This window comes from Peromyscus maniculatus, chromosome 6 (assembly GCF_049852395.1).
Source record: "Peromyscus maniculatus bairdii isolate BWxNUB_F1_BW_parent chromosome 6, HU_Pman_BW_mat_3.1, whole genome shotgun sequence".
Taxonomy (NCBI): domain Eukaryota; kingdom Metazoa; phylum Chordata; class Mammalia; order Rodentia; family Cricetidae; genus Peromyscus; species Peromyscus maniculatus.
Genome location: NC_134857.1, coordinates 690,468 through 762,556, shown reverse-complemented (window position 1 = coordinate 762,556; position 72,089 = coordinate 690,468). Strand labels below are relative to the sequence as shown.

Below are 72,089 nucleotides of genomic sequence, written 5' to 3'. Positions count from 1 at the left end.
CTTGGTGTTTATGCTGCCCTGTGGTCCTTTGACATTAGAGCAGCCGAACCAGACAGCATCTCTTTCTTGACTTCTGGAAGGAGTGTGCTCATGGAGTCAGAAGACAGCTCTGAGGGTCGAGTCTCAATTTCGTTACTGAAAAAATGCTGCCCACAAGGAAACCCAGGCACAAATACTTGATGACTCAAGTGGAATTCTACTGTGTCGGCCTTCTGCTTGTCTCTCTCCTCACCTCAAGATGGAAAGTAACCCTACACATTGGGAGAAGAAATATCTTGGGATAAGTAAACTCTGTGGGGATAGCTTGTGGCCATTCATCCTCTACTGAGAACAGTCTTGAGGGAGGCCGAGAAATGGACACAGGTCTATTCTGGAAAACAAATGTACAGAGAATGTTTGCCTTCTGTTTCCTGGAAGAGACAAAGGAAAGAAAATTCCACAGGGTATAAATGGTTTCAAAACATCTCCAGGATACCTCCAGAAGTTCCTTGGCCCAACACTGGAGGACTGTCTCTACCTTGAGTAAACAGGAAGGGCCAGGCAGCTGTAGGAAGCCCAAGTGAGTTTCTGTAGTTCTAGAAAGAGCAAGAACAGGGGCTTGATTCCCATGCACCCAGCCAGCAGGCTCAGTGAGCCGTCCTGAAAGGACCAAACTCCTGCAGCATCTATATGGTAATATGTACTCTGCTGTGGATTCCAGGGCAGCTATCAGGGGTGGATATCATCCAGTTGGGAGTAGTTGTGTGAGCTCCTTGAAACCCCTTGAAACAACTCCAGAAAAAGGGACATGTACATGTTTGTGGCTGGATGGAAGGATGTCCACCATATAAGATCAAAATTCATTTAAGATGTAATAGTGAAGGAAAATAAAGACAGATTTGTCTCCTGTATATCTGAGTACTGAATACAATCTTAAAGACCCACTGTAAGAATTCAAACCAGACACACTTGAAACACATTTCAAGCCAAGAGACACGAGGAGAGCCTTCAACTACAGCTGTCCCAACCCCAGCAGGCAGCACTTCACTCCTCAGGCCTTCTGGGAGTGGGAAAAGCAGGTTCACTTCGTCTGTGCTTCAGCCCAGAAGCACGTGTGCTTACCTTTGCTAAGCTAGACTCCAGGGAAATTGATTCTCTTTGGTTTCTGGTAATGACCCACTCACCGCTGTGGTGTGCACCATCCAATCAACCATTCTGCCATTAAAGCATCCTGTTTGCAGCCTCCTTCTTTCCAACTCGGATTCTGAGGTTCTTAGTAAAGATATTTTAATCCACCCTCAGCTGAGTCCGGACTGCATGTTATGACTTCCTCTTTGGTTCTAAATGGCAAAATTCACTTTGTGCTAAAACATTCACCAGAGCAGGGCACTGGTGGCACACGCCTTTAATCCCAGCACTCGGGAGGCAGAGCCTGGTGGATCTCTGTGAGTTCGAGGCCAGCCTGGTCTACAATGTGAGATCCAGGGCAGGTACCAAAACTACACAGAGAAACCCTGTCTTGAAAAAAAACAAACAAATAAATGAATAAATAAAAAATAAAATCACCTGAACTCTTTTCCTTTGTTTATTTATAGACAAGGTCTTGCTAGGTAGCCCAGACTATTCTCAAACTCACAGTCCTCCTGCTTCAGCTCTGAAGTACTGGGATTGCAGGTGTGAGTCACCACACTGGATCCTTTTTATCGTTTATAAACCTTCTTATCCCTAAACCACTGCTTGTGTATGCCACCAGGTCACCTAATCCAGTGGTTCTCAACCTTCCTAAAGCTGTGACCCTTTAATACAGTTCCTCATGTTATGGTGACCCCCAACCACAAAATTATTTGTGTTGCTACTTCATAACTGTAATTTTGCTACTGTTATGAACTGTAATGTAAATATCTGTGTTTTCCAATGATCTTAGATGACCCTTTTGAAAGGTCATTGTTTGACCCTTCCAAAGAGGTCGTGACCTATAGGCTGAGAATTGCTGATCTAAATCTTCAATGTTAATTATCTTCACTTTTAATTTGTCTCACATTTTTCAAGAGTAACAATAATTCCCACACCCTTTCTGGTCCTGTCTTCCTCACATACCTTTTAAGGCCTGGATGATATTCTCATGTCCCTTAAATCCTCACTTTGACTAACAGAATGTCACATGAGTGACACTGTACCAGCTTGGGGGCAGCTCCCCGCCTGCAGCAGTGAACTTTCCACTCTGTGATAGTCTCAGTTACATGGGCAGGCCCTGAGGACATATCATGAGTAATGTTCAAGAGGAACACTGTTGGGTTGAGCCTGGGAAACCTAGGAACCACCAGTCATGAAGACTAAGCTGCCTTGGGGCTAGAAGGATGGTTCTATAGTTAAGAGCCTGCTCCTGCTCCTGCAGAGAACTGGAGCTTGGTTCCCAGCATGCACACCTGGCAGCTTACAACCAACTGGAAATCCAGCTCCAGAGGATCCAGCACTTTCTTCTGGCTTCTGAGGAGACCCACACTAATGTGTACACACTCTTCCATATTCAAACACATAATCCATCTTAAAATCTATTTTTCACTTAAAAAATAAGTGGTTTAAAGTCATTGCATTGTGATGGAGGCTATGGTCATTTGTCCCCCCAAATTCATGTTGAAACCATTGCCACTGTGAGGCCCTTAGGAAGTGACTGGTTCACAAAGCCCCTTTACAAGCAATTAGTCTTCATTGTGCCTTTCCACCCTTTGCATGTGAGTCTGACGCCACGAGAAATCAAGAGGGAACAAACAAGCCTTCACCATGTACTGAACACCTTTGATGTTGGACTTCAGCCTTTAGAGATGCTCTTTAGAAATCACACCGGCTCTGGCGCTTCCTTATAGCACCACAAATAGACTAAGATTTAGTGGTTCCTATGCAGTACTAAGTCACTGAGACAAAGGCAGTCATCATCTTACGATGTTAATTCATCACGTTGAGCCAGGGCAGGAAGTGGTGACTAAGCACAGTTATGGAGGGAGAGGGCAGAGGGCACTGCAGATGAGAACAGCCAGAGGGCCCTCGTTTTGGAGTCAGCAAGAGATCAAGGGACAGTTTAATCAGAGGCTGACATGCCATTCCACATTGTCATGGGGCGATATCTCCTCCCACATTTCCTAGGATCCCAAGCTCTGAAGCCAGAAGTCTCTTCCTGTGTTCCCAGGGGAGAAGAATTTACACCAGGGCATGGATGGAACAGGTGAGCAATGTTTGTTTTTAGTGCGAGAGTATGCAGAATAATGTACACCTTCTGGAGTGGAGAATGGACTGAGTCAGTGCTACGGAAAAGGTGGCCTCCAGCCCTTGGTGTCCTAGTCAGCATCAGCAGTCCACTTGGCGTGAACCTAGAATTAGCTAGCAGAGACATCCTCAACTGAAGAAGTGCCCAAATCAGATTGGTCTGTGGCCAAGTCTGTGAGGCATTTTCTAAATAGCTAATCAATGAAGGAGGGGCCAGCACACCTTGGGCAGTGCCATCTTTAGGCCTGTAAACCTGGGATGTATGAGAAAGGCAGTTGAGCAAGCCAGTAAGCAAGGTTCTTATGTGGTTTCTGCTTTGAGCTTGTGCTTTCATAATCCTAGTTACTTGGGAGGCAGAGGCAGGAAGACCTCTGGAGTCAGGGATTTGGGGCCAGACCAACGAGAAGCTGTTTCAAAACACACAGGAGTTTCCATGCAGGTGGCTGATCCCTGGAGATTCTCCTATAGTCAGATGCACCCTGATCTTGGCTTCCTAGCCTGCTGTTGCTGAGGAATCCAGCACCACAGTGGTTCATGGTCATCAGTGATGAGTTTGGGTTCCATGGTGCCTTCAGCTGCTCTATAGGTCTGACAAGTCACCCACAGAGGACGGAAACAGATGTGGGGTCAGTGGAGTGATGCAAAGAGGAAGAGAAAAGAACTCCATAAACATCTAAGGACACACTGGTCTGTTATTTGGTACTGAATAGTGGAAGCCAATGGTAGACATCATCTTCCATATTCCTTTACCATAAGCAGGCAAGAGAAGGTTCTTATCTGTAAAAACAAAGTGGTCACTGAGCAGAGGTGTGGAAGGAGAATATTCTTTAATCAGAGGCTGGAGAAGGCTGTGTTTCATATAAGAACCTAAATAGTCTTTCAAAGTATCTAACCATTAACATACCCAGAGCCTGTTTCTAATGTTCCTGGTATCGAGAGAGCAGAAGTAATTAATGAGAAGTGAATAAATTCATACAATTGTCCATAAAGTTTACATGGTTTTATTAAAAGTTTAAACAATGACTTTTGTAACCTAATAAATTAATATATTTTAATATCCAGATCTTTTGATCAAATTAATAATAATTCCAAAGGAATTAGAAAAACTACAGACTATTCTTTTGCTCTAGTAGCTTTGTTTGTCTGAAATACGGTATTCAACACTACCAGCCTGTATGGACTAAACAATCCCACAGGGACCATGCACGGGGACACTGTGGGGATGGGGTCTAAACAATGCTCTAGAATGTGGCGCTTTTGCCACAGAAATGCAATCGCTGCTTACCCTGTTCATAGTTAACAAAAAACGCTTGCTTGCTCACACACACACTTTGTTCTGTATTGATCATCCTCATGTGGAACAGGATCTGGAAAAACAATGGACCCCAAAGAATTCTGATTCCCCAGTTATCCTGATCCTGTATGGGGGAAGGGAGCCCGTACCCTGGCGCCAGAGGAGGAAGTTGCCTCCCAGGAAGAGACTCCACACAGTTCTGGTGGTTAACTCTGCTTAACCCCTGTTTTTCACATCATCGTTTCCGGAAAATTGTAGTGCCCTTATGAAAGGGGGTGGGACAGGGTGGACAGGGTGGGCAAGGAGTGTTTCTCTCTCCACTTTGACAAAACTATAAATACCTCCATTTCTTTTGCCAATTTCTGTTTTCTATCTTTTGAAAACAGACAAAGGCAGGCATCAGGTTTATGTAGGAGTTTACAGACCTAACTCCAGGAGTCACTTGACTATCTGCTACAAGAAAGCTTTCACTAAAGGTGTTTAATAGTGAGAGGTTCTCACCCGCCACAACCAGAAAGTCAGTTACCCAAGAGCGAGGGCACTATTCTTTTCTACTGTAGACTGGTCACCGCCAGGCTCCTGAGTCTGTGAAGAAACCAGTTCCTTCCAGCTTTGCCTGTCATTCAAAGTGCTATTCTCAAGTCAGGCCTGTGGTGCATGCCTGCAACCCCAGGGCTCAGGAGAGGAGACAGGAGGATCAGCAGTTCAAAGCCAGGCTCATTTGCACAATGAACTTCTGGTGAGATCGTGTCCAAAAAATAAAAATAATCATAAAATCTCTTCTTCTGAGTGAAATATCCAGATGAGTTTTATTCTGTGGTCGATGTTGTCTGTGTCCTAAGAACATCAAAGAGGCACCAACTGTCTGTGCTTGACGACACTGGGTTTAAGGAAGTTTGCTGGCTTCTCTGCTGCAAAGACTCTTTTTCTCTAAGTCACTGAGAATTGAAACCCACCTCCACACTGTCGGGCGTGGCCTTGCTGTAGAAAGCTGACTGCAGGCTGCCTTTGGTGTTGGGGGCTAGGGAGCGTGCTGCCTGATGGGCCTGTGGCAACCTAGCCATGCTCTGGGCCTCCATATGCAAACTTGGCCTCCTCTCCCCTACTCTTCAAAATCCTATGTTTGACACCCTACATTTTGGTAAGAACTGTATCACCTGCATATAATAGAAATACATCAAAATCAAGAAAAATGATCTATTTTTTAAAGCAGATAGCCATCTCTTTCACAGAAAACCATTCTATGCATTCCTTCATACGCATACAATTGTCCTTGCATGTGTTTAAATATTTTCTTCAGGTGCTGCCTAGCGGCAAGAAAACCCTTGCATGTCTCAGGTAGAGTTCAGAAATAGTGAGCAAGCCTAAGGGGAAGAGAAAATTGAATTTTTGACTTAATTAGCTCTCTAATTGTAAGGCCCAGCTTATTTGAAGTATCTGGAAACATAGTCAATTATGATTTATTTAAACTGCTTAAAATGCATTTTCTTCGCCTTCTAAAAACCCTGTCACAATTAAAACTTTTTGTTTCTAAATGAGCAGTTTACTGAGCTAGTTTTAAGTTCAGATGAGTACAGTCTAGCTAGAGTCACAGTGCTGTAAGGTTAATCTCCAGAACTTGCCATTTTTAGCACTTCCCAGTGCTATGAATGTAGGCAGACATCACATGGTGAGCTTTTAACATTTCTGCTGAGGATCTGAATCAGGAGCCTCTTGATTGTACAGCAAATGCTTTCCCCACTGAGCCAGATCCCTAGTCTTTAGCTTTCTTTTTTAAATGAGATCCTGAATCTGCCCTGACTAGATCTTTGCCTCTTTCTGACTAGTTAACGTGTCTACTGGGCGAGGTTTTAGAGAAGGCATGGGAACCGAATACATCATTTGTCCTGTGGGGACATTACCCAATGAGTAATTTCTTTAAGTTATTTGAAGACATAATCATCGTTCTTTTCAGGGCTCGAGCTACAGCTCAGTGGAAGAACACTTGCCTGGCTTGCATAGTGCCCTGAGTTCAATCCCCAGTCGCAAAAGAGGAGCTTAGAGCCAACATGGCCACTTTATCTATCACCCACGTTAGCAGGTCTCACCCCCAATCTGCACCCCCAGTTTGCAAAGAAGAGTGAATGCATGCCCCCCCATCTCTTCATCCCACGATCCAGAGTAAGTCTGTTGGGCTCAGTGTGAAGGGGGCCTCTTTGTCTTCTTTCAGGCCTTGCAGAATTGATCCAAATTAAGTTATTCATCAAAAATCAGTTCAATTCTTAGATGCTCAGGGCACAGGCTTTAAGGATGAAGATGGGAAGGTAGCTTCACAGCTTCTACATGGATGTTTCAGCGCTGGAGGAGTGTCAGGGCCACCAGAACCGCTGTGGTCCATCACTGTAACGGTGAACACACACCTGTGAGTGGTAGACCAGAAGAGCAGCTGGCCAGTCTGTGAGGAGTAAGCTGCAGTGTGGAGACTGAAGCTCTTTTTTAAATCTGGGAACTGTCGGAGCTCATTTCACAAAGCTTGTCGCAGCCTGATTCTGATTTATGGAGACATTTCAAATATCCGCTGAGAAATAATCTCTGTGCATGTTCAGAGAATCCTCTGTGTTGTTTGTTCCGATGATAATGATAATCAAAAACACACAGAAAAATTCAGCTACCAGCTCTAGTCATGAACTGATGGCTACCTTACGCCTCAGAGTGCCCCTTTCCCACCTGAACCCTGCAAGAATGCAAAATGTTCCTCAGCAACCACCAGGATCATGCAAGGAGCCTCCCTGGAGCCCACAGCCCCAGCCTCCTGTCCTGGGAACTCTCAAAGCCTGCTTATTTGCCAGCAGCTGGATCTTCTGATCTCAAAGATGCATGTGCCCTGAGCTCAGCCTTTGTTCACATCAAATAAAGAGCCCTGGAGGGTCAGAGCCTCCCCTTCATGTGCTTTTCCTGAGACATCTTCAATGTATTTACCTTAGAGAAACACGTGTGGGTATGAAAAGGAGTATGTGGGGGATAAAGTCAAGGCTGCACGTCTCTAAACACTCTATCCTTCTCTCCTCTAGTTCGCAACTGGGAAACATCACCGTAACTTTCTTTGGGAGATATGTGTTTTAGAAACTTGTGTCAGTCACTAACCAAAACAGTACCTTGGCTGGGTGATGGTGGCACACACCTTTAATCCCAGCACTCCAGAGGCAGAGGCAGGCGGATCTCTGAGAGTTCAAGGCCAGCCTGGTCTACAGTGAGTTCCAGGACAGCCAGGGCTACACAGGGAAACCCTGTCTTGAAAAAACAAACAAACAAAATAGTACCTGGATTCCATTCTTAAGAAAATAAGTATATTTATCACATTTACACTTCTTCTATACTCAAAGATAACCAAGTGTCTGTGGCAACCTCTTTTCTCCCTGACTCTCAAGGAAGGTCATACCTGTGCTAAAGTTTGACTCCAAACTTTAGCTGGAGAGCTGGAATGTTGCCAATCCAGAGACAAGAGATCTGGGGCAATCTTTATCCCCTCAGTATTCATTCATTGCCCAACTCAAAGTGACCTCACATACATCCTTAACTATCTGTCAGAACCTGTGAAATCCATCATCAGTAACTTAGCAACCCACCTGTATCTACTAGCCCCAAAGCTAAGAATGTCCTGAGCCAGCATCTGAGACATAGGGGAATTTCATCACTTTTTTGGTAAAAGCTGTGATTTATGGCTTTCTTTTGTTCCGTGATCCTAAGACTCAGGAGCTCTCATCACATTGGAGTGCGGCATTAAGACAACCAGAATCTGTGTTCCCTGGCTGTGGCCACTTGTGTTTTGCTCAGAGCAACCTCTTACTTCTACCAAGTAGAAGATTTTGTTCTGGATTAACAAAGCCAGGCTACTGCCTCAGTTTCTGGAACTGCCAAGAGCCCCCTAGAAGCTTTCCTGACTCCCAGATGCATACCTGAAAAGAGCAGAAGACAGGAAGTCCTGGCGATGGACCACTGTCATTGGTCCCTTGTCACTTAGGGCATCTTTGATTCGCTGAATGATTCCTGTCTTGCAACAGCTCTTCCCACAGTCTTTCCCAGGATTAAATACTTTTCTTCTTAAAAAAAAAGTTTCTAGGGAAATGAATGGGATGGAGATGCATGATGTGAAAGACACAAAGAATAAATAGGAAAAAAAAGTTTCTGAGAAGTACTGCTCTGAAACTTTTGAAATGGAGTATATAGCAAGGCTTTTAAAAATTATTACATTTATTTATTTTATTTACTTATTTATTTATTTATTTATTCATTTTATTTATTTATTTATTTATTTATTTATTTATTTATTTATTTATTTATTTATTTATTTATTTATTGTGTGTGCCTGTGCCCTCTCCCACACACACCTGGAGTTCAGGGGACCTTCTGCCATGTGGGCCCCTGGGATTGAACTCAGGCGACCAGGCCTGACACCAAGGGTCCTTGTTCATAGAGCCATCACACTAGTGCCTTGCTGTGACAAAAGTTAAAAAATAAAAAATTTAGCTGTGTCCATTTCTTTCTTTTCCATGTAAGATTCAGAAGAGCGGTAACTGTTTAGTTGATTTTATGCATTCAGAGGTGTTGGAGGCCAGCTCCCACCTTTTTAAAGGGTATCTATGAGGAGGAGAGAGGGATAAGAAACCTTTAGATGGAAAGAAAAGAGGAAAAAGACAGAAACACAGGATAGCTTCGGGAGGACCTGGATCAATATCCACTGGCCCCTTCTGTCTCTTCAAAAAGACTTTTTATAACAATGCCAAGGGGCTGGGCAAAAGACCTTTCCCTTGCCATATCAAAGTGCACCACCGCACAACCAAGTGCAGACCCTTCCAAACACCTGGTAACCACACCCGTGGTCAAATCATCCCCTTATGCAGCCCTGCTGGGTAAAGCAAGCCCAGATTCTCAGACCCTGAGTAAGTTCTCACTAGGAAACCTCTGTGGGTCTCTACACAGAGGGAATACTAATTACCTTTGCCTTTGCTTCTCACATTTTACTAGACCATTTCTTGAGACAGGGTCTCATGTAGGCCAGGTTGGCCTTAAAATCACGATGTAGCTACAGTGAGTGACCTTGAACCTCAGATCCTCCTGTCCCCACTTCTCCAGTGCTGAGATTAGAGGGCTTGCCCCATGTCAGGTTAATATAGTACCAGTGGTAGAAACCAGGCTTGGGGGGGCTGGTGGCTGTGGTGGTTAAAATTCCATGGCTTTGATCTGCCTGTCTTCTAATATAACAGTCAAGAATGACAAGTACAGATAGAATCTGGCCTCTGATTTTTACTTATTTTATATTTTTATATGCAATAAACAAACCACCTCACTCCTTAAGCCATATTTCTTTTCTTTTCTTTCTTTTTCTTTTTCCTTTTTTTTCTTTTTCTTTTCTTTTCTTTTCTTTTCTTTTTTTTTTTAAGACAGGGCTTCTCTGTATAACAGCCCTAGCTGACCTGGAACTCTCTCTGTAGACCAGGTTGGCCTCAAAGTCACACAGGTCCGCTTGCTTCTGCCTCCTCAGTGCTGGGATTCAAGTCCTGCACCACCATCGCCGACTTCTTAATTTGTTGGAGACCATTGCTAGCATCCCCTTTGATGGCCTTTTGCAAGGGTGAAATGCACAAGGGCTGTACAGTGCACCCTCAGCACAACTCCTGGAACACAGCTCTTGGTAAATTACCTTCTGTCCCTTACCCCTAGGCTAACACAGATGCAGACAAGAGATTTCTCCTTTACAAAAGGGGAAGGGTAGAAAAATAGCAAGATCACTACATTAGCTTTTTACCAGAACTCGTGATTCTCTAAGGAAGGAAATTCTGGCCACCTTGGCAGGTTGTCAGGGGCTTAGCTCTTCCTGGGTGCCCTGCCTGTTGTTGCCTGATGCCTCAGGCCTGGTCCTAAGTACACCCATTCCTTGCAGACAGGGCCCTGATTGCCTCGCGCCCCTGCCTTCTGCCTGCTGTTCTGATTTCCCCAATTCCCGAGCCAATGTTCTCCTTCTTCAAATCCAGGGCACCCTGAGGACGGAAACCCACAGGGAGGCAGAAGGGATTTAATTCAGTTGTCATTCGTTTGCATTCTAAACTGCTCAGCAAGCTGTGAGTAGCTCCCTCCTGAAAGTGCTGCTGCTGCTGAGAGCAAAGGGAACCGAGCTGGAAGAGCAGATGGCTCAATGGTCCATGCTACAACTGAGTTAACTCCCTCAGCCTGGGGCCCCAGGGTGGCAGCTCCTGCTTCGTATCTCCCCCCACCCCACTTCTCATGCACCACCTCTCTGTCATAAGCCTTCTGGAGAGTAGGCTTCCTCACTCTGTTAACAAGTGCCCAGGTGATGAACTTTAGTGGAGAACAGGTTTTCTTTGGCTCAGTTTTGGAGGTTTCATTTGGTTGGTTTGCTGTCTGAATGAAAATAGCGCCCCCCCCCAGGCTCACATATTTGAAAGCTTGGTCCCCAGTTGGTGGGACTATTTGGGAAGGATTGTGGCCTTGTTGGAGGGGGTGTGTCACTGGGGGGCGGAACTTGAAGTTTCAAAAGACATCATGCCTATCATACGCACTGTCTGCTGTGTGGTTGTGGATCAAGATGTGAGCTCTCAACTGAGCCTTCGCTCTGCTACCCTGGACTTCAACACTCTCTAGCTGGAAGCCAAATTAAATGCGTCTTTTATAAGTTGCTTTCAGTCATGATGCTTTATCACAGCAACAGAGGAGCGGCTAGGTTGGCTTGTCTGCTCTTGGGCCAGAAGAGGCAGCCCAGTGCCGCTACCTCACTATACTCAGGCCATCAAGAAGAAAGGGATAGGGCCCTGGATCCCTTCAAGGCTGTGTCCTCAATAGCATGAGGATCTGCCTCCTTATGCTGCCACCACCTCCTCACTGTGCCAAACAAGGGACTGGACCGCTTCCACAGAGCCTTCGGGTGGGGGGGCATTTCAGATCCAAGGTACTACAGAGATAATCTCCTATGCCCAAACATGGGGTCTAAACATGGGGTCTAACTAAATACACCTCATCAAATCTAAACCCCACTCCTCATACCTGATCACTCTGGCATGCCTGCAGCAAGACTTATTAATTCAGGTTCTCCCATCCTCGATCTTTTCATCTTAGCCACTTCTTATCTACCATCCTGAATCCCCAGTCTGCCAGGCCTTGGCTGTCTTACAGGTGTTATCATAACCTGAGGATAACTCCACGTCTTCCCATTTTGAGAGTCTCAAACCTTAGTACTTCCTGAAACAGTACCTAACAGCTCTCCTAACAAGGGTGCTCCTGGGGAGAGAGCCAGGGCCTCACATGCTCTGAGCAATTGCTCCACCACTGAGCTATATAGCAGACACCTACTCTTTTTCTTTAGCAGTTCATTCTTTAGTTTTCCATTTAAAAGAGCTCTCAACTCACCACCCGTAGCTTCATGTTCCCAAGCAGAATTCTTTAAGAGAAAGCTCAAGGTCAAAGTTAGTGTCGTTTGCCATCTGCTTTCATCCCATTCTCTTTTCACCCAGTTGCCTTCATCACCAGGGAAGTGACTAGTTTGGTCAGAAAACTCTAGCTTGACAGAAGCAAGCATCATCAGAGAGGAGGCAGCCTCCGTTGAGAAAATGGCTCCCTAAGATCAGGCTGCAGGCAAGCATGTAGGGCATTTTCTTAGCTAGTGATTGGTGGGGGTGGTGCCATCCCCGGGCTAGTGGTCCTGAGTTCTATAAGAAAGCAGGTTGAGCAAGCCATGGGGAGCAAGCCAATAAGCAGCACCCCTCTATGGCCTCCAGGATCCTGCCCTGTTTGATCCCTGTTTGAGTTCATGTCTTTCTTCAGTGATGGACTACAGTGTGGGAATATAAGCCAAATAAACCCTTTCCTCCCCAACTTGCTTTTGTTCATGGTGTTTTATCACAGCAAGAGTAACTAAGATAACCAGAATGGCATTCTTTAGCCATACAACTCTCTTCTCCCTCTAATTCCTAAATCACACATCATGTGACAATGTATCCTAAAAGCAATCCTAACTAGCAAAGGAAAAACTTCAGCGTTTCCATGGAATTACCTTTCTCCATGAAATCTGTTGTCTTAGTGTTCCATTGCTGTGAAGAGACACCATGACCATAGCAACTCTTACAAAGGAAAACTTGTAGTTGGGGCTGGCTTTCAGTTCAGAGGTTCAGTCTGTTATCAGCATGGTGGGAAGCATGGCAGCACTCAGACAGGCATACTGACAGAAAGTAGCTGAGAGTTCTATATCCATATCGGTGGGCAGCAGAAAGAGAGAGACACTGGGCCTGGCTTGAGCATTTGAAACCCCCAAAGCCCAACCCCAGTGACACACTTCCTTCAACAAGGCCACACCTCCTAATCCCTGTCAAGTAATGCCACTCCTTAATGACTGAGCCTTCAAATACATGAGCCTATGAGGATCATTCCTATTCAAACCACCACATCTGTCAAACAGCAGTTAGTGTTTTATGAAGGGATGAATGCTCCATTTAAACTCACGGAGCTGCCTGCTGTGGTCAGAACTATTATACCAGAAAGGCAACAGAAAGCCGGGCGGTGGTGGCGCACACCTTTAATCCCAGCACTCGGGAGGCAGAGACAGGCGGATCTCTGTGAGTTGGAGGCCAGTCTGGTCTACAGAGCAAGTTCCAGGACAGTCAGAATTGTTACACAGAGAAACCCTGTCTCAAAACAAAACAATACAACAACAACAACAACAAAAAGGCAACAGAAAACCTGGTGGAGTTAAATCAGAAGAACTGAAGTACAAAGTACAAGTAAGTGTCTCAGCTAGGGTTACTCTTGCTATGATGAAGCACCATGACCAAAGGCAACTTGGGGAGGAAAGGGTTTATTTCATTCATAGTTCCATATAACAGTTCACCATGGAAAAGAAAGCTGTGAATGCAGGAACTCACACAGGGTGGGAACCTGGAGGCAGGAGCTGATGCAGAGGCCATGGAGGGGAGCTGCTGACTGACTGCTCCTCATGGCTTGCTCAGTCTGCTTGTTTTTAGAACCCAGAAACATCAGCTCAGGGATGGGGGAGGGGCCAGAGAAACCATCAATCACTAGGTAAGAAAATGCCCTTGCGCTTGCCTACAGCCTGATCTTAGGGAGGCATTTTCTCAACTGAGGCTCCCTCCTCTCTGTCTGATGACTCTAGAGCAGTGGTTCTCAATCTTCCTGATGCTGTGACCCTTTAACACAGTTCCTCAGGTTGTAGTGACCCCCAACGATAAAATTATTTTTGTTGCTACTAAATGACTAATTTTGCTACTGTTCTGAGTCGTAATGCAAATATGTGATGTGCAGGATGTCTGACATGAGACCCTGGGAAAGGGTTGTTTGGACCCAAAGGGGTCACTACCCACAGGTTGAGAACCACTGCTCTAGCTTCTTATGTCAAGTTGACATAAACTCAGCTAGTACACTAAGACACTCTTTTTACTTGAGCATTTACACTAAAATGCTTTTGGTTCAGGTAGCAAATGATGCAGGAAACGAGGCGACAGAAACAGCGGGACCGGGTGTGCAGGGCCACAGCAGGCGTCTGATATATTCCCCTCCTGTGGCTCTTCACTTTGCAAAAAGGAAGCTAAGAGAAGTTAAGTCATTTTCCAGAGGTCACATGATACAAAGCGGTGCAAACCAGACTTTACATTAAGTCTGACTGAAAGAGTTCATGTCCCCCAAGCCTGCAGCTGGGGCGGGGATGAGCTCTCTTACCCTAAGCTGACTCCTGAGTCAAGGAAGAATGGCTCCAGCTGGTGGTCAAGGAGGCAGATGGGCCAATTTACTATTCGGAGTAAGATGAAGAGGGCTGCCTGCCGACCAGCCAGCAACACTTAAACAGATGGGCACTGATACAAGTCTGGCAGCTGCTTCACCATGCTTTTTAAACTGGGAGTCAATTCGGAAGGTAAATACATACAAGATGTCAGCTCAGAAACCTGGCCAGCTCAGCTCCCATGCCTCTTCCTCCTTCAGGGAAGACTGGTGGTTAGTGCCTATGGCCAGTCTGGCTGCAGATGTTTTTGTTGTCTTTCTTATGCAAAAGCAGATGTGTCCCTACACCAGCGTTTCTTCCCTCTGATGACAAAGTGTCTTTCAGAATGACCACTCGTTTTTTATTTTTCTTCCCTTAAAAAAATGAAACAAAACTCTTTCAAGTTGCAGCGTGCACCGTTATGTAGAGAATTAGTCTTCTGTAGGAAGGGAATGTTCAGATTTTCCAAAGTTCCGTTTATCTGGGGGTATCACTCCTGGGTAGAAGGCTTGCCTGGAGCGTGTGAAGCCCTGGGTTCTATCTGCAGTACCTCCAACACACAAAACCAACAATAAAATGAAATGATTCCGTTCTTGGGTCAGTAAATTACCTTTTTCCAGAAAGCAGTCCATATCAAAGGACTCTAGTGTCCCTGAAAGGCATCAAAGCGGCATCTGAAGTGCTTTCTAAGACAGGGCATGCTGGTCATGGGGGTGACTGTTACCTGAAGAAAGTTCATTTTGTTCTAGATGTTATCATCAGGTTCCTACAGTTCCCTTTGTCTCCTTTGTCACATCCCTTGAGGTGGGACTTACTGTCCTTCACCCAAGAGGCTCCTGCAGACCTGACCTTTGTGTTTGAGCCTGTGAGTTATGTCTGTGCTCCCCCAAAGCACGGTGCCCATGTTCCCTTGGTGTTCCATTTACTATGTTAAACTTGGGGCAGGGGGAAGGTGTGTAACTTGAACATTCTAGACATGCCAAATTTTCAACATAAAGTAAATTAGGTCTTTAGCTTTTATATTTAACCTTGTTAACTCCAGTTTTGATGCTCAGTGGCTTATGGATTCTCCTATCATAGTTACCAGATACTGTATGTGGTGAACATTGGAGTCCAGCCACTGTAGACAGGCAGGTTCCTGGTGCTGTACAATGTGAATATGCATTACTCGCATATTCTCAACTTAGTAAATAAAAAGCTGGCAGGCAGGTAGCTGGGTAGAAAGTATAGGCAGGACAGCTAGACACAGAGGACTCTGGGAAAAGGAAGGGCAGAGTCAGGAGAGATGCCAGCCAGCTTCAGAGGAAATAGCATGTATAGAAAATGAGGTAACCAGCCATGAGCTACATGGTGAAGCATAGATAAGAAATATGGGTTAATTTAAGTATAAGAGTTAGATAGTAACAAACCTGAGCTACCAGCTGAGCAATTGTAAATAATTTTAAGCCTCTGAGTGGTTATTTGGGAATTGGTGGGCAGAACAGGAAAACGTCCAACTACACTGGGTGAGGGAACACTTCTCTGTTTCTAGAGTGGGGAACTATATGATTCTGTATATATGATATGGAACTGGTGCTGTGTGTGAATAAGAACTTGTAGCATACAAATCAAGTCTGTAATCTTTCATTGCAGGCTGCAGAGTCAGTTCCTAGGATTCAGTAAGTGCATGGTAACATAATATATCATTGAGATAAATTGGGTTTAGGAATATGCTGGGTCTCAGAATTGCTCCTGCAGGTAAATAACTACAGGCAGCCCAGTGGATTCTGGATCTCTCAGGCCAGTTTCTTCTCATAGAGTTAGAAACTTTGCCACAGGGAGACATACTCCTCTCAGGAGGCTGAGGCAGAAGGACTGCTACAAGTTTGAGGCTAGCCTAGACTACACAGTGACCTCCAGGCCAGTTTGGGTTAGAGTGTGAGAACTTATCTCAAGAACAAAATAAGGCAAAACCACCACCACCACCACCACCACCACCACCACCACCACCACCACCAAAAAAAAAAAAAAAAAGAAATAAATAAAAGAAAAGAAGAGAAAAGAAGAAAGGATATTGACCTTTTAGATATATGTTAACATTAGAAAAAAACAACATTTTTTTTTTTAGATTGGTCATATTTAAGGCTATGTGTCTTGCATGTGGTGGCTGGATGCCCTACCTCATGGTTGGGTAAAAAATGACTCCAGTTTGATGTGTCTTTGTCCTGTTTCTGATGTTGAAACAACTTTGTGCTCCAAGTGACAGGCAGAAGAAATATGTCATCCCCGCACCTTGAAAATAGTGGAAAATCACTGAGGATGCCTTGGAGGAAGGAAGGCTGTCGGAAAAGTCACAAGAAAGGTAGGAACACAGAATTTTCGGAGGGGGATGGAAAGTCACTTAGCCTGGATTAAGACCTGTCCTACCGTGAGACTTGGTGTTCTGAGTCACTCCTTTCCCTGAGGAAATGGAGTCAGTAACCCAGGAAACACTGGGGATTGGCAGGGAAGATTCTGATACCAATGGCTTTGGAATTCACTGATTCAAGACAAAATTCATGTGGAAAATGTTTGTGTTAAGCAGGAGAACTACCTCCACCAAAGCAGTGGATCCTATCCTCAACTTAGTAACCAAGTGATTGACAAGACGAAAACATTGGGATTTAAAACCTTTACCCCCATACCTGCCCTCTCCACTCATGTTTACCAATTGCTTTTCATCCTGGCCATTCTGAATCAACTCCAAGGCTTCATTCTCAAGCTTCCTTCCTCAGATATGTTCTACAGAAAGGCTTCACGTGCAACAATGTCAGAGTTTCCTCTCAGATATTAGAAGGTGCTACAGTCATTTGTCATTCAAGATTTGAACAAGGGTGTGCATACATAAGAGGAGACATTTTACGCATAGTTTGTAGCATGCCTTTATAGGCGATAATCTCTCTCTTATTTGAGATAAGCTTTATTTTATATTCCCACCAGCTCTTCATGGCTTAAATTTCACAAAGATTTAGCAGATTTAGCAGTTTTTTTTTTTTTTTTAATCTCCAGTTAAAAATATCTAAAGCTTGTTTCAATAGAGCCATCCACCCACACAGGGGCCCACAGCTCTACGTCATACCCCATCCCACATTACCCCAAGATTAAGTTTTAGAGGGCCTTCAGAGTAAGAGCTTTTTCTTCAGTACTGGTGATTTACCCTTGAATGACTGGCTTCCTTTTTAAGCAGAGACCAAGAGCTGTTTCTTGAGGTTTCCCTGAGAAACAGGTTGCATGAGAAATAGCTGCAGGCAGGGGAGCCAGGAGCCTTGCCCATACTTGCCCTTCTTCTCCCATTAGGGCTCTGGGGTGTCACTCTTGGTTCACAGCCTGCATTTGTAAGATCATTCATTACTGGCCTGGGGGAAGGGCTGGGACCTGTAAAGGTAGAATGTGGCTTCTGTTCTCCCAGGAAGTATCTGGGAACTCGAAGGAAGGCAATTCCCATACACACAGCTGGATGCAGAAAATATTTCAGAGCATGACAGTGACATTTTCCTCCCTCTTCAGAATCCCATGACACTCCCTGCCATTGGGCTTGGGCTGATCACTTCAAGGGCACCCCCCTGAGAGCAGCCTCAGAGGTCAGGGCTCCCTCCCTCAGCACTATCAGAAACATCAGTGGGTTCTGTCACTAGGCAACAGGATGAAGCTGACCTCTGAGAGCAAACCCAGAAAAGCTCCATTGGTGTCCACGTGACTCCCCACCTGCACCTCAGAGATATGGCGGTGTGCTTCTTCATGCTCTGCCAAACAGATGCGCTTGCGGAATGCCTGCTCTTTTCTTGCTAGGCTAAGCCAGCCTGGCAACTGGTGTTGGAGAACAACTTGGCCGCTAGTCACGGCATCAGCACCTGCTTCTCTCTGGGTCTGCTCACCCCAGTCTCTCCGCTCGGTCCCCGATCTTACACTTATCCTTTGAACTTTGTTTAGTTATGTTTCTGACATTGGCTTTCTCTTTCATCTTTTATTTAAATCAGATGGTCACGAACCACTGTCTCTTCACCCACCCTAAGGCATCCTCTCACCGTGTTTGGGAAATGACTCTTCCCTCATGTTTTTGCCCATCTTATATCATCCTTTATTCTGAACCTTCTTTTGGAAGATGATTGTGTGAGAAGTAACATGTTGGAGATAAAGCAGCTACTTCTACAGTGCTCTTTCTCTAGGGCCCAGTTAGGGTAAGTTCACTAGTAACTGCTTCGCAAGACTGGGGCCTCCCACTCCAGGTTCTGGAGGTGTGATCCATAGTTACTATGAATAACGGATACAGCATCCTTCTACCCTGCATCCTGATTGATTTCATAGAACTGACTGGTTCAAGCTCACAAGGCCTGGTGGGCTGTGAGCAGCAATGTCCCTTGTCTCCAAACCAGCCTTGGATCTTCTGGCATCTTCTGCTACATCTTCTGTGAGGATGTAGCAGGCTTGCAGGGTCAGGTTGAGTATAAGTTCAGACCATTCACCTTTCTTGAGATGCCATACTTTGCTTGAACAATATAGTTAGTTTTTTTTTCTATTTTGTATTTTCTTAGCATTTCTTTTTTCTTTTTGTTACTCATAGTACCTCGATTCCCTCTTAAGTATTATGTACTCGGCATTGAGTGCTATCTTCAGGCATTTAATTATTAGGAGTTCCGTCCTCTGCTAGTTAAGGGACAGAGGCATGACCTCAGCTAACCTCGATAGAACTAACAAAGTAGCCAAGACAGGGAGACAATGGGTGCCCATTCACGGCGCAGTGACTCCCTAAACAAACTCTTCCTGCTCTTTTTGTGCATCCTTTCTCTGACTCTATAGATAACTTGAATTTAGCCTGTGTCTGGACAGATTCTCCCCAGTTCCTATGAACTGTGCGAGTTCCTATCAGCCTCAGATGCATTCCTTTTCGTCTAAGTTGGTTTCTGTTTCCTTCACCCAGTGATTCTAGCACAGCCAGTACCCTAAGCCATCTGCGGCCACTTCCCATGGGAGGAATGTAGGTTTTGGGTGGTGTGAACGGCCTCTTCCTGTAACATGGTTATCCCCTCTACAATTTAGGGATTAGAAACAAGACACAACTCAAGGTATAGATAAGACAGTAAAACACTTGTCACTTAGACCTTCTGGGTCTCCTTTCTGGTTAGAAACCTTTGTGAGAGCGTTCATTCACTCACTGGCTGATATTTAATGAACACTTCCTTTATGCTAAAGACTATTGGAAAGACGATAGAGAATAAAACAGAAAATGTGTATAATCTTGATGATTGTGTTCTGATAGACATATTTTTTAAAAAGGCAGTATACAAAGTACAGTCCTGCTGCAGCCAGAATTTCACATTTATTTATTAGATTTATTTATCTATCTTATGAAGAGAAGTATATGTGGAGTTGCATGTACCAAGGTGCACATGTGTAATCAGGGGACAGCTTCCAAGGAGGCAGTTCTCTCCTTCTATCGGGTGACTACAGGGGATTGAACTCAAGTTGTCAGCCTTAGAAGCAATCTCTTTTACCCACTGAGACATTGTGCCAGGCAAGAAATGACAGTGCTCTGTTTTGTCACTTTCTAGTATGATATCTAGTAGCTTTAAGTGTTCAGTCAGTATTTATGGACTGAATAAATGGATCTGCCTTCTAGAGAGAGGAGCTGACATTGCAATAAATGCATTGTTGGCCAAACACTGAGTGTCCAGAATGAAGATTAGCACATCAGAATGCAGGAGGGGAGAAGTGAGAAGCTCTCAAGAGTACCTGAGGCTAATCTAACAGTTTCCATGGTTACTTCTTTGTCAAATCCTCAACACCCCACGGGTCACAAAAATCACTCTGTGAATTAAGAATTTTACTAGATGATAAATATGATGACAGCTAATCAGAAAAGGTCCCAAGTGTCAGAAATGCAAATAAAAAATAAGAAATGTAAGGCATACTCAAAGGAAATGTAAAGAGTGATCTACAGAGCAAATGGCATAGGGCCCAGACCTTAAGATAAAGTAAAATCAGTCTTCCTTGATTGGGCTTGAGCACCTCATCCTGCCTTTTAAGTAAGGGGTTCTATTTATTTTATTGTCCATCCTGGTACATCTTTTCTTCTCTTATTTCACTGATGCTATTTCATTTCTAATGTGTGATTAGACCCAACTGTTTCCATTTCAGTTTCTATTCAGATGCCTGCAAAGGAGTTATCACCTGGTCTTGGATACACACCTAGATTACTGGCAAACAGAGCTTCTGATAGACATGCAGAGAAATGGTTGGTCTACCAGGAAACTATTGCCTTTGATTGGGAGGAGGCTGAATGCCTATAGTCAGTCTGACTGCATCTGTAACAGTGTTTGTCCTCTGTGCTTGCAGGATAACGAGCAAATGAATTGTTTTCCCCAATATTATCAGTGGCTTGGAAATTCTTCTTTATTAAAAAGTCAACTGAAGTCAACTTAATGGTTGCCAGCCAGTTCAAAGAGTTTGGGACCTGGTATCGGCTAAGAAGCAATTAAGCAGCCAGGCCCGGCCGTTTAGATGAGTAAGTGATGAGTAACTAGTGTGCTACCTTGCTTCATGCAGCACACACGGAGTAGGGCAGATGGGAAGGCAGGGATAGAAAACATATACTCGTTTGTGCTATGACTTGGCTTCCTGTTTGAGCATGGCTGAGCCAAGAATATGTTCTGACAGGTGGCCTGAAATAGCAGGATTTAAATGTGTCTCACAGCACACAGCTGTTTCTGAATGAAAAGAAAACACTACAGAAAGGAATTGGACACTTTCTCCGTGGAGATAATGCAGACACACTGGGATAAGGAAGGCTCGATTTCTATCTAAGAGCAGATGCCAGTGTCAGCGAGGAGAGTCTACTCCAGATAACTCAGAACCAGCAAAGACAAAAGACACTGCAGCAGCATTAAAAAGAAGAAAAGGCCCCTGGCTGGGAGGGGCAGACTAAGGTTGCTGAAGGTGGAGATACAGCGAAAGAGGAGGAAATAATTTTAGAAAGGGGAGGGGCAGGATGGGGCCTGCTAATCCTGTGGGGGTTGGTGAGAGGGAATGAGTTGGAAGAAATAACTGGAAAGGTGAGTAAGTCTGAGAAGGGCCCTTAACTTTGACATTGCCTTAGAAATGAGAGCTCCTACAGCCCCTTTCATTAAGTTAATGTCTGATCTTGTTTCCTGAAATAATCTCAATAGACCCTTAATATGTTATCATGCATTAGTATGATCCTTCAAAAGAGAAGCCAGCTGTGTCGCAATTAGTAGTCACAGAGTAACAAATACCTATTTTTAGGCCTACTAACACAATATGGAAACAAAGTCCAGGGAAGGTAAATTGTGGGTTCAAAGCTCAAGCATTTGCTAGAATGAACTGCACAGAGGTAACTGGTTGACCCAACCAGACTGGGTATTTGGTTCTCTGAGAAAAAAGTAGAACAGCTCCTTTTTGAGTTTCCTTGGCTCTTCTGAGCATCAGCCACCCAAATAGGTTCTTTTACACTAATTCAGTACAATGAACAACTTTGCCTGTTCACAAGCATCAATGTGACCACTGGTTGGCTGCACGGGAAAGTTGACAGTCTCAGTTTTGGATAGACAGTCTTTGTCCTTAGAAGACACACATAAAAAGCTTTCAACTTTATGAGAAATAATGAGAATGGTAAAATTTTGTTAAAGTTTGTGTGTGTGCCTGAATGAGTGCTTAAATTACTGAAATATGGTAGTAGGGGTATGCATGTGTGTATGTGCTTATATTATGTGTTCATGTGTGTGCTGATATACATGTGTGTGGGTGCATGTGCACAGATGTGTGTGTGTGTGTGTGTGTGTGTGTGTGTGTGTGTGTGTGTGTGTGTGAAAGCCAGAGAACAACCCAGGGTGTCATTCCTCAGATGCTCTTCCTGTGTTTTGAGACAGGGTTTCTCACTGTCTCAGAGTTCCTGAATGAGGTTTGGCTGGTAAGCCCTACAGGTCTCCTTATGAAACACTGTAGCCAAAGTATTAAAGCACCATCAAATGTGGAAAATCACATGATTAACTTAACATAGTCTTTCTTTTCACAAGAATATTACTTTCTTAAGACATTAGCAAATTGCATTGGAAAAGACTGGGCTGCATTAATCTGGGTCTGCAGAGAAGCATAAGCAGGTACCATGCTGGTAATGGCACACAGCTCTGCTGCACATATTTTGGGGCTGCAGCATGGGTACCTAACAAACAGTCTAAAGTTTTAGCTGTCAGCACATCTGTCTTTTTTTGTATTTGATTTGGGGTGCTGAGTATAGAACCCAGGGCATATGCTAAATGCATACTCACCCCAGAGCACACTCCCAGCAAAATGTAAACTCTTCTTTTGCTGGGAGCCCAAAGATAAGATACTGAGAAAATTCTTTGAGAATTTCATATATGACCCCTGAGTGCTACACAATGAATCTTAGTCATCAGGCTGAGGCAAGATGATTACTAGCTTGAGGCCAGTCTGGGTTACACAGTGAACCAGTCTATCCTGGGATACATAACAAGACTGCCTCAAAACCAAATCAATCCAAACCAAACAAAATATAAAGAGCCAGGTATTTGTATTATTATTTCACCCATGACAAGCCTAGAAAGGCAAAACTATTAAGAAATCTAATTAGTGGTTCTTAGTGATGGGGTAAGAGGAGGAAACTGATTGGGAGTAAGCAATGACCCTTGAGAGGCTCAGAAAATATTCTCCAACTCAGGTATGCTAGGGACTTTATCAGATTCATCAAAGCACCTCAGACTTGCTGGGCATGGTGGCCTATACCTAGAATCCCAACATTTGGGAGGCTGAGGCAGGAGGATCTAGGTCATTCTCTGCTACAAAGTAAGTTCAAGGCTAGATTGGGCTACATAAGCCCATCTAAAAGAAAAACAAAATCAAAATGTATTCAACTATACATAAGTGAATACTAGTAGATCTTGCTTTAAAATACATTTAACAAGACTTGTGCCAAAGGAAACTATTTCTGTATGTTAACAGGGGAAAATGAAGTTTAAGATGGCATTTATAACAGTATCAGTAACCAACAAAGCACTGGAGAGCCCTGCTAATCATTGTCCATAGCTTTGTGTAGAAAACTAAGACATATCATCAAGTAAAGATAAATAATGAAGGAAATGAAGAGACTAAAATATATAAACAATTCAGTTAATGAAAACTTACCTGTGGAGTCAATATCTGAAATAAAACCAGAATTTCTATACATTTTATTTATGTGTGCAGTGTCCGCACAATTCATATATATGGTCACAGCCACTGTGGGAGCCTTTCCTCTTTCTACCCCGTGGGTTCCAGAGGTTGACCTCAGGCTTGGTATAAGCACCTATATTCTGCCAACCATCTTGCCAGCCCTAAGCCAGGCTTTTTAACAATCAAGGCCTAAGCCTCTCTAGAGATCTCAGAGGATGTGCTACACCACCAGAAACTAAGGCAAGCTTCCGGGAGAAGATGTGAGGACTCTCAACATTCTATGAAAATGTAAGAAGCTACTGAGGGTGGTAACTGCCAACGGGTGATGCTGGTTAAAAGCTACACATTAAAACACAGTGAGGAAATTGGTTACTCTAAGAGGAGATGCTGATTACATCACCGATTCAAAGCAACTAAGATATTAGAAGAAAATAGAGGACAATGCCCTCAGGACCTTGGGATGAGAAGAACAAATAAGGATCTCTTTTTGTTAACATATGCCAATTAGAGCAAGAGGGCAGAGTCTGAGAAGATACTTCCACATATATTTGCATGTATCTCCCAAAGGACTTATTGAGAATGGCAGAGGAGCCTGCAAACCAAGAAGCCCAAGGAGGATCATGGGTGAGTTCTCTCCAAGTTAGAATATAGGATATCCTAATATGCCCTTATGCAATGCCTAATATCATTAGTTACCTGACAGATACAAATTCAAATATCAATGCACTATTAATACATGGCCAAACGAGGCGGTGGGGTGGTGGTGGAAATTAATTGTTGGCAAAGATGGTCAGTGAGATTCCTGCATAGAGTTGATGGAGTGGAAATGGATAAAACCACTTCGGAAGATTGAAAGCAGCTAGTAAACACACTGTCTTATTGAAAACAAATGCATACATCCATGATATAGGCAAAAATCCATGTCAGTGGCAGCATCTTACGAGGCTCCACACAGAATGAGTATCCAGTGTGAAGTGGGTTTAAAGGATGGTACATTCGGTCAACAGAGGGCTACTGTAATTCACAAAAGGACAAACAGCACTGAGGAGCCACGGCACGTGCTGCTCAAGCGTGAAGGCCAGTTCCAATCCCCAGGAGCCACATAGATGCCGGGTGGGCGCTGCTGCCTGCCCATCTGTAATTCCAGCACTCAGGAGGCAGAGATGGGATCCCCTGGGGCAAGCTGGCTAGCACTGGTGAGCTGTGGGTTCAGTTCAGGAGATCCTGACTCAGACTAAGGTGAAGAGCAATCCAGACTCTGGACGTCAACCCTGGGCACACCAGACCCATAGACACACCAGACCCTACAGACAAACACACATGCAAACCCAGCTGTACTGACACAGGCTAATACACACAAACCCCCACATATAAGAAAAAAATCTTGAAAAACATGGAAAACATGGTACAAATTTCCAATCGTCTTATTTTAATACTGGGTTGTTTTATTTATTCTGTAATGGAGAGTCTGGCAGGCAGATGTCCTGTCCTCACAGTAACATTAGTACATATGTTGCATGATGAAAAGTTCCCAGAAAGGCAGCGTGATTCCTGCAGGCATCTCACTACCAGCTGGCATCTTTCCAAATGCTGACCAGGCCCTGCAGAGTCCCTGCCCTGTCTCTTTCGTCCATCAGCTGGATGTGGGCAAGATGTGTTTTTAAAATCGTGGTAGTATCACTTATTTCTGCTCAAACATCTCCTACATTAAAATTGCTTAGAATGTGTTGTTTTTTTTTTATTAACCCATCAAATGCATAAAAATATGAGTAAGTGAATGATTGCAGGAAACGATGAGTTCTAAGGAACTACATTAAGCCATAAAGTCATTAAGGAAAAAGAATTGTTGGCCTTCTTAGGAACCTCCCCTGGAAGGAACTGAACATATGTAAACACATGGGCTTGCTGTCCTGGTCAGTGCTGGCTTTTTCTGGGGGAAAACAGTGTCCAGAGAAGGGACTCCTGCTTACCAAAGGAGGAGCACACAACTTTTATTTAGAAAATGATCCATTTCCCCAGAAAATTAAATAACTATCCAGGGTAAGACTAGTAAAACCAAGAATCAGGCATGTACATGGCTTATCTGGTCACAGTAAAAAATTGACAGGGAAGAGAAACAGAAAAGTGAACACTTATCAAAGTTGTGGGAGAGATAAAGGCCACATCTTGTTCTCCTAGCTTCCTTCAGCCAGTGTTATAGCTCATCGCCCATTTTTTTAAAATTATAAACTTAAAACAAGTTCTTACTGTAGGCATATCAGGCACATGCTGCTACTTAGAGTACAAAATTGAAACAAGGCATCTACTGTAAAGCAAATAGATTTATTATGCACTTCATGTACATCGGATGTTTTCGCATAATATAATACAAGGAATAAAATAAAACTTTACACTGTGAAGTTCAATGTACATTTTCAGGTTATTTACACACCCCACACAGAGCGAACAATGGAAAGAAAGCATTTGTCTGCCGCTATATTTGAGGAAAGTGTTGACGGACGGACGGAGGGACGGAGGGCGGTCCGCAAAACTAACAGTTGCACAGCCAAACAGTACAATGACTCGTTCCTGTCTCTGCAGTAGGTTTTGGTTGAGGAATCTGGTAGGGGCCGGAGAGAAAGGAACAAAGGTATTCGCTGTACACCGCAGGGCGCTGCTTCTGGTCCTCTTCCCCCTAAACTTTCCTGGACCCCCTCCAGATGTCTACCTGTCTGACATTTTACCACCTGTCATCCAGTGACACTGACCTTCAGGAAGGGGTGTGAAGGAACGTTACAAAAATGTTATAAACAAGTGACATCCCAAACAGCTGATTTACAAAATTTAAATATCTGAATTTCAAAAAATAGCTATTTATTATTTATTTGTGGGACTGTTTCTTATCTTTGTAACAGAGCAGAAGCCATCCTTTTTTGCCCAGTTGTGGTACTAGCCCCCTCCCACACTCCAAAATGAATAAGCACAGTGGGGTGGCTGCCTTGCAGCCCTTGATCAGCCTGACCCTCACCAGAAGTCATTTTTGTTCTTTTATAAATCATAATTTATTAAAAACAAAACAAAAACAAAACACCTTGAGGAATACTTATGAGCACCCTATTTTTCCAACGGGCTCTCCTCCTACCAACTGTCCTGTATGTCTAAAGATGGACACAAAAGCCCTTGAAAAATACAGATCCCTACTGCCATGAGCTGTCTTTGCCCTTTGGTCACAAGGTGCAATTCTGTAAAAGTAATAAAATTAAATAAATATGATTTCAATAATTCAAGGTTAATAGAAAAACTGGCAGCTTTCAGGGTTCTCTTCCTTAAAAAGAAAAAAAAAAGATACACCTAGTGAGAAGTCTGAGGCTCCTCTTCTATGGTAAACGTAGTGTGTGTGAGATGGAGTCACACTGATTCTAGTAACAGGGTGTGATCATACTCAACAGATTCAGACGCACACTTAAGGCTGCCTTGCAAGAGTCCTGTTAAGTGTCATTAGTCAACGTCCCATAGGGACAAGAATTCAATCCTTGAAACATTCACATTTGACTTGTCAGTATCAACCATGCCATCACCTTAACTTTGAGTGACTCCATCAGCTATCTCTCAGCCTGGTTATGACTGACAGATGACACACAGGAAGTGAGTTAGGCTGACATTGAAAAACAAAGCAAGGAAAGGCTTACACAAAGACTGAAGTGAGAAACACTCATCACAAGCAGTTACACATCTGAGCTTCCATGAACAACACTAAGAGTGCCCTTCACATAGGATGACCATTCCTGGCCTCTCGTTAAAACATTCCAAAGTTTTCAGTAGTAGCAATGGTTTTGTGCTCAATTTCCAAATTCTCTTTCCCCAGTCCCCCTTAGCAACAGCATGAGAACACAGAATCTCCAAGGCCTGGAAGATGAACAGGAGTACAGTACTCAAGGATCATACCATCCTTGCCTTCTAAATCATCCGGCCCATCAGTTGCACAGTCCATTTAAGCTGCTTCATGTTCCTGGTGCCAATGCCTCCCTTACCTATGGCTTCCAGCCATCCTATGTACAATCGTGCAAAGATGAAAAAAGGAAAGAGAAAGTGGCCAGAAAAGTGCAAGCCCATCAGTTCTATCAAATAACAAAACATATGTGCTCCAACTAATGGTTAGTGGTGTCACTTGTGATGGACAGCACATTGTACATTCAAGAACATCCATTCCACTAAGTTATTCAAATGTACCCAAATGGTTCTGACAGGGGCTAATTTAGTTATGCAGTAACTGGCATGGGGAAATAGCTCAGAGCAGTGAGCATTCAATTACAATGAGGGATTACATTTCATTTAGCTGAAGGAGGTGAGGGCTGCCAGTGAAGGATTCAGGGATCAGAGTCATCCTTAGCTGGACCTGGAGCCTCTGTCTGCACATGTGCCCCCAGGCACTAACTGCTCTGTCCCTGAGAACATCCAAGCTTCAGGAATGATGGTCTGTCTACTTGCAGGTGGAATGACAGGCATCTAGAAGACAGCTCAGAGCCTCTTGTGCCTGTAGTCAGAGTGGCCAGCATTGGCCTGCTCTGTCATTCTGCCCTATCCAGACGGTACCAGAGTGACCCTCTACACCACCAGAACTGATGCCTGTGGAAAACTCATCACAAAGTCTTTTTTTCACCTCCATGTGGCATCAACACAGAAACTCATTTTTATCCAATGCTGAAGGTTAGCAGACAGAAAACAGTTGCAAGAATTGTTTTATTGAGTAACATTTTTAAATACACAAGAACCAGGCACACCAGACAATGCGATGGGACTGAGTACACGCCACAACGCAGAAAACAATAAATACGGAACACTGCCTTTGCGGAGACACCTGACTATGGCACATGCACATTTACCAAATGGGAAAATACTCAAAACCGGGTTTGGTTGTATCGAACTGCAGTTCACATCTCCATTTCTTCGGTGTGGTGGAGACTGCTTCAGCATGGGGGTTACGCTGAGAAGGGCAGCCTTGTTGGGTAGGCACATGACAGTAAGTCAGGAAACAGTACTGAGGGAGTCACAGTCTGGCCAGCACATCCTCAGGTGTCTTGCTTCCATCTGGCAGCTGAATGGCCATTCTGACCACAATGTCTTCTGTTTCACAGAAGGGGAAACTGGAACAACAACAACAAAAAATCTATTCTTTTCTTGTAGTGACAGTTTTAAGATCTTATAAAAGAAAATAATTCTACCAAATACTTACCTTCTATCATATTTTTACTAATTGACACAGACATAATAAGAGATATGAGTTTGCCTGCGTGTGCGGGGAGCGGGTGTTGTACCATCAGAATCAAGTATTTGGAGGCACATTTCTGAATGGCCTTGGATTGGCCATCCATCTGTTCTCACATTAGGATGTTTAGTGCTAGAAGATATTTGTAATGATGGTGAATTTGTCAAATTCCTAAACTGTATGCCAGCTTGCCTGAATGTGACCATCACCAGAAGTCAGGTCTTCTGCAAAGTCACTGGACATTAGAAAAGATGCTTAATGAAATCTTCAGTTGATTTATAACATGGAAAGGTGCCTCTGAGGAGCACCCAAGGTGTACAAATGAGCTCCTGCTACTTGTCTACCCATTTTTACCTATGCAGTGAAACATTCTTTGAGATGGAGAATAAAAAGATTCTTATTTAATAAAAAAATACTAGTGATCTGAACATAATATATGGTTTCTATATCTTGCCCCTAAACATGTAAATAAGTAAATGATAATCCATACCCTTCACCATGGTCCACACCTGTTCATGTTACCTGCCAACACTACTAGATTTCTATGAGAGTTATTGTAATAAAACTTAATTACCAATTACAAATCCATGGTCTGTTTCTGGGTAAACCAATGAAATTAACGTTTGCCAACTACCCACTAGGCACAGCCCAGAGCTTAAAACCAAATAATAAATACTTAGAAAACAGCCCTGTTTTCTATCAGAAACAGAAATCTCCTGGTAGCGGGAAATGATAATATAGGAAAAAACTCTTAATCTAGAATTGATAGATGATATATTCATCTGTTCATCTACTTATCTAATACATTTTTACTGAAAGACTACCACAGATTCAAACAGTATTCCAAGCACATGAACTCAGAATCAAATACAAACACATCCCTTCAGTCTAACATTTCGAGAGGAGGAAGAGAGGGGAGATAAAAGAATAAATAAATTAACTATGTATGTATGTATGTATCATCAACTGTGTATCATCTGTCACCCATTGTCTATTACCTATTATCTTATTATTTACATAGCTACATATCTCTTACCTATCTATGTCTATTACCTACTATATATCTCATCATCCATGTATCTACACATTATCAATCTATCATCTACCTATGTCTATTACCTGTCTACATATCAGCTATCTACCTATCATTTATCTACTATCTATTACCTATTAGCTATCCTATCATCTATCTATGCATCTGTATATGGATCTATCAATCCTTTGTCCCATACATGCTTTGGATAGGTGCTCGAGTTTGGAGAATGCATCTTACCTCTCACAAGGGTGTTTCCTTCTTGTAGTTGAAGCTGGGATCAGAGCCCTCAATCTGGAGCTTCAGGGCTTGTTTGAGGTTCAGCTCTGTCTCTGAGGGAGGGAACCCCTCCAGCACCTCCTGATGTCCTCGCTCCTGCACTGTTCGAGGGACGGAGACCCTGCCCAGAAACACCTGGTTGCTCTGCAGATGGTAATTGGGGTTCGTCATTATCCCATTCCTCTTCTTCTGCTCACCGCTCTGCTGGTGGATGAGAAACTGTGATTGGGCGCGGCTCCCATCCTGAGACGAGGGGACCACAATTTTACACTGAGATTCCCCCGGCGTCTGTTTAGGTGGGCTACTGCCAGACTTAGCGACAGGTCCTCTTTTGTCAAACTGAGTCATTTCATATTCTAGAACCTTTGGCTGTGAGGAATTATTTTGTTTGCCTTTCTTCCCCGCTGACCCGGACTTGCTGGAGTTTTCGGATTTGCCTCCTTTAGTTGACGTTGTTGACTTCAAACTTGGTTTTACTTGGCTCCACTCGAACTCACTGCTGGGAGAGTTATGGCTGTGTCCTAAGGACTGGGTCGTGGAAGAGGGGGATACTACTGACTGCCTGCTCCTGCTGCGCGGCAGCGAGTGCTGTTGGATCTGCTCCGTGAACGACAGGCTGTGGAAACTGTCAATGGGCACCGTTTGAGCCGTGGCTGTGGAGGAAGTTGTTCTCAGAGATGAATTTTTTGAGCTTTTCAGGGAATTGTTGGACAGAGATGACTTCTGCCGATCCACAGTGGAGTCTGGAGACTCTGATGGAGAGCTGAAGGCATGAGCTGGCCCGTTGGGCAGGCCCCGGAGGGAAGGCTGCAAGTCCCCTCCACCAGTGCCACCAGAGCTGTTGGACCTGATGGTCAGAGACTGCATCTTGGACGGTGCCGACTGCGGAGGCTTCTGCTCCATGGTATGGACAGGGGAAGGAGAGCAGCCATTCAGACTGGAAGCACCGTATTTCTCTAACAGCTTAATGATCTGAGAATGCCCGTTTTTGGCTGCCACTCGCATGGCGGTACGTCCAAACTGGTCAGCGTGATTGGGGTCAGCGCCATGCTCCAGCAACACCTGCACCACATCTACATGTCCCTCCTGGGCCGCGATGCAGAGGGCTGTGGCGCCTTGGTTGCACGTGTGGTCCACCACGGCGCCATGCTCTATCAGAAGCTGGACCACTTTGACATGGCCTTGCCAGGCAGCAGACTGCAAGGCTGAGCGCTTCTCATTGTCTGAGGCATTGACATCAGCATGGCAGGCAATAAGCACCCGTACCATCTCCACGTGACCCTGCCAGCAGGAGACGTGCAGCGCTGTCCTTCCCTCTGCATCGCTGGCCTCCACATTTGCACCGTTTTCCAAAAAGTACTCGGCCATTGTGAGCTGGTTCTCTAAGGCCAGAATGTAAAGCGTGGGCCGCCCATCAGCATCTTTGTAGTTCACATCAGCCCCATGGCTGAAGAGCAACTCCACGATGTCCCGGTGTCCTTCCAGAGCAGCAACACGCAACGCATTTCGCCCGTCATAGCCTCTCTGGTCTATGTTGGATTTGTTCTCCAGCAGGATCTGGACACAGTCATAATGGCCCTCCTGTGAGGCCAAAATGAAGGGGATGCGCCCGTCATTGTCAATCTCATTTGTTCGAGCACCTTGTTCAATGAGAGCTTCACATATTAACCTGTGACCCTCAAAAGCTGCCATGTGGAGAGGCGTCCAGCCAGCATCATCTCGGTGGCTCTCGTCCAAGCCTCTGTCCAGGAGAGTGCGCACCACCTCCACATTCCCCTGTGCCGAAGCTATGCTGAGGACTGTCCGGCCTTCACTGTCGATGCTGTCCACGGCTGCACCCCAGAACAGAAGTGTGTTGACCACCGAAGCATGCCCCATGGAAGCTGCAGCCAGCAGGGGTGTCCGCCCGTTGTTATCCGTGTGATCCACATCTGCTCCTCCTTCTAGAAGCAGGTCCACCACATCCACATGGCCTTCATAGGCTGCCACCAGCAGGGGGGTCATGCCATCTTTGTCACAGTGATCTACCTCAGCCCCTCGATCAATCAAGAGGCTTACGACTGACGCGTGGCCTTTGCTCGCAGGCACACACAGTGCGGCCACCGAGAGCGCTGTTCTGCCGTCCACATCCTCGTGGTTCACCTCTGCACCGTGGTCCAGCAGGTGCTCCACAATCTCTCTGTGACCCATGTATGCTGCAGCTATCAGGGCAGTCCTCCCTTCATTGTCAGCTTTGTTGACCTCAGCACCATGTTGTAGCAGGTTCAGGACGATGTCCTCATGGCCACCCCAGGCTGCTGCACGCAGAGCCGTCCGGCTGTCCGCATCTGCACAGTCCACCTTTACGCCAGCGTAAAGCAAGGCAGACACAACCTCAGTGTGGCCCCCCCAAGCAGCAGACCTCAGCGCTGTCCAACCATCCTGATCGGTATGATTAATATTGGCTCCACACCCAATCAAACAGTTGACCACCTTCGTGTGCCCTTGTCTAGCAGCTAGAGTGAGTGGCGTGTGTCCATGGGAGTCTTCGATCTCTAAATCAGCTCCCCTGGACACAAGCAAATTCACAACATCCAGACTGCCACTGTATGCGGCATTGGCCAGCAGAGTTCTCCCATTGGAATCACACTGATTGACAGAGGCCCCGTTATCCAGTAATGTCCGAATGGAGTCCTCTCTCTCGAGGGCTTGCCGGACGATGCAGGAAGTGCGATCGTCCTCGCTGTTGACGTGAGCACCGGCTCGGATCAGCAGCTGCAGCACCTCTTGCTCCTTGGGTATTAAGGTGGACAGAGAGTCTTTGACTGGGGTGCCATTCCAAATCATCCACAGTGCCAGTTCGGCTGGTTCCAACTGCAGATTTGAATTAATCAAGTGCAAGGCAAATTCTTGTGCTTCCAGGGGGGTCAGGTTCCGGGCCTGGCAGGTGTAGCTCATGGCCAGCATCCTGTGCCCTTCCGCAGCATTACACAGGTACTTCTGGGTGCAGTGCTTCACGTCCAAGAGCCACTCGGCAAAGCTGTGGTGAAAGAGGATCTTGGTGCTGCCCAACCCATCCACCAAGAGCTTGGAGAGGACATCCAGCTTGCGCTGAAAGTCTTCCAAGGTTAGAGACATATTTTTGGTCCACACGGCATGGTATAATTCTGTCATGGTCAGGGGCCGGCAGGCCGCAAGGATCACGTTCAGGATGGGCTGAACTTTGGCAAACTGTTTTCGGACAAAAAGTCTCTGGCAGAGCCAGAGATAGAGACCATTCAGAGTTCCTGGGATGTCTCGGATCTCCCGAAGCATGATGAAATTCTCTACCACTCCGTCCAGCACGCGCTCCAGATACAGGAAACACCCACTGCTCTTGATGTGCAGCTGGTTCAGAGTCTCAGCCGTCTCCTTGGTGAGATGCTGCCGAAGTGCCTCCTCTTGATCCAGGCGGTGGAGGATGTACTGTTGTACATCCTTCACGATGTATGCCTTCCGAAGGTCATCCAAACTGATCTTCCGAAAACCTGCAAGAGACGGCCAGTAAGGCTGAGTAAGTAGAATATAAAGGTGGGCACGTGTGTGAAGAGAATGAACCAATACAAATAATCTGACTCATGGGTTAATGCCAATAAGAGAATCTACCACTACCTGGTAGTATGCAAAGCAGTTTGTGTCATGTGGAAACACATAAGTGACAAAGCAATGATTTCATTTTCCTACCAACACATGTGGCCAGTACCTGGTTCTCGCAGCTTGATGCCTTTCAACCCCTGTGCAAGAAGCACCAAGTGGAAACAGACAGACAAACACAGCTATAGAAGAATCTTGTAAAGACAGTCTGAACAGCAAAGTTGTGAGAACCAAAGAGGTTTGTTTTTACAGGATAATCGTTTTCACACAAATAATAGCCATTTCTGCCCACCCGTCTGACTGCGTATCAACCTTAATGTGAATGGTTTGGATCAAAACAGCATATCACCAGTCACTCTCTTTATATCACATTGCTTTATGATATCAAATAAAGATAATTAAATCTCAGGCTGTCAAGAAATAGCTGGAACCAATTAAGATGCAAATTTCCAAATTACATTTGTAAAACTCTAGCACGGAAAAAATAAAGCCACTTACTGAAAGTCAACCAAAGCTAAAACCACATCAGTGGTGGCTACTCTAAGTTCTTCAAAGCAGACTATGACAGCAGCTTCTAAAGCAGAAGTTCTCAACCTGTGTGTCGTGACCCCTTTGGGGGTCACCTATCAGATATCCTGCAAATCAGGTATTTACATTACAATTCATAACAGCAGCAAAACTGCAGTTATGACGTAGCAATGAAATAATTTTATGGTAGGGGTGCACCACAATAATAAGGAACTGTATTAAAGGGTCTCACATTAGGCAGCCTGAGGACCACTGCCCTAAAGGGACATCAGTGTACAGACTTGGATTTGTCAGGTAACTATTTGTCTCATGGAAGTAAAAGCTACAAATAAACTCATCAAGGCTGGTGTGTGTTAGGAATGGCCATCCCCAAACCACTGGAGAGCAGAACAAGACTGCAGGCGACCCTTACAGAGACCAGACACTCCAGAAAAGACTGCAGGCGACCCTTACAGAGACCAGACACTCCAGAAAAGACTGCAGGCGACCCTTACAGAGAACAGACACTCCAGAAAAGACTGCAGGCAACCCTTACAGAGATCAGACACTCCAGAAAAGACTGCAGGCAACCCTTACAGAGACCAGACACTCCAGAAAAGACTGCAGGCAACCCTTACAGAGATCAGACACTCCAGAAAAGACTGCAGGCGACCCTTACAGAGACCAGACACTCCAGAAAAGACTGCAGGAGACCCTTACAGAGACCAGACACTCCAGAAAAGACTGCAGGAGACCCTTACAGAGACCAGACACTCCAGAAAAGACTGCAGGAGACCCTTACAGAGACCAGACACTCCAGAAAAGACTGCAGGAGACCCTTACAGAGACCAGACACTCCAGAAAAGACTGCAGGAGACCCTTACAGAGACCAGACACTCCAGAAAAGACTGCAGGAGATCCTTACAGAGACCAGACACTCCAGAAAAGACTGCAGGCAACCCTTACAGAGATCAGACACTCCAGAAAAGACTGCAGGCAACCCTTACAGAGACCAGACACTCCAGAAAAGACTGCAGGCGACCCTTACAGAGACCAGACACTCCAGAAAAGACTGCAGGAGACCCTTACAGAGACCAGACACTCCAGAAAAGACTGCAGGAGACCCTTACAGAGACCAGACACTCCAAAAAAGACTGCAGGAGACCCTTACAGAGACCAGACACTCCAGAAAAGACTGCAGGCAACCCTTACAGAGATCAGACACTCCAGAAAAGACTGCAGGCAACCCTTACAGAGACCAGACACTCCAGAAAAGACTGCAGGAGACCCTTACAGAACAGACACTCCAGAAAAGACTGCAAGTAACCCTTACAGAGAACAAACTCTCCAGAAGGGACCATGGCATGTCTGCCAACAGCAGCAGCCTCAGGTACAAGGACCCACACTGTGCTGGGGATTATGTGGGTCACACAGGGCTTGGTGAGTGTGGTAAGTCGAAGGTGACCTCGACATCTGCCTTGACCAACAGAACTGAAAAGCTATCACTGAAAAACAAACAGGTCTGGGAAGAAGACTGATCACTTCAACTATCTGAACCCAAGCTTGAAATACTTGAAGGAATTTTTTTGAAAAGCACAACCTGCCAACGACAAACAAGATGAAATAACACATGTGCAAAGCCCTATATTTTTAGAGTGACATCTATAAACACGCACTGCACATGTGCACATACAATACCTAAATCCTCCACCTCAGAAGATAAATTTTGAAAGAGGCTGACCTATGAGGAAGGTTTAGAATTGAGTTTGGCCTGAGTCTGGCCCCTCTGCCTTTCCTGACCACGTTAGAATGCTTAGAATGCGCTTAGCAGCACAGCCCTGGCCTTGTTATTGCCTAGTGTGGATGGATGCACTTGAGCTTATCTTCTGTAAGGTCAATACTCAGCTGACTAATGAGCTCATGGGTGTGTCTCATGCTGTGTCCCTTTGGAAAACACACTTAAAAGCCAGGCAGTGGTGGGCACGCCTTTAATCCCAGCACTCGGGAGGCAGAGGCAGGTGGAGCTCTGTGAATTTAAGGCCAGCCTGGTCTACAGAGTGAGTTCCAGGACAGCCATAAAGGAAACCTGTCTCAAAAATCAAAACCCAAAAGACTCAAAAACCCACACTTTATTTTGCTTTCATTTAGTAGCTGTATTTTAAGTGTTAGAGTTTCTGTAAGCATAATTCAGCCAGTGGTATCTTCGTTGATTCAGCTGTTTACTGACAATTGGAGATTTAATTATTTTAATTTGATAACATAAAATACACCCTCCTCAACCTAAAGAAAGGCTGAGCATATCCCCAGGAATGTCTGGCATCCCACATATCCTAGCCCTTTGAGATGACTGGCCTCCAAACCTCTTCCTGTATTTTAACTTCCTAGTTGATTTACAAAGTCACTCAAACAGTTTAGGGTAAAAAGGAACCACCTGGGGAGGTGGTGCATGCCTGTGATCCCAGTACTGGGAAGCTGAGGCAGAAGGATTATGAATTTGAAGCCAGCCTGGGGTACACAGCAAGTACTAGGCCTATGGCTAATAAATGAAACATTACTAAATTGGTATGTAATAGTGTTTTAAAGTTTCCAAAGTAATGTGCACACAGACTGATCTATGTGAGAGATTATATAACCCATTATGCATAAATATCTATAATTTAAGCTAATTAACTAAGATCATCTGATGAAAACTTGAGATAATAAATACAGAATTGGGCTAAGCCTCCACAGTGCCAGGCCTGATGCCTTCAAAGTGGGTTAAAGAAAATGCAATGAGTCAGCTCTCCTTGTGTGTGCACAGTACTGGGGACTGCATGCTGGGCAAGGGCTCTAACCATGGGCTACATGCAACTGTACGTTTTCACGCACACATCTGCCATGTGCACTGTGAGGGAGGTTTTGCTACTTTATAAGTGAGTTAAATTCAAGCACAGAGAGCGGCCTGAGTCACCCACCACGAGCACTGACTGAAGGGGTCAGCCTCAGGGCTTTGTGTGATGCTGACAGAGACGGAGGGAGGAAGAGGTAGAACACGGAACTGAGGGTACACAAATGGATGCGAAATGCTTAAATTTGAAACACAGTCTCTCCCAAATCTAAAGAGTGATGTGGATTTAAGAAGAATTTATGTTTACCACCAGTAACAGTTTAGTAAGACAGAATTAAGGGCCTGGGGTGGGCAGCTTGTGAGGCAGGGAGGCAGAAGCAGGAAGACGGTCACAGGTTCAAGGTACACAGTAAGGTCTGAAGAGCAGAGGTTTAGTTTAGCTCAGCAGTGCAAGCTGGGCCAGCATGTGCGGAGCTCTGGACGGAGCTGCAGCACCTAAGGGAGACTAGACTCTCCACTGACCACCTTGAGCACTGAAAACGACTTACTTATTGGGGTACTGGGGATGGAATGGAGCACCACACTCGTGTAGGGAAGAAGTGCCCAGAGAGCCAAAAGCCTTCTCTTTTGATCAGTCTCTCACTGGCCTGGAACTCACCACATAGGTGAGGCTGCCCAGCCAGTGAGCTTCTGAAGTCCACTTAAATCTGCCTCTCCAGTAAGGAGGCCATCACACCCAGCTTGTTTATGTGGGTCCTGGAGCAGGTGCTCTGACAAATGAACCATCTCCCCAGGCCCGCTAAACCACTTTTCTATTTTTGGGAAAATATTTCAGTGGGTATGACACTCCTTGGCATTGGCGAAACAAATGGGTTTGAATCTCTGCTTACAAATCAGTACACAACGTCAGTACCCTGGTGCTCACAGTCAGAAACCTTACAGGATCCAAGTCTGTGCTCACAGTCAGTACCCTGTCTTCATGGAGACTACATCCTAGTTGAGAGGATGGCTGGGAAATACATAAAATCAGAGAAATTTTCAGTGATACTAGATCCATGAAGAAAATAAAACCAGACAGAGCGAGTGTGTGACTATGTAGAAGGGAGCCACAAATAAACAAGGATGGAAAACACAGTCTGTGTGTGAATGTCCTATTTGGGTAGGGACCTGAGTGGGAGGATGGCAAGAAGTTCAAGGAATGAACATTTTATCAGAGCATCATGTGCAAACCCATAATGGAGATGAGGCCAGCTGACTTTGCAAATGCTGGCTGAAGAGAATGCACTCATGCTGAGGCAGGCACAGAAATCACTGCATGCACAAAAGACTGGAATACAGCAAAGTAACCCAGGTCCATGACAGATACCTCCCTAACCCAGCAAGTCCAAGTGGACTGGAGGACAGAAAGAACATCATTGGCCATGCCATTCTGGCAACTGAGCTTGAGTAGCTCATCTAAATGCCCAGGATGGGAAGTAGTTTAGTTTTTTGTTTTTTGTTTTTTTTTTCAGTTTGGAATATCTGTATATACAGAAGGAGAACAGAACCCATCTGTGTCCCATGCATATCATCCACACAGCTTGAAGTGCAGGTGATATTTTAAATACCCCACAAAACAAACTCTTGACCTGGAGTTTGGATTTTGGAGCACTTAGGACTTTAGGTCTCAGACTAATGAGGATCAGCCTGCAGTGAAAATACAAGGACAATCTGGATGCCAAGGAACAGAGGAACTAAAGGATGAAGCGGAGGCCCGTTGTCTTACTTTGGATTTCTACTGCTGTGATGAAACACCATGACCAAAAAAGCTTGGGGAGGAAAGGGTTTATTTCATCTTATAGCTCATCCTCCATCATCCAGGGAACTCAGGGCAGGAACCTGGAGTCAGGAGCGGACTCAAGAGACCACCGAACAACACTGCATACTGCCTTGTTCCCCGTGGCTTGCTCAGCCTGCTTTCTTTATACAACCCAGGACCATCTGCCCAGGGTGGCACCACCCAGTGGGCTGGGCCCTCCAACATCAATCAAGAAACTGCCCCACAGGCTTGCACACAGGCCAATCTTGTTCTCAACTGAGGTTCCATCTTCCTGAATGTCTCTAGTCAGCACACTTGTTTACAGGAAATACCCAGCAGATGAGGCCAGAGACCAAGGCTTAGAAGCAATAATAAGAATTCAGGTCAAAACTGAAATGTGTAACAAATGAGAATAAGAGCAGTATGTACGAAGCCCTTACCATGCCTCAGGCACATCTAACCTCAGAGCACCCCACTTTACAGACAGGAAACAGGAGGTGAGGCAAGCTGCCCAAGGTCACACAGACAGTGGTAAGCACTAATGTGTACACGTTGTAGTGACTCATTTGTGCAAACGGAAGACTGTAGCTTGGGGCTGGAGAGATGCTCAGGGGTTACAGCATGTGCTGCTTTTGCAGGGGAACTGTATTTGGTTCCCAGCATCTTCATCGGGCCACTCACAACTAACTGTCTGTAACTCCAGTTAGAGGGTCCTTGGGACTTGAGTGCACACACCCACATACATACACACACTTAAAAATGAAACTTAAAAGTTCATAATGTTTATAGAACATAAAATGAGTTGATGATACTGGGTGACTTGGATGGGGAGAAAAGAGACTATGCCTTCAGCCATACATAGGAGCTGCCGCATAGCACTGGCTCTGATCCCGTTCACCAAAAGCTTTCACTGCTGTGGCCTCAGATTATATGACGCTCTCAACTTAGCCCTGCCATGATGAAAGGAACACACATGAGAACCTCTGGCAGAACCTCTAGAGCCACTGGGGAGACACTGATGAATGACTAATGAGCTGTAAAGGGCACAGACCTACTGAGAAGTAGCCCTGCTAATGAATCACTAAGTCGGGTCTTAGTGGGGAATAGGGAAAGAGTGTTTTTGTGTGCACACATTCATGTATGTGTACACACATGTGGAGGCCAAGGATAACCCTGCGTGTCATGCCTCCTCAGAGCCATCCACCATTTTTTTTTAGACAGAGTCCAGGCTAGGTTGGTGGGGCAGCAAGCCTAGGGGTCTGTCTGTCTGTCTCGCCAGCACTAGGTTAAAAGCATGTGTCACCATGCCTGGCGAGGCTTTGCTGTTGTTTTGTGCATTGGGGTTCTGTTTGTATGGCAAGCACTTTACTCATTGAACTATCGATCCCCTCAGTCCAGGGAAAGAAGTCTGGGAAAAGCCACTGTAAGTGATTTTACAACACACCACACTTGATTTTTAATGTGATCTTGAGGTATGTGCGAGAGGCTGAGAGGGCTTATGGGGCAGTTAGGCCTCCACCCTGTACTCTGCTCCCTAGAAAGAACCCAGCCTGGCTCCATCTCTGGAGCACACTACACTCTGGGCAGCATACAGTCTTGCTCACCAGTGAACATTTTGGTGACAGCTCTGCTCTGTTTCCGGGCAGAGCAGAGGAGCAGTAGCCATGGGGGAAAGAACTCGTGGTGACCAGCCAAGAGCTCTGCCACAGTCCCGGAGAGGCTGGGCGATGTCTGCTCCCCTTCCATCACATTGCAGCCTTCGTCCACGGAGTCAACCAGCAGGTAGAGGCTCTGTGAGGGCGGCTTCATCCCCAGGAGTGGGAGCAGCACACACCTGTAAGACAGTCACAGAACAGGTCAAGGTCATGGACAGGGCACTGGAATTCATAGTTCGCATGTTGGCATTATTAGTTATAATGTTATAAAAAATAAAGAGATTTCAGATAAAAATGCATCTTCTAAGTAGTTCATTTCCCAATAGCATCAACTTCCACAGTACAGTGTGTATTGTGCACTTGCCTGTGTACTGTGACTCAGTGTGATTAAGGGTGGTAGGAACTAGACAAAGCTGGATTTCAGTACCCTTCCTGGTGGTCTGAGTCAGTAATAAAATGCTTAGATGGTTCCTGTGCTGAAAACAGACAAACTCTGAGGACACCATAGGAGGAAGAAACCTATTGTCCTGGTCTGGTTTTTAGTCAACTTGACACAAGCTAGGGTCATCTGGAAAGAAGGAGCCCCAGATGAGAAAATGACTCCATTACACAGGTTTGTGGGCAAGTCTGTACGGCATTTTCTTGATAATCAGTGATGTGGGAGGACCCAGCCCACTGTGGATGGGCAGGTGGTCCTGGGAAGTCTAAGAAAGCAGGCTGAGCAAGCCACGATGAGCAAGCCAATAAGCAGCACTCCTCCACAGTCTCTGAGTCAGTTCCTGCTTCCAGGTTCCTGTCTGGAGTTCCAGCCCTGCCTTCCAGCAGGGATGCTACTTGGAAGTCTGAAGTGAAACAAAGTAAACCATTTGCTTCTCAAGTTGCTTTTGGGTGTGGTCTTTGTCACTGTGACACAGACCTAACTAGGTCAGAAAATAAATAGTACTAAGAGTGGGGTATTGAGGTGTTAGACTTGACCATGTTGTTTTGGGAGGATTGTACCAGTGTTTGGAACTGTGGGCTGGAAAAGCCAGAGTCGAGAGCTTAATGAACTGTTGTGGGAAACGGGAAGACAATGCTGAGAGCAGTGCAGACAACGGAGGCCTGCCTTGTGGAGTTTCAGAGGCAAGCGGAGACTCTACTGGAAGAGCTGCTGTGAGGCTTTGTATTAAAGAGCTGTGGTGGTCCGTCAGGTGGAGCCAAGTAATCAGCCATCGTTAACAGGAGACAGAACTACTCAAGTGAAAGCTTCGCTTTGCTGGGACAATCAACACTGGTCAGCTGAGGCTGAAGAATCAGCTGTGATAAAGAGAGACCAGCATCACTGAGGTGAAATCTTCTGGAGAGTGTTTCCTCAGGGTCAGCACAGAGAAGCTGTGGTCCAGAGATGGCCAAGTCTGTGCTTTGTGCTGACAGCTGAACTTGGTAAGGGGTAAGAGTTTCCCAGGTGGTACTGTTTTTCAAGGCATGAACTTGGTAAGGTGTACGAGTTTCCCAAGTGGTAGGTACTGTTTTTGAAGGCATGAAGGCATGTCATGGAAAAGAGACAAAACTTGGTCCTAAGAGAGGCCACTGGCAAAGGTATAGCCTCAGCTGCACCAGGCTTAAAAGGGTCATGTAGAGATGAGGCTGGCACAATGTGTCCCTGAAAAGAGCTCAGGAGAGGCTGCTGGTAAAGGAATAGTCCAATTGCAATGAAGACCTCAGCATTTTTGAGATGCCAGTACCATGAGATGACCACTAAGGACAGCAGCAGCTGTGGGGGGAACAAGCCTGAGTCTAGGAGACAAGCTGGGTGTGCTGTAGAAGACAGAGCTGGAGAAGTGGAGCTGCCTGGACTCTTTGGAGCCTAGAAAACTGCAATTCCCAGATGCCCTTTAAACCAGCTACACTGATGGAGTTTGGTTCTGCTCTGAACGGACTGTGATTGTGCCCCAATTCTTCCCTTTTGGAGTCAGAAAGACTCTAACTTATTTTTGATTTTACAGGTACCCACAGTTAAGAGACTGTCTTAGTTAGTGGTTACTATTGCTATGATGAAGCACCATGACCAAAAGCAATTTGGGGAGAAAGGAGTTTATTTCATTCATAGTTCCATATAATATAATTCATCATCAAAAGCAGTGAAGGCAGGAACTCAAGCAGGGCAGGAACTGACGCAGAGACCATAGAGGGGTGCTGCTTACTGGCTTGATTCCCTGGGCTTGCTCAGCCTGCTTTCTTATAGAACCCAGGACCACCAGCCCAGGTATGGCACCACCCATGATGGGCTGGCCCTATCACATCAATTATTAAAAAAAACACTAAGAAAAGTCTATAGGCTTCCCTACAGCCCAGTCAGATGGAGGCCCATTCTCAATTAAGGCTCCCTCCTTCTCTGATGATTTCAGCTTGTGTCAAGTTGATATAACACTAGCCAGCACAGAGACTGGGTTTTTAAGCAGATTTGGATATGGATATTTTAAAGAGACTGAACGTGCTGGCTAGTTTTATGTTAACTTGACACAAGCTAGAGTCATCTCATTTTCTCAATTGAGAAAACGCCTCCATAAGGTCCAGCTGTAGGGCATTTTCATAATTAGTGATTGATGAGGGAGGGCCCAGCCCATTGTGGACAGGGCCATCCCTAGGCTGGTGGTACTGGCAAGGCATGATGAACAAGCCAGTAAGCAGCACCCTTCTACAGCCTCTGCATCAGTTTCTGCCTCCAGGTTTCTGAGCTGTTTGGGTTCCTGTCCCGACTTCCTTCGATGATGAGCAGTGATGTGGAAATGTGAGCCAAATCAACCCTTTCCTCCCAGGTTGCTTTGCTCATGGTGTTTTGTCACAGCCAGAGAAACCCTAAGACACGGAATGCTTAAAAGTGTTAGACATTTTTTTAAAGACTGTAGAATTTTTTTTTTTTTTTTGGTTTTTTGAGACAGGGTTTCTCTGTGTAGCTTTGCACCTTTCCTGGAGCTCACTTGGTAGCCCAGGCTGGCCTCAAACTCACAGAGATCCGCCTGGCTCTGCCTCCCGAGTGCTGGGACTAAAGGCGTGCGCCACCACCGCCCGGCTAGAATTTTTAAAATTATATTGTTTCATATTGCAATATTAATAGTGACACGACATTGTGGGGACAAAGAGAAATGGAAAGGTAATGGTCTAATAGTTACATGTTTGTGTGTCAAGCTGACAAGGGCTAATTGTCTTAGTTTCTTATCAACTTAACACAAACTAGTCATTCCAGGAGGACCCCAACTGAAAAAGTGCCTCCGTCAGACTGTAGGCAAGTCTATGAGGCATTTCCTTGATTTGTGATTGATGTGAAAGAGCCTAGAACATTGTGAGAGGTGTCACCCCTGCTATAGTCCAGGGAGAAAGCAAACGTAACAAGCCAGGAAGCAGCATCACTGCTTCTGTTCCTGTCCCGATTTCCCTTTATGGTGGACTATACAGCAAGCTGAAATAACCCCTTTCCTTCTCAGGTGGCCTTTGGTTATGGTTTTAGCACAGCAAGAGAAAAGCAGCTAATAGAACTTAGAAGTGTTTCATGAACAGTTCTCACAGGAGACCTGCACATGGAGAAGGTCTTAACCCATACTCAATTTAAGAGACCGTGAAGTAGTAATTTCACCACTTTTCATTGCAGAGTGCACACCACAATGAAGCCATCTGTTTCCCATCTACATTGTATTTATTTAGAACTGCTGAGATCATCTGCCAGGCTTTGGGGGGATGTTAAGGAATGAAGCCCCTCTTCTCTTGATGCTTACAGTCCAAAGAGAAAACAAAATAATGACACTCAACAAGGCTACTGCACACCCGTTACTGCACCTTACCCTACGTAGTAGTTTGTCTGCTATGAACATAAAGGTTGATTCAAACAAACAAACCAGTAGCACAGGTTAGTCCAGCAGTTCCCCAAACACATGACCCAAAGATCCCTGTCCTTAGGACCACCACTCACAGCCACAGAGTCTGAATGAACTTCAATGTTTCTAGTTTCCCCTATAACCCGCCCCACACTAGGAACACTCAGATGCATGCAGCCTGGGAAATAAACATACTACATACATCACACAAGAGGCTGCCACTGCAACAGAAAAGGAAACAGAAAACAACAGCTAAGGGATTCACACAGCCTCCCTTCCAAGAGAATAGACCAAGATGCAAAAAACTTTGTGTCTGAGTATATCAAAAATGACTTTCCAAGAAAGCAAGAGTACAGGGATGTGATCTAGAACCTGGCTGTGGGAAACTGTACCCAAGGAGTGCAGAGGGGATTCTGGGAGTGACAGAATTCTCTGTACCACTCTTGTGGAGTATTTGAGCAAACTGTAAAGATGTATTGCTATTTTACTTTGTCTGCCTAAAGCACCTGATTGGTTTAATAAAGAGCTGAATGTCCAACAGCTAGGCAGGACAGAATAGGAGGGACTTCCGGGGAGAGAAAGGAACTCTGGGAACAAGAGAGATGAGAGAAACCAGTGAGACACAGAGGGAGGCAGACATACACTATGGAGAAAAGATAGAGTCACATGGCAAAACGTAGATTAATAAAGGCAGTTAATTAAGTTACAAGAGCTAGTTGGGAACAAGCCTAAGCTAAAGGTCAAGCTTTCGGAATTAAAGTCTCCATGTCATTATTTGGGAGTTGGCAGTCCCCAAGTAGAAGTCCAACAAATAAAGTCCTACTACATACCATCACTGACTACATTTATCAAAATCATAGAACTGTACAAGGGTCACTATTACTGAATAAAAACTAAAACATTAACATGATAGATAATAAAATATGCAAGAAAAATATAATAAACCCCTCCTGGTAATGTGTCCCTTGGTGTGGGCATCTGAATTCTCATTAGTCCGCTGACTCTGCTCTTTACATACTAATGCTAGCAAGTTGTTAAACAGACAGCCTTTGTTCATGGGCTAGCCTGGCCAGGGCCTTCAATCCCATCATTACTCCTCAAGCTACCAAAGTCCACCCTGCCCTGGCAGCATGCTGGGTCCAACCACAGGTTTCTGTTTCCAGGCTCTGACCAATAATTGCTACTTACCCATTCCCTGCAACTCTGCAGGCCTGCCTGTGGGCCTTTGAACAGACCCTCTCTCATGCCAAAACCCTGCTTGTATGCCTGCTACCATGCTCACTCTCCTCTCCACCCCCAGCGCTCAGCTCAAACACACTCACAGAAGGCTTGGGATTGCACTGCTCACTCTGCAACCTGACACAGGAAGGGTGCTGCAAACACACACTGCTCAAAAGCCCTCAACAACTGGGACTCATCAGGTCACCAAGGAACTGTTAGTGTAGCGTCTACCTTCCTGATCTCTAGGGAAGAGAGGGGATGGCCAGGGGAATTCACCTTTTCCCTACCAAGGGTTTACTCAGGACCCTGTCAAGAGTTACTTATGTTTGCTGGATGGATGGAGTGGTCTGATATATTTATAAACCATTTATAAAGATTTTTATCCCAAATACATAAAAAATTTACAACACTCAAGAGTAAGGGGCCTATAACTCCAGTACTGACAGAACAGTGTTCTTCATTCCCAAATGTGAACACAAACGACTCACTGCTGGCTTCTACTCAGCTCCTGTGGGCTTGTGGTGGTTGGCTTTATGTGTCAACTTGACTGGGCCACAGGATGCCCACATGTGGTCTTCTGTTCTCCTGGATGTTTCTAGGGTTTGAAATAGTGGCTCTCACCCAATCAGCCAAAAGCTAACTGCATGAATGTGTGAGTTGGACATCAGTTTATTCTTTCTTCAGGTTCAAAAAAGTCAGCTGTTTGGGTCTTGAGAACTTGTACCACCCATTGCCCTGACTCAGGTCAGCTTTCCTAGGTCTTCAGCCTGCTAGCTTCCCAGCTTTTAGTTCTCAGCATACATCACCATGGAGGCAAATTCCTTATAATTAGTCGTTTATTACAACTTCTATGGAACATTCTGAGGGCCTACTCTAAGGCCATTTTACATGTTCCTTTCTATGTACTCTAAGGATTTCTATGTGGATTCCTTAACTTGGTCCCACACAACGTGTTTCTACCACCTGTCCCTTTCTACAGGGTGCTGTGAGATCACTTCACTCTGTCTACAGTACTGGAGAAAGGTTCATTTTGTGTTTAATGAGCTTTTAGGTTTAGGTTCTTGAAATAAACGAATGAAACTGTTCCCAGAGAACACACTGGCCCTACAAAGATAAGCAGTGTCATATATTGTAAGAAGGGAACTCAGCTGCAGGGCATCAGTGATCCATAAATTCAGCAGAGCTATTCCAATCCACGTAACAGTGGGGAACTTGACCTTCTCAGACAGGAGAAATGTCCCAAGAAATACCTGATGCCAACTCTGGGAGTCCAGTCTCAATAAAGCAGGAGCAGAGTGACCTGATTCCTCCATTTCTGACAAATAAACACTTATTGTCATTGTTAGGACACAGTGGCTGGTGCAAACCTCAGCAGGCAGGATCTTGAATGGTCCTGCTGCCCCAATGGAGGAAAATGCAAATTCTGGAAAAGAGTGTGTGCGAGTTTAACACGAAGTTTAAAGGACATTTACAAAACCACACACTCAGAACTAGTAAGTGAAAAAACGAAACCCGTAGCTAAAAATAGGATGAGGCAAAGAACAAAAACCAAATCAAATGATACAATTATTTCAAGTAGGTTCCATTAACTTTGTAAATACATTAAAAAAGATTAGGTCCTACAATGACCTACTACAGGCTCCCTGTGCTGGACAGTTTATGTCAATGTGACACAAGCTAATGTCATCTGAAAGGAAGAACTCTCAATTAAGAAAAATGCCTCCATAAGATGGGCTGTAGGCAAGCCTGCAGGGCATTTTCTTAATTATTAATTGATGGGGTAGGGCTCAGACCATTGTGGGTAGTGCCATCCCTAGGCTGGTGGTTCTGAGTTCTAGAAAGCAGCTGAGCAAGCAAGGATGAACAAGCCACTTTACAGCCTCTGCATTAGTTCCTACCTCCAGGTTCCTGCCCTGACTTTCCTTAGTGATGATCTGTTACCTGGAAGTGTAAACTGAAATAAATCCTTTCCTCCCCAGGGGGCTTTGGCCATGGTATTATACCTCAGCAATAGTAACCCTAACTAGGGCACTCCCCATCCCCACAGCCCTGGTGCTGTTAAACAATTTCTGGTACTTCTATTTACAACAGGATACCAGAATCCTCTATTAAACTGGGATGAACAGACATTAAGGCCATTGATCTGTCTACAAGAGAGAGTGGAAAGTGGGGCAGCATAAAACTTTGGAGCCCAGGCACCTAAAAGCAAACTGTGTTTCAGTATTAACTCTGCTTCCTATGTAATAGTATTGCTGGATTCTACACATAAACATACACTTCTGTTGCAGGCTCAGGACTGTGGAGGGAACATGAGAAGGAAAAGGGATGAGGATGGGAAGAGCCAGTGAGGTCCTGTGGATTCCGAACATCTGCGGTTCTGCACCCACTTTGTTACCTGCTGGCCTTGCAGTGAGAATATGCACATTTCTGTGTGTCTCTGTCTCACATCTCACATCCGAGCCTTTCTCTGGGCTTCAGCATAGTCCTCCTTCAGTGATGAGTGCACTTCTGTTTTAAATGGAACAATCATAAATTTTGACTAATAGGGCTGAGAGGATGGCTCATGAGGACCACAGTTAGAAACCCCAGAAACCAGGTAAAGTATGCATCTCAAAACCCCAAACTCCTAATGAGAAACGGGACATGAAGACAGGAGAATAAGTTCAAAGGCCAGCGAATCTGGAGTGCACACAGGCAAACAAGAGGAAAATGAAAACAGACACCAAGGGTGCCCACTACCCTCCACATGCACACCATGGTGTTTATAACTTGTAACTGGGCACTCGCTAAGCTGCTCTGATTCCAGGGGAGCATGAAGAACCAAGATCCTCAAATATTTAGCATCAAAATCCCACATAAGACACTGAAATCAGGGCTGATAGGTCTTCAGGTCCCAGCACTCCGGAGGCAGAGGCAGGAGGATCTCTGTGAGTTCAAGGCCAGCCTGGGCTACAGAGCGAGTTCCAGGAAAGGTGCAAAACTACACAGAGAAACCCTGTCTCAAAAAACCAAAAAAAAAAAAAGATCAAATTGCTACCTTCATTCAAAGGTAACACTAATGGTGACACATGGGGGGTGGGCGGACAGCAAACAGAACAGAGTCTGGGGAGACAGACAGAAGAGGGGCATAAAAGGCAGGATAGCCAGAGTGGCCACTCCAGACCAGACCTAGTACTGATGTCCAAAGAGCCCAAGTTACAACACAGCCCAAGAGCTTAGAACAGTCACATTAACATTCATAGGAACAAAAGCAGGGATGGATTTATGTTTAAAGAAACAAAACAAGGCACAAGTCCACAAAATGGGAAAGTTGCAGGGCATTCCATCCATGGTGACTCTGCAGGGTGAACCTGGTGGGTGGCAGTAGCGCAGGGCTGCCTGGGCCACCAGATTATGACACCTGCATCTAAAGACAGGAAGCCCAGATGAACCACAGCTCCAGGGAACAAGGGCGTTTTCAAAGATGGGGACTGGCCTGTTTCAGGATCAGTTGATGATTGGGAGGCGTGAGTGGTCACAGGTGCAGACCAGGAAGCAGCTGGGCCCACCAAGCGACGCAGCCAGGAACCAAGCCCACGGGGCCGGTAGAGGTCAGTCAGGTCCACTTTAGAGAGCAGCAAGTCTGAAGTGTCCACACACAGATTGGTTTTCCCGAGGCGTGTTTGCAGAGTCCTGGTCGCTGTTTACAAGGCTGAGGAAAGTAGGCCAAGTGTGTCTGCAGGCCAACAGGCCAGCTCTCAGCCTGCATGCTGGAAAGAGAATTCGGCTCACTTCAAACACAAACAAAACCCTAGAGAACTGGAGGAATGTGAGGCTGGAAAGGGCAGGATGCTACAGAGCTAACCAAGCATCACCGAGGAAGACCTGACCCTCTGAGCCCCAAGGAACAGAGGAGCCTCCAGGACCTGGTCAAAAGTGTGGCAAACTATACCAATGAAGACAAGTGGATCAGGGGGTTGGCAAAGACCCCAAAGAAGTCCCAGAGTAGCCGAGTCCTGACGCTAGCCTCCCATTGGCATTGCTGGCCCGAGGAAGGAAAGGTCCTCACTGATGAGACACACCATCAAAAACACTGCTATCGCCCAATACACTGACGCACACTTCAGTTTTTATTATGGTGGGGGAAGGGCTCAGTGGTTAAGAGTGCTCGCTGCTCTTGCAGAGGACCTGAGTGCAGGCCCAGCACCCATGTTGGGTGGCTCATAAGTACCTGTAACTCCAGCTCCAGGGGATCCACCACCATCTTCTGTAGGCAGTGCACTCACATGCACAAATCCACTTCAGGCACACACACAAACACATAATTAAAGAAAAAAACAAACCTCTTTTTCCATTTTATTTTATGTATATGCGTGTTTTGCCTGCGTGTACATGTATGTACCATGTGTCTTCTGAAACGAGCCACAAGCCCACAGCTTCTCCAGCTTCTACTAGATGTCACTCAAGCACCACAGTAAAAGCTTCAGTTTCCCCAGTCCTTACCCCTAGTGGTCATCCACGATGCTGGTGGCTTCAGCTTTCTCATGCTGTGGCTACTCTCAAGACTTGCCTGTCACCCACTGCCATGCACGGTCCTCAACTTGCAGGAATGCTTTACAACTGGCACCTTTGTGCATGGTCCTACCCTCCTACTGCAGTGATTCCTTCTTCACGCCTTAACAACCCCTTAGTCAGAAAACTCACCAGGGTCTGAGCCTCCTGCTCCTACTCTGCCTGCTCATGTGTGGCCGTACATGCCAGCAACGTCCCTCACAAGCCTCAGCTGGATCTGAACTGCTCGCTCACCTTCTGTGCTTAGATGCTGGAGTTCAGCTTTTCAGAACGCACCCTCCAGTGTCCGGCCCTCGCCGGGCCCCTCCCTTCAGCTGCTATTTTGCAGTAACTCAAAATTCCAGCCTTCCAGTTTCCCAGCCAAGATCCCAGGAGTCAGCTCTTGCTTTATTTCTGACATAACTCACATCCAACAAGCTCTCAGGTCAATGTGAACAAACGCAGACGACACTTCTCCTGGGTCCTCCACTTCTCCCAAGTGCAAGCACCTGCACATGGATCACAGCACTGGCCATTTACTGCTTCCCTTGTGTTAGCCCATCTACCCTCTTCTCAGGATACCAGTCACTGTGACCTTATGAAACCAACAGTCAGATTATTTTTGTCTGAAGAGCTTCAAGGGCTTCCAATCTCCTCAAGGAAACATGAATGTCCTGACAACCATCTAAAGCTCTTTCAGGCTCCCGGCTTTCTGCCTCCCCCTGCGAGCGCTCTCCCAGCCACACAAGCACACCTCTGTTCCTAGACATTAAGCCAACTCCTACCCAGGCCACGACCTTGTACTTGGGATCTCCTCGGTCTGAAGGGCTCTTGTCAAACTTCCTTCTAAACATCCTAAGTAGCCCTATGTGAAAGAGCAACCTTCTCTCTACTTTCCCAGCCCTCGCTCCTGCCCTGCTTTGGTTTTCTATAAAACACTGTTACCTGGCATCTTAACTTCTGTGCCAACCACGTCCTTTAGCTATAAAACAAAACAAAACAAACAAAAAAACCAATAAACACACAGGATATTTGCCACATCTGCTTACTGCATATCCTAGGACAAGACCTGGTGCATTCCTCAGCCCCAATATGCATTCAAACAAACGAATGAACCAAAGTTCCACAGCGGCCTCAGCAACACTGCACACCTAAGGCTCCTCTCGGGTGGACCCGAGTTTAGTTCTCAGCACCCACGTCAACTGGCTCACCACTGTCATTCCAGCTCTAAGAGATCTGACTCGCTCTTCTGGCCTCTTAGGACATCTACACTCATGTGGCACACACGCACACAGACACAAACACATATGCATAAAAATAAAGTCAACTCACACAGGAAAATACTGCCTAATGATACTGGCTACATCACACCATCTGCAGAGTGCCTCTCTGGGACACCAGGTATCCCAGGCCTCAGACCTCTCAGAGAGGCACAGTGAGGTGAAGAAGGACCTCCTTAGCTGTTCTCACTTTCATTCCCTCTGAAAATGGGAGTATTCTGGCTACAGCAGGGAGATGATGTAAAAGAGATTTGTTCATCTACAACTGTGTAGTACATATAACTATATGCATAACTGTTTCACACAAGAAAATGGAGTATTTTAGAATCAAATATGGTTAAAACAATAAAATTTCTATCGATGTGGCCAAAATTAGAATGTTTTATATTAAGACAAGTAGTTGGCTATTAGTTTAATAGTGATTGCTCTTACTATAGTCTAACAACCACATACTCTCCTGCTCAAAACGGTAGGCAAAGAGTCAGTTAAAAATACACAGAAATAACCCCAAGGTCGTGATCATTAAGAAACAGAGAGAAGAGTGGGGTGGTAGTATGTACAGGGCAACTGAGGGTGGCAGCGTAGCTCAGAGGGCATACTAGCTTGTGTGTGTCCTGAGTGTGAGCCCCAGTACCACAGAAAACAGGACCAGGGCTGAAGGAAGGCTTCTGAAGGCTCTGAGAAGGCAACGTCACAGACACACAAGTAGGTCCAGAAGGAACAGCCATACAAAAATGTGTTGGCTGTAACATAACCTATCTCAAGGATGGGATAAAGACAGTGTGACTCCAAAGCAAGGAAGAGGGTCAAGGCACTGAAGGGCAAGGTCAAAGGCCAAGGCCAGCAGGAAACCATGGAGAGCTCAGATTTTTCTCTCAAGATGGAAGAGGTGCTGTCAGATGTAAGGGGGAGAGGTAACATGACCTGACATTTTCTCTGATGGTCCATGGGAGGCTACTATAATTCTGGTAACAGAGGGATTTAGCCATGGTAGGAAGTGGAAACAGGAGGTGTTGGCTTAATCATGGAAGTAAAACAAGTTGCTGACAGATTGAGTATATGGATGAGTGAAACTGATTAACCCATGACTGCCAGATTTCTAATGAAAACAATGACCTCCCACTTGAAATATTCCTTTCTTCTTAGTTTTGCAGTTATTTTCATAATCGTGGTCTGTATCATACACCCCACCCCCAAGAACAATTATGTATTCTCTCCTTTGTGTCTATGTGGGTGTTTTATCTACTCCAGGCTTGGGGTCAAGTTGCAGCTGGCCTGTCTCTCGGTAATTGTCATCATCCCTGGACCAGCAGGTCAACTAGAGCACATTCTCATCACAGTTCTGTTACCATGGTGATGGCAAGAAGTACCTGAGGAAAAGCTGCACTGAAGCCTCTGTTAAAGCCACATCTACCACCATGGCACAGGCCTCAATCCCAAGAAAATCAGTGACAGGCATGGCTCTAGAACTCAGCTGCTTCAACTGTGGAGTGCAACTCCATATGGGGTTCAATAACTTTCAAAAAATAACTTCATAACGGTATAGATTTCTGAACACCACAACCCAAAATTAGCTCAACATAAAATGCAGAATAAATCTAGGTGTGTCTGGCAGCTGGACTGTGCTGTGTCTCAGGACTTCACTGCAGCCTTGGCTCTGAACATGGGACACAGAAACTCTACACTGCAACACTGTTAGACCCAAGTGTGGAGGCCCAAAGAGGCTATCTAGTGAGACCTTACCAGGGTCAGAGAATCTGAGCTTGCTTTACGCAGCAGGGCTTCATAATGGGACGACTTGACCTCAGGTGTGTTTACCAAGTGTTTGGAAGGGTCTATACTTGGCTGTACGGTGTGCTTTGATCTTGCAATGTGGAGGTCTTTTGCCTTGCCCATTGGCATGCCCTTTCCAATAAACCTCTGGGCTGTTGGGGATTGACTCAGGCCCTCCTGAAGCTATCCTGCGTCTGTCTTTCTCATCATCTAGGTCTATCTTTCTATCTGATATTTTCTCATTCCTCTCTCTTCCACCTAAGAACTCTTCAAAAGGTGAGAGCAAATCACAGCTGGACTCCCGCAGTCTCCCATACCCAAGGCCTGAAACACTTCAGCTTGGATTTGGGACTTGCATTATGAAATTACCTTGTTTCAGCTCCACCAACAAACCCTTCTGCTCTTACAGAAACATGATGGCCTATTATGGAAAACCAAATCTTTCCATGGTTTTCTACTTCATTCCTTTGTACATAAGCATCAAATTAGGGTATCTCTGGATTGTATTTACAACACCTTTTTTGCATTTATTTAATAAATGTGTGTCAAGGTGACACATAGGTGATACATATGTGCATGTACACACACACACACACACACACACACACACACACACACACACGGGTTAGAAAAAGAAACTGGAAAGACACCTTGGAAGAGTAAGTTTGAACAAAGGTTAATGAGGGATGGCCAAGCGAATGACAGGTACAGCTCAGGATTAACTGTCCCTCTGCCAACATGTTAGAAAGCTGCACTGTTGACTATGTCACTAGGTAAGATAGAAGTGTGTACATCAATAACATGTGAGGGTGCTCTGTAAGGAAAACCTGAGAGCAAGCAGAGGAAGAGCCACCAAAGAACAGTCATAGGGGCTCCACAAGAAAGAACAATGAGGACCTCTCAATGACAGTGAAAGGCAGGTTGAGCCACGAGCTCAGAGTCCACCCATCATACACCCAAATCTCCCTGTGAGTATGCCTGACAGAAGTCACATTCAGTAAGAACTGGGTGACAGAGAGGAGGAAGAAGTGCCATTTACAGGCACAAGTTCAAGGCACCCTGAGTGCAAACTTGTAGAGAACACTCAGGGAGTTTCTGACATATACAAACAAATGCAACTGTCTGCATGGAAGAGTGCAGACAGAGTCAACCAGAGCACAGCAGCCCCACACGCAGACAGCAGCTGGCCCAGACTCCACATCCTGACTGTTAAGAGAACCTTCCCTAGCAACGAACAAAAATCTGGATGTAAATGTTAAATCTGGAACTGGGTAAAAATATTCCGACTTGTAGGGCACAACTTTGTTCTTTTTGGTCTAAAATAAAAATAAAAGTTATCCAAAATAAATAAAAAATATGGACACAGGAGTAAAATGCTGTGTCAGGGGTTACATGAGTGCTGGGAGGTCAAGGATTTGGAGCAGCTACAGAGAGCACTTGAGGTGCTCAGCTCTCAGAGTCCACCTTGGAGCAAGAGAACAGATCTGAGGGAGAGAAGTGGGAGGCTCGAAAAAATGGAAACCCATCCTAGGGGAAAATCATAGAGCGGGGCTGGCGAAACATCTCAGGGATTAAGGGTGCTTACTGATCTTCCAGAGGACCCGAGTCAGTTCCCAGTACCCACATGGCAGTTCTCAACCACCTGTCACTCCAGCTCTAAGGGATCCAACTCCCTCTTCTGGCCTCTTCAGACACCTGAACTCATGTGCACAAACCCATACACAAACACACACATACATATCATTAAAAATGCTTTTAAAAATAAATAAATATTTTAAATGGTAGAGCAAAGGGTGAAAATGATCTTGACCTGAAAGACACCTGCAAAGTTTTGTCTATGAAAACATAGTTTTTGCTGTGTTTAAACAATTTTATAGGGATCTTCAATTTAGAAATACTTAAGACTGAAAAATGAGGAGGGTGGAGAGACAGCACAGCAGTTAAGGAAACTACTGTTTTTGCAGAGGGCCTGAGTTTGATTCTCAGCACCCACATCTAGTGGCTCATGTCCACCTATTACTCTAGCTCCTGGAGACCCGACAACTTATTCTGATGTACATATACTCACACGTTTTTAATTTTCAAAAATACTTTAAAAAAAGAATGGAAAATGATAGTTATCCTATGTAGTATTAGTTATTAAAAAACAAGTGATAGAAACAGAATATTTTGCCATGAGCACACACAGGGGAAGAGGAAAGCGGCCTTCAGCCCTGAGTCCTCTGTTGAAGAGGTGAGATGAGATATGGGGATCTGGCCACTAAATTACCTGATGCCAATTCACACAGAAGGTTACTAAATTAACAGTCACTACATTAGTCTGTTCTGCATTTAAAACTAGCCTTAACAATACAATATTTTTGTTTTTAACTCATTCAAAGGCTTCAGCCTTTCAGTTATGTTAGGGAATAATTTAGATAGGCAAGCAGCATTATGCATTCATTAAATGATAATTACTTAGCAGCTGCTGACATCATGCAAAATGCTAACTAAGCACTACAGTAGACAGGAAAAGTTCCTCAGGCACGAATGACATCATGAAGATGGTGAAGAGAGGCGGGAACAAAGGATGCCTGTGTGAGTAAGAGACCCCAGGTAAGAAAATGGAGATGGCAGATGAAGTCACCTGACAGATTCAGACCTTCCAGGATTCCTGTTCTGTAGGGTGGGGACGGGGATTGATCTCTCAGCTGGAGATCTTCTTTTGTGAGTCCACTGCCCTTGACCACTGACACATTTAACTGCTAAACTCTCAGTACCTAGAATCATTCACCCATCTTTAATACTCCTTCACAATTCGATTCCACCTACACTTAATACCAGAGGAAAGGGAAACCTGCGAGAGTGTCATCTAGAAATAAAGGCAGAGATAGAGATGAAATCTTCTGGGCACCGTGTCCACCTAAATCTACAGGACCTGGAAGGTCTAGCTGGCAGTTTGTAGCCTAGTGAAATGACATCTTCTGTCCTGCTTCTAGAGCACACAGGAGCTACTGCCCCCAACACCTCACTACAGAGATAGTTACATTTGCTCACAAATAACTGGGATTTACTAATGGCTACAGGGCTCATGGGAAGCCTGCATCACTTGTTCTAACACTAGAAAAGAAGCCATATTGAAGGCAAAACACACAGCTTTGTAAGGAAAACCTGAGGGACGGGGAGGGGCAGAAAGAAAGCAACCAGCCATGAGTTCTCAGCACAAATAAAACTGAAAGCATTATAAACTTAGTTCCTTTGAATAACAGAAATGAAATTTAAAAACCCCCTGCAAAAACATACAATTGATAAGTAAATGAAAATGAAAAGAAACAAGCAATAGTGGTGTTTACGTCTCTTCATTAAATGAAACAATCCTGTGTGTGGCACAGTGTTCATGAGCCACAGGGACCTTTCACCCTTAACCTCTGTTCGTAGAAGCAGGATGGGTACTACTTAGAATTTCGTCTCTCTGATGGCATACACTGCATACAGGACAACTCGACTCAAAACTCGGCACGACTCTCACTGTCTGCTCATGAATGAATGAATGGGTGAATGGATGAATGAATGAATGAAGAGAGGAGAAACTTGGACAACTACATCTGAGAGGCAGCATGCCATGACTGAGGGGAAAGCAGCTGCATGCGTCACCAGATTAAAAGTCACTGCAATAAACCCAGCCACACATCACGTCATGTAAGAATGTACCTAGTGGTACCACACAGTCTACCATGGACTAAGTAAAATACAGGGAAAACGTTAAAGAGTGAAATCGAGGGGGACAGTTAGGTGGATGAAGAAGATGTGACTGACTCTCCCCTCAGCCAGTTCCTCAGCTTTTTCCTCTTTAACTACAGACTGCTGTGCTGATGTTTCCTGTGTATTCACAAAGCCATTGATGCTATCAAGATTTATATGTTAAGAAAGTGATGCTACAAAAGCTGGCTTTGAAATTTTTACTGAAAGGAGAAAGGATGATTCTATTTTTCTAGGCTTACATTTATATTTTATTTGATCCTGCATCAATTATCTAATTTTACACCATGCTGGCTAGTTTTATGCCAACGTGACATAAGCTACAGTCAACTGAGAGGAAGGAACATCAATTGAGAAAATGTCTCCAGAAGACCGGGCTGTACGCAAGCCTGTGGCACATTCTCATTACTGATGATTGATGGGGCAGGGCCCAGCCCACTGTGGATGGTTCCATCTCTGGGCTGGTGGTCCTGGGTTCTATAAAAAACCAGGCTAAGTCATGATAAACAAGCCATTAAGCAGCACTCCTCTATGGCCTCTGCATCAGCCCCTGCCTCCAGGTTCCTGCCCTGTTTGAGTTCCTGTCCTGACTTCTGTTGACGATGAACACTGATGTGGAAGCATAAGCCAAATAAACCCTTTCCTCTCCCAGTTGTTCATAGTGTTTTGTCACAGAAACCCTAACTGGTAACCCTAACTAGTACACACACCCTTAACTGTCTACTACTATTTCTCCCCAAATAAAGCAGCTACTTGGAAACAACAGCCTTCTCCTGGGTGACCTGCTGAATGGTGTCTCTTCAGGTCCAAATCAAACATGTTCCTAATCCATTTTTCTGAAGAGCTCAAAGTGAGTTGTCTGGGTCCACTCTGTACTGCTGTAACAAAACACCAGAGTGGGAAGGGTACAAATAATGGGCTTACTGGACTTCCTAGAGTCCTAAAGGGTGGGAAACCCACGATGAAAGGCCTCAGCTCACGAGGGACTTCTTGCTAAATGACGGAAAGGAAAGTCAAGCAAGCAGACACACAGAAGTATAGGTAAGACCCGCAAGAGGCAGCACTTCCGTCAGTCAGAAGGGCAGTGGGTGTGGTTTTCACCCAGGGCCCTAGCTTGGCTTCCTTCCCTTCGATTAGCTAATAACTTCAAATCAGGCAGAAAAATAAATACAGACTAAAGTTTGAATAGGAGAAAATATCCTGAATGTTTTTTAGGAAAATCAATGATACTATGAAGAATGAGAAGCTTGGGATGAGAATACATTTAAAAAAAAGGGGGGGGGGCACAAAGTTACCACACAAGAGTTTGAACTCTTAGGTATCAGATGGCACACTCTAGAAGTAATTAAGATGTCACCCAGATAGCTTATGGAATTATTTAAAACCTAGCTCCTTAATTATTAAGTTACATTCAGAAAAAGCAGTAAGGGGGAAGAGGGGTGCTTATGTGCCATCTGTAAGGCGTGCAAGGCTTCCACACAGGGTGCCTGCCCTCCACCAAACCTACCACCTGCCTGAGTCTGAGCCACAAGCTTGTACCGACTTCCTCATCAGTTCACAGGCAGGAGCCCTGAATGTGATGGCGAGCAAAACAGAAGATTTGCCCAGTGTTTTACTGGGCTGTGTTTACACATTAACAAGTCTAGAAGAACACCACACCTCTCAAACCCTAGCCCAAGCTGACTTCCATATTTAAACTATTCATCTTCACTCCTCGCGGTGACTCTCCCTATATGACTACTTTGCATTATGTGATTAAATGCTTAACAAGAAGCAACTTAAGAGGAGAGCGCTTTGGGTACACAGTTTGGGGGCGCACAGTCCATTGAAATGGGAAAGGCATGGTGGCAGTAGCTTGGGGCAGATGGTCACATTACTTCCACGGTCAGGAAGCAGAGAGCAGAGAGGAAATAGGGTGGGGCTACAAACTTCAAGGTCTATCCCCGGGGACCCACTTCCTTAAGCTGGGCCCCACCTCTAGGACTACACCTAACTGGCCCAAGCTTTGAAACACAAGAGTCTATGGGAACATCTCCCATTCAAACCCACTCTGTCACTCTATGGGCCATCTGAACATGGTACTAAATACACGCCAACACCTCCCAGCTCTCCACCTTTACCACTTACGACTTCTATTCTCAGAAGTTCATCAAGCAACTCTTCTAGTTACAATTACATACAGATATATTTCAAATGTCAGGTTATGTTGTGTGAGATTTTGATCGTGTTCTGACCAATGAAGCTTGCTTGGAGTCAGAGGGCAGAGCTAGTCACTAGCTGACCAAATTTAACCACGGAGATTTTGGAGGACTGAAGACAGATAGGACAGGAAGTAGTAAGGTGGGGCAGAGAGGGATCTTGGCCCTTTTGGAGGAAGGAACGGAGCTGGTAGGAGAGGACTTGTGGCTTCTCTGCTTCTCTGGTCCTTCAGGTTCTTACCCCGGTCCTTGACTCCAGAATGTTTATTGATAAAGAATATGTAGGTTAACGCTTCAGTATGCAACTTAACCTGTTCAACGTCAGGTAACTTCCTTCTGCTTTCTCTCCTTCAGCTTCCTCATCAGGAAAATAGACTAAAGTTCCCACATGACACAATTCCTAAGAAAATTACATGCCTTACTATTTGTAACACACTTAGCATTAAGTTGCTGACCCCACAGTGTGGGCTATCATTAAATACTTCCAGTATCACCTGCAAAAGTTGAAGGTTTCAGGACATGAAGCAAACACTGCTTTTGTGATCCTTTGCAAATCCCTCCTCCAGACACACAAACCTCTCAGTCTTGAGAGTGCAGAGCACTTTACACAGACTTGGCCCTGGAGGAGGTAGGCAGTGTGGAGGAGAAACAGGAACACTATAGCAAAAATGAGGCACAGAGGACACCAGGACTGCTTCTCCATGAGAGACTGACTAGCCAAACTTATCTCCAAGGAATGGCGTTTCCTGGAATACAGCTTTGCATCTGAAACCATTTTCAAAAGCAACATGTTCCCTTACCCCAACCCTTCTATCAGAGATTCTTACATGAGTAAGACAATGTTGTCTTCAACACTTAAAGCATAAAGATGCTTCAGATGTTCACTATTTATTTTATAAAGATCGACACAGATCACTCAACCTTTCCTTTAGAAAACAGGAGAATAAACTCTACCACATAAACACATTTCCTAAGGACTGTTTTAGAGAAATTACCTTTCGTAGTTAAACAAACTGTAACGACTACTATGAACGAAAGCTGGCCTCCGTGAAATCACACCCCAGTGTCCCAGCACCTAATAGCTGTGTCTTAGGACAAACTCCCCTCCCCATCTACAGGCACTGTTTAAGAAAGGGGCATTCTGTTATTAAATGAGCAAAATTAAGCTTCACTTCTAAGCCACATACTATGCAATACAAAGCTTAAGTCTGGTTTTCTTTTCTATTAAAACTAAGGAGGTGTAGTGAGAAACAGTGATTTACGTCCAACAACTGAGAGGCATCTCAGACTTGGATGCATAGACATGGTTACCTTTTAAATGCTTCCGCTGGGTTCCTCTCACACTCTCCAGGCTCCAGGAGACTTTGGACGGCTGGATCTCTTAGTTTGTCCTCATAACCTTGGAGGAGTCCACTTTGGCAGATCTGGGCTACCAGACCTCTGATAAACCCTCCAACACACAAAGTGTCCGAGTCCTGGGCTTTGCAGAAGTGGAAAGCCAGAGCCTGGCGGTGCAGACCTCTCTGTAGGCTGGCTGGTGAGCTTGGCCACAAGAGCTCAGTGCACAGGGCTGTTTTCCCACTGCCGGGCCCTCCCACCAGCAACACACCCCAGGAGGCCCCCTTCCCAGAGATGGCACTAGCATTATTCCCAGCATTCCCGACGAGGGACTGCGTGTTGGCTGCACTGGTGCAGCAGCTTGACTTCTCCTGGAGGCAGTGCTGAAGTTTGTGGAAAACCCATTCGCGACAGTAAAACTGCTTCCCTTGCAGAAGACTCGTTTGGGCCATTTTGCAGACTTTCTCTTCCCAAGGATTAGTCATAATAGGTTTTGTTTTGTTTTGCTCTTAAATCTTCAGTGTGGGCTAGAATCCGTATACATTGCCACAGGCTTCACGTCCATTTGTGCATAACTTATATGTTAGTTAACGGGGAATGGCCAGTTACAGTGAAATTCAACAGCCCCAGAGTTCATTTGGCAAAAGAATGTGCATGTCTTTATTTGGTTCCATAGCCTTAATTAGCAAAGGAGATATTTATTTAATTGTCAAGCAGATGTGAAACTGGCTTGTCCCGAAGCTGGGCAACACCATTCCTGAATCTCTTGGGGTCACAGAACTCTGTGGCTCAATGTGGAGTTCATGTGATGGTAGATGTTTCAAGTACACAAATGAGAAAACACATCTGGAAACAGAAGCGAACGGCCAGTGCTTGGATCTGTAGAAAACGCCCCCACAGCACTGCAAACCTCAGTGCTCTATCTGAAATCGAGATGCAGAAAAGCCATCCATTATGTTAAGTGGCACCAGAGAGATTGCATTTAGACAGTATGTAGGTAGCGCTGTGCCTCTCTCGCTGAAGGATGAGCATTCCGAGCCTACAGCCTAGCTCTCGCCAGTTTCAGACATCTGACCACTGCCAGGGAACTGTTTCAAATTAGAGTCTCTTATGTGGCAAAAATCACAAACCTCTGTTGACACCTTCTTAATGGAAAACATTCATAAAATAAATTTTTTGAGATGACAGATTCTTAATAGACCTGTTTGTAGATTCCTCGGTGTTCCCATGTCCAGGCAGTCAACAATTCCCAAAACTAAAATGAAGCAAACAACGATATCTTTAGTGCCAAACACCGCGTTAAAATCTATTTGTTACAACTCACCCCATAAGGCACTTTCAAAAAGTTACATGATTACCCCTTAAATAAACCCATTTTCCTTTCTATACTTTTTTCTTCTCCTATGGGTATGCTTCCGAGACAGACTTTAACAGAATTAACCCAGATTTTGAAAGCCTCACTGTCGAGACGGAAACAAAATGGTACTTTATGCCACCTACAGCAACACCCAGGATTTCAGTCCAAAAGCCCTCTCAGTGTAGCTGTGCAAGAGCGCCACTGAGGCAGCTCGGGCTTGCCCCGTCCGGCGGGGCTTCTTTGTTGATAGTTTGCAGACCCTAGGGGAAGCACCGGGCTGCGGCTGCACCGGACCTGCTCCCGCTGAAGGCCGGCTGAGCCCGGGCAGGCAGTCCCCACTCGGGCCCAGGAGGTCGCCTGCTTCCCTTCGTGCTCGCGGCCGCAGCTCCGGCCCCGGCTCCGCTGACAGACAAAGGCTCGGAACGAGGTGCAGCCCGGTGCGGCGCGGGCAGGGCGCGGCCCAGGTCCCGCCGCGGGCGCCGCCTCCAGCCCCGGGAATCCAGAGAGGGTCTGACCCGCCCGGCCCGAGCTCCGCTGACAGAGGCCGCTCCACCCGGCCCGCGGTTACCTCAGTCCTTTCCGCTCCACGCTCTCGGGTTCCCCGCAGCCGTTCCGCCGCCCCAGCCCCCGGTGCGCTCCGCCTCGCTCCCGCCTGCGGCTCCCGGCCGCCGCCAGCCCGGCCGCCCCGCACCGCGGCGCTCCGCCCAGCCCCCACAGCCGCCACCGCCGCCGGCGCAAAGACTGTCTCCGCCAGCGCCAGCGCCCCGCCCGCCGCGCAGGCCCCGCCCCACACAGGGCCCGCCCCTCACAGACACCGCCCCACCCCGCCCCGCTGCACGCAGACCACGCCCTTCGCGGACCACGCCCCTCCTGATAGGTCACGTCCCACATAGACCCCGCCCTGCCCACTCAAGCCCCACTCCATTGGCCCGTCTCTGGCAGGCCCTGCCCAACCTTTCTTTCCCCACAGGCCCCGCCTAGCTCATAGCCCCGCCTCATCTGCCCAGCCATTCCCTTCAGGCCCCACGGGCCACGGGCCCGCCCCACCCCGCCCACCGTCCTCTGCACCGGCACCGACCTAGAGCAGGCGGTGGTGCGGCCGGTGACTCGGGGTAAGGCGGCGTCCTGGTCCCCAAGCTCGGCTCCGTGGCTGCCTTTGTGCGGTGGGTCCCGGGGCTCTCCCGTGCAAAGCCGGCCTGTCGTTAGCCCCCCGTGCCTTGCTAAGAAGGAGGCTCAGTTAGGCCCGCCCAGGCTGAGGGGCGGGGCGTCTTCTCGCATACACTTAACTCCTGCACCTGTAGTGCCGCGCACCTTGTCCTGGTCGCAGCGAACCTGCAGAAATGGGTGCATTCTCCAGAGCTGCCAGAAAGCCGATTTTTACAAAGCTACAATTTGGGTAAACAGCTTTAGTCATGACTTAGCCTGTGTCTCCTACAGCATAGGGCAAGATGGTGAGTGGAGAGATTTTAATGTATTTGTAGACTAGTTTGTTTTAATTTACCCTGTAATTTCCAGTAAACTACTCGCTAAGTTAATTAAAGGAATAGTTTAGGCCTGGACCAGAAGCTAGAGAAACCTGGTTTAGTCGGCCATCCCCACTGACATGGAATAGTGTTTTTGAAAGGCAGTCTTCCTGGGTAGCATAAGCTGGCCTTGCGCATAGCTGTCCTGCCTCTACCTCACTAGTGCTAGGATTACAGGCATGGATCATGTCTGCTGAAAGACTGTCATCAGCTATAACAGTCATAGGCCCTTTGGATTTTAATTTTTCACTTTGTGTCTGACAATTCACTTTTATAAGTTTGTTTCTCCTAATAGAAAAACTAACAATAGCTTACATATAATTTTACCAAATTTATTTTTTTATCAATTACCTAAATACTGGAAATAACATTAGCAGATATTTGCTCTTGGTATATACATTAGTTGGGCTTTGTTGGAGACAGGGTCTCACTGTGCAGCCCTGGAGGCCCTGTAACTCCCTGTGTAGACCAAGATGGCCTCACACTCAGAGATCTGTTGGCCCCCATCTACTGAATGCTGAGATCAAATGTGTGTGCCACCAAGCCCGCTGGCTCGCATATATTGTTTAATTTCTTAGCCATATTTTCTCTAACAGAAGGTCTTTCTGGGAAAAGAAATTTAAAAAATAGTTTCCTTATTGTTTTTTAATTTTTCTTAAATCTTCACAGTTGCATAAATTTGAAATTATTCACACTTTCAAATATATTTCCTTGTAGACTAATTTTTATTTTGTCTTTTATTGGTTGTTTTCTCCCCATTAGAGATTAGTTACTCATTAAACTAAAACAAACAGGCTGAATAAAGTGTAGTCTCCGTTTCTAATTTATTTGAAAACTACAATTTTTCATTCCAAATCCTTTCTTACATTGTTTTTGATCTGTATTCAGGATTATATCCTTCAACAAATATGGTTGAAACACAAACTCATCACACTTTAAAAATTTGTTTATATTAATGTTTTAAGATTTATACACTGCAAAGTTATATTTCTTTATATTTTGACCATTTATGTATAAAATAAGATTTCATTCTGTTAGGAACAGCACCTCCAACCAAGAGATTTACCCCACAAACAAAGGTATTAAAAAAGCACAAATAAAATTTCAAAATGGGTTCTGTTCTTTGGCAGAGAAAAATATCCATTTCTATCTAAACCCTGATATCAGTCATTTCAACAGGCAGAGGTCACAAACATCAATAACTGAGATTTTAGAGATTTTAAGTAAAAAGCTTTGAAAACGTAGAGGACTCCTGCCCGTACTCTGGTGTAGATCCTCGGTTTAGCTCACAAAGCCAGGCTTGAGCATCTTCAGATTATGCCACAACTTTCAAGAATTCTGTGGGCTGTGTGCTTCCTTACCAGATGACATGGTCTTTACTGTTCATTTTCTAGAGAACTTATGTGCTTACATTTGGTTCCCACTGAACCTCAGGAAGGAACACACTGCAGGGGTCCCAAGTGTGGGAGCCAGTGGCTGAGCACACCACAGAACAAGTCTGCAAGTGTCTAGCTACACTGCCTATGTGTGTGTGTGTGTGTGTGTGTGTGTGTGTGTGTGAGAGAGAGAGAGAGAGAGAGAGAGAGAGAGAGAGAGAGAGAGAGAGAGAGCACTAACTACGCCCATAAAGCTATGTTTTTGTGTTTTGAGATAGCTCACCACCCTAGAAAGAAAAGTGCCTTTCATCTGGAAGGACTAGGGAAGAAGTTGTCCCAGGTGGCCTTTCCCATTTCCCCACAAATTTAAAGAACTCCACACATAATCCATAGATTATGCCACACGCTGCTCAATAGGGCAGAAGCTGAAAGTAAAGTAATGAGGGTGCCACACCCATCCCACAGATTTTTAATGTTGCTATTAGTACAGGATTGTTTACACAAACATGGGGCATGCTGGTTATGCTAGCTGAACTTAACAGAAATGGAGAGCACAGAAAAGATTTTTACCGTGTAAGAGTATGGTTGCTCACACTCCAAAGCTTGAGACAGAATTACTGAGAGTGTGAGGCCAGTCTGGGCTGGTTGGTAAGACCCTGCCTCAAAAGACCAAGACAAAGAGACTTGAGCTTAGTAATGGGATGTCTTGTTGTGGCTGTCCTCCTCAGTGCCTTTTGGAGGAGTGCCTGTTTGAGCTTTCCATATGGAAGGCACTTGTTGCCTACCTTGTCCTGGAAAACATACCTAAAGTGGCCTTTGCTTATGAACCATACAAGGTAAGATGTTTTCCCTCAAAGGATAGGAGAAACCCCAGATAAGTTGTGTTTTGCAGATTACCTCTTTTGATTAGAGGTGCTGTTCTTAACTGAATGAAACCTTACTTTATACATAAATGTTCAAAATGAAAAGAAATATAACTTTGAAGTGTATAAATCTTAAAACATTAATATGCCAGTCCAAGGGAATTTGTAGCTAGAGTTTTCCTGCCTTGCCCACAGTCAGGACAAATCATTGTCACCTGCTAGTCCCACAGCCGCTCAGACCCAACCAAGTAAACACAGAGACTTATATTGCTTATAAACTGTATGGCCGTGGCAGGCTTCTTGCTAACTGTTCTTATATCTTAAATTAACCCATTTCCATAAATCTATACCTTGCCATGTGGCTCGTGGCTTACCAGCATCTTTTCATGCTGCTTGTCAGGGTGGCTGCTGGCAGTGACTCTCTCTGTCTTCCTGTTCCTCCTGTTCCTTCCTTTTTCTCTCTGTTAGTCCTGCCTATACTTCCTGCCTGGCCACTGGCCAATCAGTGTTTTATTTATTGACCAATCAGAGCATTTGACATACAGACCATCCCACAGCAGGAATTAGTGTGGTTAAGCAGCTGATTGCAAGTTTTACCTTTATTTTCTAGGCATAAATTGTCAGTAGACCCAGTGTTACCCTACAGTAGAGTTAGTCGTATGAATTTAAAACTGATGCCCTTGTCCAACTCTCAAGGCAGAAAGGAACTTTTAAACAGCAAATTAGGGTCCTCTCACCGTGTGTCAGCCATTGAACTTGCCTGCAATTTTAATGATCTTCTAACTTCAACCTCAAAGTCACCCTCTGCCTTCCACAGAGTCTCGTGTGCTCATAAGCATTCTTGGAACCACATTGTAAATGTCTGAGAACCTTGGAAACCAACTTAGCAACAGATGACCTTCATGAGTCCTTAGATAGGGCCTGTGCCATAAGTTCCTATAGAACCATAGCACTAATCACACAGAATTACACCAATTTGAAACTAATGTTAAATGTCATCTGTAAAGGTGAACTTTTGTAACTTTATTATGTCTGCTACACATCCTCCAGTGAGATGGCAAGGAAACATTGGCTAAATTAATCACTTCATTAGCTTGCATAAAATTTGTTAACTTGAGTGTGTGCCCAGGGAAATGAAAGACACTGTTTAATCACTTGTCCTCGGGCTGTCTGTGCTCCCAGCTGCACACCTTCCTTTTTCTTTCTCCAGACTGCTCTTATCTGCTGAGCCACCTTGATAACTCCAGGATGGGAGCTTGCCTTCACTCGGAAGACTAATGTGATGTGCTAGAAAAGCACAGAGGTAAACTATGGCACTCACGCATCTAATTAGACCTTCTCCTCAAGGGCTGGAGAGCTGGCTCTGAGGTTAAGAGTTAAGAGGCTTGCAGAGAACCAGAGTTTGGGTTCTAGCACCCACGTTGGTTGGCCCATAACCTCCAGTTCCAAGTGGATCTTAGCCCTCTGGCCTCTGGGGGACACCTTCAGCCACATGCCCATGTCTACATGTACACACACACACTTACATGATTAAAAAAATAAAGTGGAAGACAGCAGAAAGTTTCCTAAGGTTTCAGAGGCTCCTGTGGGTCCTCCAGCCCCTGTTCTATACAGCACTGAGAGCTCATGGAGGTGGCTGTGATGGTGACACAGAAGACAGAGACAGCCTGCGACAGCAGGAGGCCTGTAGTGATGTCTGCCAGAGAGTCATGTTCCTCTTTGTTTGAAGTTAGGCCACAAAGTTAGCCACAAAGATGTAATTCATAATTTTCTTAACCAGTCAGCAGAGGTAGGTGCCTGTATTTTTGATTCGCCTAGTATAATATATCATCCTTCTTTTAGGGAATGTTAATTTTTTTCCCCTAACTTTCATTGAATGTTGCCTCAGCCTGTTCTGCTCTGAAGAATGCTTCTGGAAGATGATTGTAATTGAAATTGCAAGTCAACACTGAGTTAGCTAGACACTATCCAGTCAGTGGTGGCTGCAATGCCAGAAACATGGAAAATATCTTACAGAGTAAATGCAAAGACTCCCTTTCTTCAAGAGGGGGCAAAAATGGCACCAGCCCCAGCCCACCTAGCTACCTGGGTCTCCATGTAGATACCAAGATGCACCCTGCCTCCCGCAGTGGGTGTCCTTAGACCATCCTCCTGATGTATCCTGTTAGCCACACTAGAATGTGACAGCGTGAGAGGACGTCAGCTCCAGGATTTTCCACCTGGGAAGTTTCCAGTTTAAGAACCATCACTCAGAAAGGAGAGACCCAGGCTGCCCAATGTCCCAGGACACAGTGAGGCCCCCATGTCCCCACCTCCAACACCATGAACTACACTGAGAGCAGTGACAGGATTGTCCAGCTGAGCCTGGGAAGCCCCGGAATGCAGGGCTCACAAAATGGCTTCAGTGTCAAGCCTGTACCTTGGCAGGGTGGTAGGAGAATTTGCAGAGTCACCCACAAACACGGGTTGAACATAATAATCCAGGATTCGGAATGGAAAACACTCCAAACATGAGAAGTGCTGAGATGAGTGCATGAATAAGAAACTCCACTTGTGACTCCACAAGGTGGGTCATAGTCGCAGTTCAACATTGCTGAGAACGTGGGATAAAATCCCATCCAGCTATCAGGATAATATGTGTTTGAAACAAATGAACTTTGTGTTTAATTGTTGGTCACTTTTCTTGTCGCTACACAAAAGTAACTGTCAAAAGCAGCTTGAGCAAGTATGATGGTAAGTTTCCTGTCCACGTGTGGGAGAACCACCTGGGAAATAACCCTCTGAGTGTGACTGTTGGGAGCATTTTGATTACGTTAATTGGGGTGGGAAGGTGTGCCCACTTCAGATAGCACGCACTGCCTGACTGGAATCCTGAACTGTACAAATGGAGAACATGAGCTGAGCACATATTGTGTGTTATGTGTTCGAAAGAACACATAGCAAAATAGTCACGTTTCCTCAGCTAATTCTAGAAAGTCGGTTGTATTTTATCAATTTGGCACTTTCTAAAGTTAAATTATTTTAAACTAAGAAGGTTAAAATCAACTAATTTTTAACCTTCAGGTATTGGTTGGAGTGTATTCCATCAAATTCTTAATTTATATTGTTAAAAATTAAACAATGGGTGCCGAAACCTATCTTAAGATGAATGTTTTTCAAAGGTAATTTACTATATGACCTAATAGTTGGCACTGGCTGTATCTTCCTCAGATAAGTTCGTTATTTGATCTGATCTTGGTTCTGTGAGCATGTATTATAACACATGGTAGTTTAATTTGGCTGAGTTTCAAGTAAAATGAATGAAGAGTATTTTATTCTTTACATCCGTATATGCCTTCATTATTTGCTTCCGGAAGATCTTAGAAAAGTCACTTGCACAAGCGACTGGCACTTTCTGTGACTGATAAGATACAAGCTGTGCTTTGCACGTGTCCTGTATAGCACAGACTAGAAACTCTCCCACAGTTCCTGAATGTCCAGAAGAACCAGGTGCTACCACTTGATAAGGCAAGCCTGAGCTTCGAGAGAAAACACTGCAATCAAAGTGTGCCCTGGGGAGAACGCAGAAACCAAAAGTTCACTGCAGGGAACTGTCCCAATTTGTTTTCTGACGCCATGGTAAACACTGACCAAAGGCATCTTAGAGAGGGAGGGTTTATTCGGCTTACAACTTAAGTGCATCCCAAAGGGAAGCCAGGGAAACCTGGAAGCAGAAACTGAAGCAGAAGCAGAAACCATGGAGGAATGCTGCTTACTGACATGCTTCCTGGTTCTGTTTCTCTCTCTCTCTCTCTCTCTCTCTCTCTCTCTCTCTCTCTCTCTCTCTCTCTCTCTCTCTCTCTCTCTCTGTGTGTGTGTGTATGTGTGTGTGTGTGTCTGTCTGTCTGTCTCTATCTCTCTCTCTGTCTCTCTCAAATAAATCTTTTAAAAAAGGTGTGTGTTTGCCTGCATGTATGTCTGGGCACCATGTACACACAGGGCTCCGGTAGGAAGCCAGAAGAGGGCATGGGATCCCCTTGACTGTGGGTGCTGCAGATTGAACCTGAGTCCTCTAGAAGAGCCCCCAATGCTCTTGGCCTCTGAGCACCTCTCCAGCCCTCAGTTCACTTCCTTATATAGCACAGGTCCGCCTGCCTTGGAATGGCATTGCCCACCTGGGCTGGGCCCTCTTGTATCAGTTAGCAATCAAGAAATGCCCCCACAGTTACGGCCACAGGCCAGTCTGGTTGAGGCAGTTCTTCAGTTGAGGTTCCCTCTTCCCAGGTGTGTCATGAGGATGATCAAGATTGGCATCACAGGAGTTACCAGGATGAGTGCCCATCGAGGGGATTTCAGCGACGGAAGCCTGATGGTTTTCAGGAAGTCTCTCTGCTTCTGTACAGTTCTGGGTACAAGGTAATCCGCAGAAGGAAGTTTTAGTGTGCCTTTGCAGGCTTGGACACAGCAGTGGCCACAGGCAAGGACTGGGCAGTGACCCCGGGACTAGGTGTAAAGTGAAGCCTGGCTTCGGGAAACTGCGGACAGGAAATGGGACCTGAAGGCAACAGCTGTAGGGTACTGAGTTCTCCCAATCACAAGACAGGAGCAAAGGAGTCCGGCAGCCAGCACCTTAATGTGAACTTTGTGATACCTTAAAGCTAGGGTCACCTGAGTCTGGCTGCGTTTCTGCTGTCCAGAAACTGGGGGGTGATAAGCAGATGTTGAGATCCTGAGTCTGTGATAAGTTGTTTGCTAGCCATAGAAAACTGATCATGCTAACGCCACAAGGCCATCACAGAAAATTTCAGATATGTGAGAGGCCTTGGCTGTCTGGGTGTGAATCAAAGCCACTAGAATTTTAATAACACACAAGGCTTAGAACTTCGGTTACTAGAAACACAGGTTAAAAACAAAAGCAAACAAATGAAAACATTGCCAGAGAAGGGCTCTGAAGGCCCTGAGGCCTGAGGAGGAATGTGCTGTCAGAACCGGAAGAAGGAGCATTCTTGCTGCATGGTGGGGGCAGGCTTAGGGACATTAATTCCTGTGGCTATTTAGAATGTGCAGCCTTGGCATGGTAAATTTCGATGCCGAGCAGAGGAGATTGCTAAGTGTCAAAGGTGAAGCCTTGCCCTTTGCTTTAGTAGAGAGAGCAGCTCAGGAAAGGACTGTGAAAGGCGAACAGAGACGTCATAGCTTGGGAATTCCGCAGCTTCAGAATTGGGACTCAGACAAAGACCGAAAGTGTGGCTGATAACCCCAGACAGAGCAAAACCTCGGAGGATGCAGCACCAGAGTCCGGTGGTAGCCTCTTGTCAAACTGCAGCACCCCTCGGCAGCAGGGGCCAGAAAGGAGTCGTCTCTGTCTCAGAAAGATGAGCACAGCTTTGTGTCTCACGGAGTAAACCTGGAGATATCCACGGGAAGCCCAAAAGGTGCTTGAAAACTTGTTATCTCCAGGAAATCATCTGCCTGGGCCTGAAAGGGACAGAGGTTTTAGAAACTAGCATAGACTTAGGAAGCCGGGGTCACGAGAACCACTCAGCTACGGACACAAATCACCTTTCATGGAAGAGGAAGAGGGTCAGAGTGAAGATCTGGAAAACAAGGACCAAAACCACAAAGGATGTTCCCAGGCTTTTCCCAGATGGGCTTAAAACCATTCCAAGTTTCCCATTTTTGGATGAGAATGTTTATAACTCTATTCCCCACCCCCCACTCCCTCTTCTCCTCCTCCTCCTCATCTCCCTCTCTCTTTATCTCCCTCCTTCCCTTTTTTCTTTTTTTTTTTTTCTGAGACAAGCTCTCACTATGTATCCTAGGTTGGCCTCTAACTCACCAAGTTCCTCCAGCCTCAGTCTTTAGGATTATAGGTGTGTGCCACCATGCCCAACCTGAATCAGTTTTTAATTGCCCTATAACAACCTGCCACACCTAGAGTGATTCAAAGCAGTTGAAAAGAGTGTCCCGTAGCTCCAGGGGATTCAACACCTTATTGTGGCCTCCAAGGGCATCTGCATATACTCACCCAGACATATTCACACACAAACATAAAAAAAAAGGGGCGGGGAGGGGGGGGGAGGAAAAAGAGGCATTGGTCCCCTCACCTGAAATCAAGAGCGAAAGGCAGTAGCTTTGTACTGGCGCCATCTTGATCGTGTGTGCCTCGTCCCATGGACTTGCTTTCTTTTACTGCACCAAGCCTGGATATTTCATGAAAATGTGAAGTACATGGAAATGCAGAAAGTGGACCTTTGGAAACTCAATACTAAAATATGCATATATGCATAAAGGAGATATTATTAATTCATGGATGCATGCATACATGCAGATGCATAAAGGGACGTCTTACCAACTCTCTGTGTAACTGTCCCTGCTGCTGCAGCCCCTCTACGATAGGAGTTTTCACCAGTGCTAAAGCCTGGGACTTCTGAGCTTGATTCTACCGTGTGCATTCTCTGCCTGAGCCACACACACAGAGTCTCTGATCCTCAGGACCACTAGCATCTTCTTGTGTTTTCATCTTTCCTCTGACTTAAACCATGGCTTCATCTGAGGGGTTTCTCATCTGCTCTTTCTGTGGCTAGAACGCAGAAGGGTACACCTCTGAT

At 45.4% G+C, this 72,089-nt stretch overlaps 1 protein-coding gene across 2 annotated transcripts; it reads right to left on the bottom strand.

The window, feature by feature from the left end:
- Positions 1-25,800: 25,800 nt before the first annotated feature.
- Ankrd50 (ankyrin repeat domain containing 50) lies at positions 25,801-62,837 on the bottom strand. Of its 2 annotated transcripts, none has more exons than XM_076573794.1 (5): positions 62,816-62,837; positions 60,354-61,635; positions 40,401-40,630; positions 30,014-33,558; positions 25,801-28,618 (listed from the first exon to the last, which is right to left on the bottom strand). In XM_076573794.1, the coding sequence occupies exons 2-4, from the start codon at positions 60,863-60,865 to the stop codon at positions 30,017-30,019; spliced, it is 4,284 nt and encodes a 1,427-aa protein (XP_076429909.1). In that variant the 5' UTR covers positions 60,866-61,635; positions 62,816-62,837; the 3' UTR covers positions 25,801-28,618; positions 30,014-30,016. The 2 variants fall into 2 exon arrangements, with proteins under 2 accessions (XP_076429909.1, XP_076429908.1); XM_076573793.1 differs by lacking the exon at positions 62,816-62,837 and adding an exon at positions 62,306-62,466.
- Between the last annotated feature and the right edge of the window lie 9,252 nt (positions 62,838-72,089).

Excerpts from the sequence above, each read along its gene's own strand:
- Ankrd50 (XM_076573794.1), bottom strand. The coding sequence starts at position 60,865 with ATGACTAATCCTTGGGAAGAGAAAGTCTGCAAAATGGCCCAAACGAGT. Across the intron at positions 40,631-60,353 it reads CCAGCGGAAGCATTTAAAAG|GTGTGTGCTGCTCCCACTCC; the intron begins GTAACCATGTCT and ends ACTGTCTTACAG. Across the intron at positions 33,559-40,400 it reads TGTCACCAAAATGTTCACTG|GTTTTCGGAAGATCAGTTTG; the intron begins GTGAGCAAGACT and ends CGTCTCTTGCAG.